This window comes from Panthera pardus, unplaced genomic scaffold (assembly GCF_024362965.1).
Source record: "Panthera pardus isolate Hobbes unplaced genomic scaffold, ASM2436296v1 HiC_scaffold_7, whole genome shotgun sequence".
Taxonomy (NCBI): Eukaryota; Metazoa; Chordata; class Mammalia; order Carnivora; family Felidae; genus Panthera; species Panthera pardus.
Window position 1 is genome coordinate 8,890,045 of NW_026527002.1, and position 70,198 is coordinate 8,960,242.

The 70,198-nt window shown below is 43.4% G+C and overlaps 1 protein-coding gene across 7 annotated transcripts; it reads right to left on the reverse strand.

Moving 5' to 3' along the window:
* Nucleotides 1-22,270: 22,270 nt before the first annotated feature.
* BPNT2 (3'(2'), 5'-bisphosphate nucleotidase 2) lies at nucleotides 22,271-59,067 on the reverse strand. Of its 7 annotated transcripts, XR_008419866.1 has the most exons (7): nucleotides 58,416-59,062; nucleotides 41,431-41,593; nucleotides 40,206-40,301; nucleotides 29,839-30,000; nucleotides 24,728-28,359; nucleotides 24,071-24,131; nucleotides 22,271-22,405 (listed from the first exon to the last, which is right to left on the reverse strand). XR_008419866.1 is itself a non-coding variant. In XM_019421287.2 (5 exons), exons 1-5 carry the CDS (start codon nucleotides 58,803-58,805, stop codon nucleotides 28,088-28,090), a joined length of 1,083 nt encoding a protein of 360 aa, XP_019276832.1. In that variant the 5' UTR covers nucleotides 58,806-59,062; the 3' UTR covers nucleotides 22,271-28,087. The 7 variants fall into 7 exon arrangements, 2 of the variants coding, with proteins under 2 accessions (XP_019276832.1, XP_019276834.1); XR_008419867.1 differs by lacking the exon at nucleotides 24,071-24,131; XR_008419864.1 differs by having other exon boundaries at nucleotides 22,271-24,131.
* Nucleotides 59,068-70,198: the final 11,131 nt, after the last annotated feature.

Consider the following 70,198-nt stretch of genomic DNA (forward strand, 5'->3'; position numbering starts at 1 on the left):
TGAAGATTAATGAGGTTGACCACGGTAACAATGAACCAGGAGCTAGAGGTCTAAATAATCTCCTTCATTATATTTAAATAATACCAGAGGAAAGAGGAGAAGAGGGGAAATATTTAGATAAATGTGACTTTCGAGATCATAGCTGTTACATTAGGGTATATTAATTCACCACTCTAAGGACTGGCAAAGTCCAGAAGAGTAGGGAAAAGTCTTCAAATTCACTTCACTAGACTGTATTAGTTTACTATCTCCTGAACGTTAGCAGGCATTAGCTTTGGCTCTATGGAGCCCATTGAATGTTGTAGTACCATTTGGACAGGATTCAATTATTTATTAATTGACTTTCTCCCCTGACACATGACAATGTGAACCGCATGTAGTGATGTGGAATCAAGGTGCACATGAGAAGTTAATTCGAAGGAATGAAAGACATTTAATCTGCCTTCCTTTTCCATTGATGATCCCATCATCCTTTTCCCAACACTGTGGTTTTAAGGGAGACTCTTTTGGCCTTTCCTTCCATTTCCTCCAAATCTGCATTCTAGTTCTGAACACACTACTGTTGTCTCTTATTGGAGGATACCAGGTACCTGTAAAATGCCAGGTAGAAGGACCTTTCTCAGACAGGGCTCGTTAGGTTTGACTTCTTCTGCACATTATTCCCTCGCTTTCTGTCTCCTCAAATTCCAGTCATCTCCTCAGGAGATTGTCCTTGGCCTTCCCTCTGAAGCAGCCCATAAACTCCGTCTCCAGGGCTTTGTATCATGGCTTTCATGGGCCTGGGCACTTTTGCCTTTGTGGTCCCTTCTTCCATCAAAACATACTTAAAAATTATATTTTACCACTGCATTAACGTAAAGACAAAGACATAGTATATACTGTCTTTGACCTAGAAGTTTATCTTATTTTAAAATAAAGTAAAGCATTAGGTAGTCAGTGCCATGATGTCAGAAAATCCATTACCTTCGTCACTGTTCCATTGCCCACGCTCTAGAAGAATACATACCACATTATAGTCTTCTTTTTAAAGTTTTTAGAAGTTTTTTTTTTTTAATTTTAAATTGTAGTCTTAATAAATGCTTCCTGGATGAATCAATGAATGAACAACTTTCTTTTTTTGAGTTTCTTCCTTTGGCTTCTACAACGACTGTTTTTCAGTCTTTCCTTTTCCCTCCTTTTTGTCTCCTCTTCTTCTGTCTTCTCTTTAAACATAGTCTTGGTTTCTCTCCAGAGTTCCAGACTCACACTTTTGCTGGATATTTTCACATGGTTCTCTTCATGGTCCTCTCAACATATCTAAAACAAACTCACCGGTTTCTCTGACTCTCCTTAATGTTATTATTACTATTATCATCATCGTTTTCATGATTATTGTTATTGACATCTCCGTAATGGTAGGGCCATCATTGTCTTTTGATTCATGCCCGGTAGATAGAAATCATCTTCAGATTCCCCTTCTACCAGGTCCAATTTGTGCCCAGATTGTGCTAATCCTGCTCTTACCATTTCAGGTATATCATCTTCACCTTCACATTGACACTGTCCTTGCTGTTGACCTTCAGTAAGCCTTGCTGGTACAAGCACACCAGCTCCCAACCAGTCTCTGTGTCTCTTGTCTTTCCCTTCCCTATTCTAGTAGCCACACTTCTTTCTAGAAAGTCCCCTTGGTCAAAATACTTGGTTGATGCCCATAGCCTACAACAAAGTCAATTCTAAACCCCTTAATTTGATACTCAGTATCTTGGCTTCAACTTAAATGTTTAGCTTTATTTCCACCACTTACAAAGACCCTCTGGTCCTGCCACCCCGCACTATTCTATAGTTCCTAAAAATGGATACTATAATTTTCTGCATTCTTTTTCCAAACTATTCTTTTTGCCTAGAAAGCGACTCCCCTCCCATGACATATGTGCATCTTAATGCTTCACAAGAGCACAGAACACGAACAGATAGCACTTAGATCTTAATTTTGTGCCCCTCCCTGGTACTAACACAGGGTTAGTACTAACCGGAGGTTACACAGAGGAGGAGATTGGTAGATGTTTATTCAGTTAAACTTAAAATGAACGAAAGGAAAGTAAACATAAGAGCATTAGTTTTTACCATGGTATCATATTTCATGTCAAAAGATGATAATTTTAACTTTTTAAGAAGAGTAAAAGCAATAACCAAACTGCAATAGTCAATTCAGGCGAATCTACTTACATCGGTATCATTCTGTATCAGAATAACATAAGCTGTACAACCATTTAGCATGACAAACTCAGGCAAAGCTAATTTCAACGTGGATGAATATTTCCATTTCAGAGTCTTAATTTAATCAACCTGAGTAAATTAATCAGAAACATCTGCTTTGTGTCAAGAAATGCCTCGATCAGTAAACCAGCTTTAATGAGACAAGCAACTAATTATATTATACCTCTAATACAAGACAAGGAAAGGTTAGGGTACATTAGGAATAATGGGCTTTTGTGTAAGAAAACACAGATAATGTGAAATGATCATTCAACCATCTAAGGATGTGGCCATGAACTTTAGGATAAAAGGTATGATACATTCCTCTTCTTGTTACACCTGAAGTTTTCTTATTTTATAGAAAAAACAAAAACAAGGTGTTTTTGGTGGAAATTTTGGATAGCACAAGCAGGTAAAACTAAGAAAACGAGAAGAAGAATAATCCCACCACCCAGAGAAAAATCGCTTTTTACATTTTGTCATAGAAATGTCTAGTCGTTGTTTTGTTTTGCCTTTGTATGTGTGTGTGTGCGTGTGTGTGTGTGTTGTACACGTGTTGTGTGTGTATGCATGCATTTGTGAGATCATATAGTCTTTTGTGTGTATAATGGAATTTAGATCATAACGTACATAATATTTTTAACTTCCTTATTCTTTGACAAGATGCTATGACATTAAATATTCTTCTATAACATTATTTTCAATAGGTGAATAATAATCCATTTCATTACTGTGCTATTCCCAGAATATTTTGGTCTTTGACTGTTATAAACAGTGCTTTGAAATGAATCTTATACTTTATTTTATATACACACTAATTTTTTTAAATCACTTTTAGGTAAATTCCCACGTGTGGTGTAGCAGGACCAGAGATCTAGAAAATATTAAGTCTTTTGTGAGTATAATCGAACTTGGCACAAATCTCTTATAACAAATCACATTAACATGAGCATTCTCACAATCTTATCAATAATGATAGGAAAATATTTTACAGGTAAGACTGAGTTATTAATATGCTTATGCATCGTTTGTGTTTCTTCTTTTGTGAGCTTATGTGTATATCATTTGAACATTTGTTGACTGAAGCCATTTTTTTTCTTTTTTCTTTCTTTTTTTATTTTTTCAACGTTTTTTATTTATTTTTGGGACAGAGAGAGACAGAGCATGAACGGGGGAGGGGCAGAGAGAGAGGGAGACACAGAATCGGAAACAGGCTCCAGGCTCCGAGCCATCAGCCCAGAGCCTGACGCGGGGCTCGAACTCACGGACCGCGAGATCGTGACCTGGCTGAAGTCGGACGCTTAACCGACTGCGCCACCCAGGCGCCCCTTTTCTTTCTTTTTTTAAAATGTTTATTTATTTAGAGAGAGAGAGAGAGAGAGCAGGAGCCAGCAAGAGGCAGAGAGAGAGAGAGAGAATCCCAAGCAAGATCTGTGTTGTCAGTGCAGAACCCTACACAGAGCTCGACCCCACCAACCATGAGGTCAAGACCTGAACCAAAACCAAGAGTCGGAAGCTTAACCCACTGAGCCACCCAGGCGCCCCTCTTTGCCTTTTTTATTTTGAAGGATGCTTCATACTCTTTTCATTAAGAAATATTTTCAATAAGTATAAAGACTAATATAAAACGCATTTAAAGATACCACATACCTTTTTTTAAAATGTTTATTTATTTATTTTGAGAGAGAGAGTGTGTGCAGGGGAGGGGCACAGAGTGAGGAAGAGAATCCCAAGCGGGCTCCACACTCAGCACAGAGCCTGATGCGGGGCTCGATCTCAGGAACTGTGAGATCATTACCTGAGCTCAAATCAACAATCTGATGCTTAACCGACTGAGCCACCCAGGGGCTCCGAATCTATCATCTACCTTTATTAAATCTCAAGAATTTTCCATACTTATTCCAGTCCTTTTTTTTTTTTTTAATCTCTAACAGATTACGCATAAAGTGTCAACCTCCATTCTGAGACAATCACCTCTTACCACGTGATGGGAGTCATATTACTTCGCTTGTTCCTGTGTACTTTTGATTATTATTGCAGTTGTGGGTATTTATACTTACAAATTACAAAGCTCAGACTGATAATATATATCGTCAGTGATGGATCTGACTCATTAGTGTGGAATTTAAAGTTCTATATCTATGTTTATAAATGAAATTGGTTTATACAAACTTTTTCTTATGCTTTCATTTTCTGGTTTTGATATTAAACTTATACTAGCCCCATAATTAAGGTGGCTGCATTTCCTCCCCTTTTTGCTGTAAAATCTTTTGTTTAAGAAAAGGATTGTTGGGGCACCTGGGTGGCTCAGTTGGTTAAGCGTCCAGCTTTGGCTCAGGTCATGATCTTGCAGTTCGTGAGTTCGAGTCCCACGTCGGGCTCTGTGCTGACAGCTCGAAGCCTGGAGCCTCCTTTTGATTCCGTGTCTCCCTCTTCCTCTGCCCCTCCCCTGCTCATTTTCTCTCTCTCTCAAAAATAGATAAACACTAAAAAAAAATAAGAAAAGAAGAAATGGATTATTTGTTCCTTGAAGTTTTGACAACAATTTACCTACAATATCAAGTCTCTGTTTCATCTACAGCTATATTCTTCCATCATTTGAAATATTATTTATCCCTTTTCTCTCTTTTCCTTCATAATATTTGCTATGTTATTTTCAGTTTATTTGGGAGGAGGAGGAGGAGGAGGAGGAGGAGGAGAAGGAGGAGGAGGAGGAGAAGAAGAAGAAGGAGAAGAAGAAGAAGGAGGAGGAGGAGGAGAAGGAGGAGGAGGAGAAGGAGGAGGAGGAGAAGGAGGAGGAGGAGAAGGAGGAGGAGGAGAAGGAAAAGAAGGAGAGGAAGAAGAAGAAGAAGAAGGAGGAGGAGGAGGGGGAGGAGAAGAAGAAGGAGGGGGGAGGAGGAGAAGAAGAAGAAGAAGAAGGAGGAGGAGGAAGAGAAAGAGGAGGAGGAGGAGGAGGAGGAGAGGGAGAAGGAGAAGGAGAAGAAGAAGGAGGAGGAGGAGGAGGAGGAGGAGTTAGAGAAAGAGGAAGAGGAAGAGGAAGTGGAAGAGGAAGAGGAAGTGGAAGAGGAAGAAAAAGAAGAAGAGAGTTCATGGTTAGCCAGCAGACTGAAGAGCGGTGGGGCTCATTCCAACAAGAGGAAAGGGGGAAAGGGCGTATACAAGCAATGGGAGGAGAAGCAGAGGCGGGGCTAGGGTGGGAGGTGGGTGACGAGGACCTGCGACGGAGCCCAGCGATCCAAGAGTGAGCGAGGTGCCCGCAGAGGCACACGCGGTCACGTGGACCGTGGCACTGCCAGGGAGGAGGCTTCGAGAAGGCAGACAGGTAAGCGCAGCGCAGATCGTACGAATAAAGCAGCCTTGGGAGGTTGGGAGTCAAATAGGGGGCGTCGTGAGCAAATACCGGGGGGGGGGGGGGGGGGGGTAGGGAAGGGTGCCTCAGGTGCACCGATGCTCCGCGTGGCCTTCTTGCTACTGGGCCGAAGCAAGGCATCACCTCTGCAGCAAGTACAGGTCGCTTTCAACATGCTGCCTTCATTCCCTTGCCCCTCACTGATTTTGGCATTAGTCTTTCGCAGTCAGACCTTGCTTTGTTTCCAAAAATGCCCTTTCTTAGGTCCCTTTGGCTAATTACAGTTTATACTGAACAGTTATGCATGGTTTTGTGTGTGTGTGTGTGTGTTTTATTTTTTTCATATTTGTTTCGTTTGTTTTATTTGTATTTCTTTAAAAAAAATTTATTTTTACATTTATTTCTTTTTGAGAGACAGAGCACAGGTGGGGGAGGGGAAGAGAGAGAATGAGACACAGACTCCGAAGCAGGCTCCAGGCTCTGAGCTGTCAGGAAGGACAGAGCCCCACGTGGGGCACGAACTCACAAGCCGTGAGATCATGACCTGAGCCGAAGTCGGCCGCTCAACTGACTGAGCCACCCAGGCGCCCATGTTTGTTTCTCTTCTAGTGTTCAGCTTCAAGAGATTTCAACCTACTTCTTAGCCTTTGGGTGGTTTTGAGGCTCTAAAGTTTCAGTTTCCTACTTTCTACAGAGTCGGGAAAAGATCCCAAATACTAGGAACACAGTGGATGGAGAGGTTTCGTTTCTAAAATAGAGACCAGTTGGAAAACTGTCAAAAATGCTGGTGGAGACTTAGTTCCGTTCTCAGAGTCTCATATCTCAGAGACAAACATTTACCAACTGCAGTCCATGTGTTCTGCAAGGTGCCTGGAGACTCTGAGAATGTTTGCAGTCTTTTCTTCACGTGTTTTTTCCCTGAGAAGTATATCATCTTAGCTAAAGGGAAGGCAGGCTAGAACAGATGAAGGTTAAAAAAAAAAAACAAAACATTTTCTCAAGGCACCGCGAGGAGGGAGGGAGTGGTTGAGAGTCACAAAGGAGTTGCCTTGTCTGGTGTGGGACAAAGCCCAATGAAAGGACAGCTTGCTTTCCCTTGAGTATGGCGGGAAACTTCATTTGTTTTTGAGACTCCTCTGAACCAGAATTTGAAAAGAACTCTGGCTACCAGGCCTAAAGCGTACCTTTGTACTTTGTGCAATAAGAGCTTACAAAACAATGTAAAACCGTGAGCAGAGGAGATGTTAAAAGCTCAAAAGTATTTTGGGGCAATTTAGAAAACCACTTTATACGTAAAGGTCGTTCCTCGACACTGGATATACTCAGAAATTATCCAGGTATCAAAGTATTTACTTACATGGGGATTCTCTTTCCTACCTGCCAGCATTTGCAGAATGTCCTGAGTGGACTCCGTGAAATTTCTTACTGTTTTCAAATCAGATCTTTTACCTTGTCCTACTGATGGTTCCCAAACCTTGCGCTGCAAAGAATTTGAAGACCAGGCGTTAGAGAGAGAGCAAGTCAACTCCTGTGAGTAAGTGGAAACGTGTAGAGCTTACCAAAGGGCTCCCCTGCCTGTGTGGGTCGCAGGCACACCAAACACGTTAAGGCATGTGACAGTCTTGAGAAGAATCCATGCAACCCATATGGAAGCGATTCCTGTTGAAAACAAAGTCTCCTTCAGTCCATCCATTGGTTTGAACTCGTGCTAAATAGTAACGAGCTTCCCACGTTATCAGTCTCTTGGCGAATCATTAAATTTCAGCATATTTGATCTGGGTGTCAACCAGTTTATTGGTAGTGACTTGTAGGGTCCTCCCCCCCCCCCAATAGATCTGCCCTTGTCCTCAGAAACAGTGATTTTGGTTTAAAATTGTTTTTGAATTAAAAAAATTTTAATTACGTCGCATGGCCCCCCATATGCGATTAAGCTAAGGATTTTGAGAGGGGTAAGCCTGGATTTTCAGGATGGTCCTTAAATCCAATGACCGGTGTCCTCCTAAGAGGGAGGAAAGGAGGAGACAGCGCGACCCCATGGTAGGGATGGGGTGGTGCAGACACAAGCCAAGGAATACTAGCGGGTGCCAGGAGCAGGAAGAAGCAAGGAACAGGTTCTCCTCTGGAGCCTCTAGAAGGCGGAGGCCCCAGGGGCACCTTCATTTTGGACTTCTGGTCTCTAGAACTGGGAGAGAGTGAATCTGTTGCTTCAAGTCCCAGTGTGTGTGCTAATCTGTTACAGTAACCTTAGGAAACTGATGGAGGTCTCGTCTTACGGGTGAGGAAGCGGAGACCCAAGGAGGTCACGGCTCAAGTCGTACAACCACTTGGGACGGAGGCAGAGCCAGCACCATGGGCCACCTCTTCACCTCGAGCTCAGGTCGGCACCGGAAGCACGCCCATCCTACCTGACCCTCCTCCCATCTTCCCTTCACCCATCCACCCACTCTGGACACGATTGGTCTTTCGCACCTCTCTTAGATCTCGTGACACAAGCTGTCCAGGTTGCCTACTTTCTCTGACCTGGTTTTGTCTCTCTGTGGTTTTGTTTTGTTTTGTCTTTTGCTTTTGTGTCTGGTTGTTTCCACACCCACCTGGCATGGCTGACCCCAAAGACTGCGCCCTCTACTTCACCCTCTAAGAGTATCGCTCAGTGCCGTCACTCCAGGCCCAGCCGGCAGGGACCTCCAGTGCTGTTGTGTGGTTACAGCCTTGACCTCCCCGAGCTCTTAACCCGGGTTCGCAACTGGTGACTGGATGGCTGGCTCTACGGGGATGGCCCCTGGCATCGCGACTGTAATGTCAGAACCAGAACCCGATCTCACTGGTGGATCCATGCAACCAAAGACTAAAGAGTACCTAGAGAATAATGCCAAACTTCTTTTGCTTTCATTTTGAAAAGTTTTTTAAAAATATTTTTGTTTATTTTTGAGAGAGAGAGAGAGAGAGAGACAGGGCACAAGTGGGGGAGGGGCAGAGAGAGAGGGAGACACAGGATCTGAAGTGGGGTCCAGGCTCTGAGCCATCAGCACAGAGCCTGATGCGGGGCTCGAACTCACCCACGAACCATGAGATCATGACCTGAACTGAAGTCGGACGCTCAACCGACCGAGCCATCCAGGCGCCCCTGTTTTCCTTTCAGTTCTGCCTTCGTATGTCTCTCACGTAAATTCCTCATATTAATTAACATATTGCTGCTGTAACAGATTACCACAAACTTGATGGCTTAAATCACCCGTATTTGTTATCTCGCAGTTCCAGAGCGCAGAATTTGGACACGTCTCACTGGACTAAAATCCCAGTGACATGAGGATGCTCCTAAAACATCTCCCATCACACAGCTGAATTTGCCCTCGCTCAGGTAGGCCGTTGACCCAGCGTTTTCTCATGTCGTTCACCCTCCTGGCTTACCCAGTCCTCTTTCCCCAAAACTCGCTGAACTGTTACCCTGTCTTCGCGGATTTCCCCAAATTTCCACCAAACCCTGCACAGCCAACTGCTTGTCTGTATAGTACTTATTCCTTCGTACTGTGGCTGTTGGGTTATGTGTTTCTTTCTAAGTTTGACAGTGCAATGTTCATCCATTCTCTATCCATCCTACACATTGTTGACCACCCACTATTTGCTTAAATTAAGAGCAATACGGGATCTGTCTCTGTCTCTCAAAAATAAATAAACATTGAAAACAAAATTTTAAAAAAGCAGGGTAGGGGGGCACCTGGGTGGCTCAGTCAGTTAAGCATCTGACTTCAGCTCAGGTCATGATCTCACAGCTCGTGAGCTCGAGCCCCGCGTCGGGCTCTGTGCTGACGGCTCGGAGCCTGCAGCCTGCTTTAGATTCTGGGTCTCCCTCTCTCTCTGCCCCTCCCCTGTTCAGGCTCTGTCTCTCTCTGTCTCTCGAAAATAAACAAACATGGATAAAACATTTTTTTTTAATGAGGAACAAGATGGATAAAATGGGATCCTGGCTTTCAAGGAGAACGTAGCCCCTTAGAGGACGTTGACCAGTGATCAGACCCAATTCATGGTTCCGGTTTTCAAATATGAAAACGTATTGTTGGCAGCCCAGAATCCAAAGGAAGTAATTCTGGGAGGGGTTGTCACGAAGGCTTCATCAACTCTGCTATTTAATCTCGTTCCTAGGTTTAAAAAAAAACAACAACAAGAAATACTAGACACAATTGCAGTAAAAGGACATGTCTCTCCTGTCCGTATTCCCAACAGCTAAGAGGTCTTTGTTAAATTACATGTCGAATGGAGAGAGTTTGGAGACTCCGAGGGCACGCAGGGGGTGGCCGTCGAGTGGGAACACAGCCCGAATGAAATAACAAGTGCACAAGGGAGCTTTTCAAAAGGCAGGGCTTGGCACCGTTCGAAATGCAGGCTGCAGACCCCCCCCCCCCCCCGCGGTGTGTGTGTGTGTGTGTGTGTGTGTGGCGAGGGGGGTGGGGGGGGTGCGACGGAACTGCAGGATCCTGGGCCCCTCCGGGCTCACCGCACATCCGAATCTCTGGGGGTCAGGCCCGCGAATGGGGCTGTGTGCCGCGTTCGCACACGTTCCAGTCCTGCAGCCACTGAGCTACGCGGAGAAGATGGGGTTGAGAATGTAGAGCGAAAAGGGAAGGAGGTTTAAGGAGCCCTAAAGAAAAGATACCTGAAGTGCTCCGGTTTCATTGGACAAATACCCGGGGAGCAGCGATGATGCCTTGGGCACTGTTTCGGGTGAATAGGGAACGAAGAGGCTCTGATGTGGAGAAGTGTACCGCCTGGGGTGGGGGTGTGGATTGCATAAAACAGGGGCCAGAGAGCAGGATCAGCTTGTTGGGCAGGGGTTCCGTGAAGGACCGCGGACGTGTGACCCGAGGAGTGTGACAAAGCCGGCATGTGAAGGGAGGGGGGGAAGGAGAGTCACCCAAGAAAGAACGAGGACAGCAGCCTGGGGTCCGGAAGGGCTCAGCCGGCAGAAAGGGCAGCGTGGAGGTCAGCCCCGGGCTCAAACCCAGAGAGGACAGAGCAAAGTGAAGCGAGGTGGGGCTGGGGACGTAGGTAGGAGATGATGTCATCAGGGCTCTGGGTGACTGACCGTCGCGGTTCGTGGGGATGAGTGGTGTCCCGGGGCCCCGGGCTTCACTAACACCAAGGAAGTCCCAGGCAAACCAGTCCCTGGCCCAGGGACAGTCCCCAGAGGCCATGGTGAGATTTGCAGTACGAGAGCAAGGGGCTTAAGTTAGAGGGTTTTAGGTAGGCCCAGAATCTGATAGGATTCCCATTTCCAAGGGCCGCTTAGACTTCTAGGTGGAAGGTCAATGGGGGAAGGGGCAGCCGGAGAGAGCAGTCTTCTAGGATTCGAGGCCCTGAGGTCAGATTGTTGTAGGACTTGGTGGTGGGGAGAGAGACGGACAGAGGCGAACAGGTTCAAGATGCATTTTGAAAGTAGAAAGAAAAGTTGCCAGTTCCTTACAAGGGAGAATGAGGCAGAAGGGAAGAAGTTCTTTTTCTTTTTTTAATTTTTTTAAAATGCTTATTTATTTTTGAGAGAGAGATGAGACAGAGCATGAGGGGGGAGGGTCAGAGAGAGAGGGAGACACAGAATCGGAAGCAGGCTCCAGGCTCCGAGCTGTCAGCCCAGAGCCCGACGCGGGGCTCGAACCCACAAACCGCGAGATCACGACCTGAGCCAAAGTTGGACGCTTAACTGACTGAGCCACCCAGGCGCCCCGACCAGTATCGGCTTCAAAAACTCTCCTTCGTCTTCAACCTTCCAGCCTTGAAGGAAAGACGAGGGACTGTAGTGAGAACTGACACCTTCCTGCAAAGCGGAGCCTTTCCTGTGTGGTGCCAGGCTGGGGCTGAATGACAGAACGCTGAGCCTGCGTGCATGTGTTTTACGGAGCCTCAAATGATCCCTCTTCTGATGTAAGATTTCATCAGTTTGCACAGAAAGAAAATAGGAGGAGCCCGTCCAAAACTATATGCCTTCAAAGGCCAACCTCATAGTACCAAAAAAACAAAACAAAAAAAAACTCCATCACCTTCTGGAACAGCTGGCATTCTAGATTCAGTTCAAATGACCCACGTGTGTCCAAAAGGATTCCTCAAGGTGAAGTTGTTTCTCTGTTGAAAGTGATTCTTTTTTTTTTTTTTTTAAAGTTCATTTATTTGGAGAAAGACAGAGAGAGCAGGAGAGGGGGACAGAGAGAGAGAGAGAATCCCAAGCAGGCTCCAAATTGTCAGCTCAGAGTCCGATGTAGGGCTTGATCTCATGAACCTTGAGATCATGACCTGAGCCAAAATCAAGGGTCAGAGGCTTAACTGACTGAGTCACCCAGGCCCCCCGCTCCCCCCACCTCTCCCACCCACCCCAACCCCCTCCCCCCCCACCGAAAGTGATTCTTTAAGATTATCTTTTGTCTTCGGTTCTTAGACACAGCAGTCGTTCAAATCCATTTTCTTTCCCCAAAGGCTTCTTTTGGGGCTCTTTTCTTCCCCCGAATTGATAACATCTTGTATTTTGCTAGAAGCCATGGGCCTCCTGATATCCTGGACTGGAATTAAATTAATCAGTGCTCCACCTCCCTCCCTCACCTCCGTGCTTCACCGCCCCATCACGGGACAAGCCGGGCCAGACCAGCCGATGCCCTTAAAAACAAAGTTGACTTAAAACGCGAGCCTTCAAATAAACGGTCAAGTTAGAAATTTATCCCTGGGAATTTCAACCCGCGGAAGAGCTTCATTCCTAGCGAGATACCCTCTGTTATTTTCGATTCTCACGTCAAGACTTTGAAATGCAGACCCGAACTACAACAGGCCTTTTTGGTGTGGTTTTGCTTTGGTTTTTTTTTTTTTCTAGTCAGTGTAGAAAGAGTGATGCTCTGCTTCCCCTGTGTGGCAAAGCCTGATATTTCACTCTCTACAAATCAGAGTTACAGCCAAAACAAAAGGAGGAAGCAGGCACGTCAGGAGGTTTATTTATTTTTGTTTTCAATCACCCATATCATGATCTCCTTTTCTGCCCCAAAGAAGCCAATAGCTATTTCAAAATATCCTTAGAGGAATTTTCCTTTTATTTTTCTTCTCGATTTTGAGAGTCGGTGAGTGGCCCTCTAGAACTGTAAAAATGGGAAGCATTTTTAAGGATCTTTTTTTTTTTTTTAGCTCATGCGACACTCAGGGGAAAGACAACAGTAAGTTCATTTATTTCCCCAGATCTTCTAATTTATACAATAACGGCACAATATCTATTTAGGTAAGTTTAGCTGAGGCCCCCCGGGTGGCTCAGTCGGTTGAGCGTCAGACTCTTGATTGCGGCTCAGGTCAAGACCTCACGGTTCGTGGGTTCGAGTCCCCACGTTGGACTCTGTGCTGCGAGCGTGGATTCCCTGTTCCCCTCTCTCTACCTCTCCCCTGCTCCCACACATGCTGTCTCTCTCTCAAAATAAATCAACAGTTAAAAAAAAACAAAAAGTTGAAGTTTAGAAATCCCAGGAGTCTGTTTCTGGAGCCCCTGAAGCTGAGGCCAGGCAGCAGGGTCCCCTGGGTGATGCAGCCTAAGATACGGGCTATGCGGCAGGAGCGACACGTATTATGGGGGATCCAGGGAACCACCCAGAAGGATACCATTTTCCTGACCCTTGAGTCTCTCCTGTGCTTCCGGTACCAGCAGCAGAGTCCCCTGGGGCCATTTTGCAAATGCAGCCTCTCCGCTCACCTCACCCCCCACCCACCCAAAGTCTGCATTTTATCGAGATTCCCCCGGGGGATTCACAGGGACTTGAATGAGTGAGAACCACTGGGCTAGAACTGAAAAGACCAAGATCCACCAACTGGGAAAGAGTGAGTTTGGAGACAGCGACCACGGTTAGAAGGTGAGTCCCAGACTGAAAGGGACAAAGGTGGGCATCCAAACCACAGGGTATGGTTTGCAATCGGTTTCCCCGGGCCAGTGAGGAAACTTCCAGGGGGACTAGAAGCAGGAAAGTTGTTTGTTTGTTTGTTTTTTCTGTTTTTTTTTCACTTTAGTGGTGATGACTCATTGTCCTGAGCCATCCCACCTAAGTCAACCCAGCAGAAGTCACCACAAGAACAGTCCTGGTAGAAACAAGGACAAAGGTGGTCGTAACTGTGATAAACACCCTAGTGAGCACTCAGAGTGGCAGAGCCCTGCTCGGAGGGCTTACTGTGCGTTGTTTCATTGATTCTCACGACAACATCTGAAGTTTCACTGGGGCACGCGTGAGTACTGTGCCCGGAGCAAGGAACTGGCAAGTGGACAAAGTTAGGATTTGAACCCAGATTCTCAGTGGAACGTGGAGTAAGCCAAATTTGTGCCGGAACATTTATTAAGGAAACAAGCAAGTCTCACACTTTAGCGCGTATAGAAAAATCCTTAGAAGTGTGGTTAGAATGCAAATCCCTGGGCCCCAAAGCCCAAACCGCAGGCCCATGAATCTACCACTTGAAATATTTCCAGCTGAGGTCCCTGGGTGGCTCAGGGATGCAGGGACAATACTCAGCGACACACGGCCCCAGTGACAGGGAAGAAGGGTGGCTACAGCCTTCAGAGACTGAGTTCACATGTAAGATACTATTTTCACCCCAAGACTCTGCAGTGAAAAGACATTCGAAAAACAGTCTTAGCTAAGTACGCAAAGTCCTTCCCAACTCACCTCCCAGCGCCAACTCCCGCCGTGCTCAGCCTGGCAATCAATTCCCCAGGGTGGCTCTTGTCCTTACGGAGACACTGCAGAAATGGGCAGGGGCATTTGAGACTTTCAGGATACTTTGCGGCAGCCGCCTGCTAACAGATTCATGAGTACCTGCAGGGCCCTCCTTCGTGGAGAGGGACGCCCGCTACTGTTTTTCTAATATTCACCTTCTCCTTTTAAATTAAATGATATTCATCTCAATATGCCCATCTTACCTGTATAAAAAATACACCAAAGTATGTGAACGTGATAAATTGAGTAGATCAGAGCATCTAAACGCTAAGTGAAACAAAGTTTTCAAAAGTCGAATATGTCAGATGCCTTTAAATACTTTTTTTAAGTTTATTTATTTATTTTGAGAGAGAGAGAGAGAGCAAATGGCAGCGAGAGAGGGAGAGAGAGAATCCAACGTAGGCCCTGAGCTGTCAGCACAGAGCCCAACGCTGGGTTCCATCCCACAGGTTGGAGATCGTGACCTGAGCCGAAACCAAGAGTCATTTGCTTAGCCAACTGAGCCACCCAGGCACCAGCTTTTAAATACTTGTAATTCCTTAAAAAGCCGACAAAAAACTCATCAAGTATTACAATCATGGAAAACTCTGGCACTAAAAATGCTACTAACGTAGATGTAAAGTACTTCTCCCTAATCTCGATTTCATTTTTATCCTTACCTTATTTCTTCCTAGGTGTGTTATTATGAGATGCATTGCCTCCCCTCCAAAATTCCTCTGTTGAAGTCCTAACCCCTAATATCTCAGACTGCTGACCTTCTTTGGAAATAAGGTCTTGGCAGCTGTAGTTAGTTATGATGAGGTGATCCGGAAGCCGGGTAGGCCCCTAATCCAATATGGCCGGTGTCCTTATAAAAAGGAGATATTTAGGCACACACGTGGAGAATGCCAAGAGGTGATGAAGGTGGAGATCAGAGTGGTGTTCCAGACGCCAAGGAACATCAAAGATTGCCAGGGGAAAGGAACCCCACAAAACACAAAACGAAACAAAAAACACCAGACACTAGGGGAGGGCTGAGGAGCAGACTTTCCCTCACAGCCCTCCAGAGGGACCAGCCCTGTTGATGCATTGATTTTGGACGTCCCGCCTCCAGACTGTGAGACAATAAATACAGTTCTGCTGTTGAAGACACCCAGTCTGTGGAACTTTGCCATGGCAGCCCGAGCAAACTAATGCAGGTGTAATTTTATTCACTTGGACCGGAAGAGTCAGGGCAAAGACTCCAACTAGTCAGGACCGTGGGTTCGGGTCGGCATAAAACAACTGAGTTCATAGAACTGCACAGAATATTGGTAGGCAACAGAGGATAAGGGGTACCTCCCTGGAATTTTTACAGCCTGAGAAATTGCTAACACAGAAGTCAAGAATATTAAGTAAACAAATGTATAACCAAAGTTTTAATGTATTTGCTCATTATAATAAAGAATTCTCAGGACGTAGGCCATTTTTTAAAAATCATTTCTAAATTTTTTTCTAACGTTTATTTATTTTTGAGACAGAGAGAGACAGAGCATGAACGGGGGAGGGGCAGAGAGAGAGGGAGACACAGAATCCGAAACAGGCTCCAGGCTCTGAGCTGTCAGCACAGAGCCCGAGGCGGGGCTCGAACTCACGGACCTCGAGAACATGCCCTGAGCCGAAGTCGGACACTTAACTGACTGAGCCACCCAGGCGCCCTTAAAATCGCTTCTAAATGTTAGTATATTGAAAGCACATAAAATTTGAAATGTCTTCACGCCTAAAGGACTGTTTCTGGCTCCCTTTAACTCTTGTAGTTGGGTCTTACCGTTAATATCATCTCTGTTCCCACAGTGCTTCACCATGGACTGAAGTCCTCCTACAGAAAGCCTTGAGCTTTCTGCCCTAGTCTGTTACCCATTTCACAGGCCTCTTTCATGCTGGCACTTTGCCTGTTAGATGCAGAATTATTATAGCTCTGAAAAACCTGGAGGACATTTTTTCACAACCTCAATCTTTCCTAATCCTTCATCTGAGTTCATCTGCCATATTGAAAGCCCACAGGAGGACTGGGGACCTCACATTCTCCTCTTGCCAGGATGAGGCCAACCCCTCATGCCAACACTAGGGATAAATAAGAAAGTCTGGGACTCTGGCCTTTGGGCACCCGTCACACTCAAACCTGGGGTGTTCACTGTTTTCCACCTGCATTCTGCCTTGTCCACTGAGCGCCACACAGGTTCCTACACGTCAGCAGTGGGCCCAGCCACGCGCTACTCAGACCAACATAGTAGTAATGATTTTTTTGCCTTGACTCCTGGAAATCCACAGAAGAAGAAGGATCAAGGATCTTGACAGGGATATAAATTCTGAGCGTGAAAACAAGGGTGCAGGCCAGTCTGTGGGTCTCCAGCCTCTACCCAGCCCAATACCTCACAGAAGAGCGAGGTGCCAAGAAAGTGGCCTATAAGGCTTCGGGCAGTGGAGGACACAGTCCGCTGCTACAGAGCTGGGGTGCTGTTGAGACCTGGGCCTCCAGTCAGGAAAGAACAGGTGAGAAACCTAAGGGGACAGCAGTTGTCCGCTGTCCTTCACGGATGGGCACTGACTGAGGCTGAGGGCAGTTCTTCACCTCATCCTCACAGATGAATCCCTGATGAGATTTTGGTAGCTACGGTTTCCACTGTCAAACTTTCTTCTTTTTTTTTTTCAAGTTTTTATTTTTTTATTTTGAGAGAGAGAGACAGGGAAAGAGCGAGTGGGGGAGGGGCTGACAGAGAGAGAGAGAGACAGAATCCCACCCAGGCTCCTCAGTGTCAGCACGGAGGCAGACACGGGGCTCGATCTCACGAACCGTGAGATCATGACCTAAGCCGAAATCAAGAGTCGGACGCTTAACCAACTGAGCCACCCAGGCGTCCCTCTTCCTTTCCTTGACAGACCCTGTCTTGGCCCTTGGACGGAGACTTTAGGAAAGGTGAGGGTGTGCGTTCCGACCAATCCCACCACTGTCCTTTCCAGGGCTTTCCTGCAAAGTCAGCATAGCATACACGACTGTTGTGTGCATGTGGGGCCTGCTGGAAGAGTGTGGATCTTGGCTCACAGACAGCTACGTCCCCCATTTTGTAGAGCGAGACAGTCTACAGGAGAGGATGAACCCAACACGCCGGCAGATAGAGCCCAGGAGGGGGCGGGGAGAAATGGCTACATCTTCTCAATGGTCCACCTTCTCATCCCTTTGTCTTTCTCAGACACTCGAGCCAGTAAATCATTTTCCGCTCAGCTTAATTCGAGGTCATTTTTGCCTCTTGAAAGCAAGAGAGCCCTGCCAAGTAAATACAGCATGGAGCAGAGGCCTCCAGATCAGACGATTGTAAGAAAATCTCGGGTGGGGGGGGGGATATGTCGGCGGCAGGGAGGAGTGTGCATCCGTCAGGGCCTGCATGGCTGTTCAAGGCTGTTCCACATTTTATCTCATTTCATCGTGGCCGCAGCCCTGTGGACGGTACTCCCGGTATGCCCCTTCACAGCGGAGCCCCTTGCTCAAGATCACGCAGCTACTAAGAGGCAGAAGGGTGTTCAGACGTAGGCGGGGCTGCACCAGAGTCCGGGCAGTGAACTTCCCCACCAGAACTCATCTCTGGAAGGTCCCAACTCCTGTCTCCGACACGTGCGCTCAGTGACCGAACTGTTGCGTTAAACGGGGGCCGCTCGTGTCGCACATCTACCCCTGTCACTTTCCAGGGGTCCAGGGCTGAGGCGTGACCTTATCACTACTGGAGATGCAGCTCTTGCTGTGAGTTTCAGGATCATTTTTGTTGTCTGACATACTTTACAATTTTAAATGTTTCCTTTTGTCGAGATATTGAATCCACTGAGGTTTCCAGGACGGATTTGGCTTGCCGTCCAAAACAACCGTTTGACACACCGAAGAATGTTGTATCACTTCTCCAGGGAGTAAAAAGCGGATTCGAGAAAGATCATTTTCCTCCCGCCCCATGACGCTCCACTGCTTACCTACCAACAGCTGCTTTAGGCAAAATTACATCCACTTTGAAAAATATTTTCCATGACACTGTTCTCTTTGAAGAATGAGCTCTGGTCTTCTGCCAGTTGGAGATTTGATGTAACCAAAGATCTTAATCCAGCCTAGAGAACTAAATTCACTGAACACAGAAAGAACAACTTTCGCAAACGTGCTGTTTGTATTCCTACTGTGAAATAAGATCTGACCCAGCACTTATCTGGGAAGAACTCCCACCAGAGCTGTGGAAATCTTGTTTCATGATCAGAAATCCTGTTGGGGAGAGAAACCACGCTGCCCGCTGTCCAACAAGATGAACTCTGTCATTTCCTGATGTTCTCATGTGAATCCCCAAAGCACGACTGGCTGGTAAACTGCACTGGCTGGGAGGAAGGGACAGAAGTTCCAGAGGGCAAATGGAGACCATGGGAGGTGCTGGACTCCATCATTCACTGTGAATCATGGTTTCTGTTGTTGTTGTTGTTGTCGTTTTCTCCATCGTTTGAGCTCCAAAATGAATGAGACTAGTTAAAAGTCTCAGAAATTACAAAACAAAACAAAACAAACAAACAAACAAAAAACCATATACGATTTCTGAAATATCAGGTGGTATTTGACACTCACAGGGTGGCCCCTCCTCTGGGGAAACTAGAATCCACGTTGAAGAGCTTTGGAAACTCTGAAATGATAATTCCTACGAAGAGCCTCCCAAAAGAGTTAAAAGGGAGAAGGAACATAATCTTTGAAGTTATTAAAGAGCTGAGACATTTAAAAAATGTTTCTGTGCTCATCTCAGATTTCAAGGTATGCTACACAAAGCTATAACAATCAAAACAGTATGGTATTGGCACCAGACAGACACACAGATCACTGGAACAGCATAGAAAGCCCAGAAAGAAACCTACACTATATGGTCAATTAATTTATGACAAAGGAGGCAAGAATATACAATGGGGAAAAAAGTCTCTTCTGAAAATGGTGCTGGGAAAACTGGACAGCTACATTTAAAGAATGGAACTAAACTGCTTTCTTACACCATACACAAAAATATGCTCAAAGTGGACAAAAGACCTAAATGTGAGACCTGAAACCATAAAACTCCTAGAAAAAAATATATAGGCAGTAATCTCTTAGACATTGGGTTTAGCAACATTTTTCTACTTCTGTCGCCTCAGGCAAGAGAAACAAAAGCAAAAACAAACAAACAAACAAACAAACTATTGGGATTACATCAAATTAAAAGCTTTTGCACAAAGAAAGAAACCAACGAAATAAAAAGGCAACCTGCTGAATGGAAGAAGATATTTGCAAATAATATATCCAATGAGAGGTTAATATGCAAAATATATAAAGAACTTATACAACTCGAACCAAAAACAAAACAAAACAAAACCAAAACCAAATAATCTGATTAAAAACAGGCAGAAGACATGAACAGACATTTCTCCAAAGAAGACATCCAGATGGCCAACAGACACATGAAAAGATGGTCAACATCACTCATCATCAGGGAAGCGTAAGTCAAAACTACAATGAGATATCACTGAACACCTGTCAGAATGGCTAACATCAAAAACATAAGAAACAACAAGCGTTGGTGAGGATGTGGAGAAAAAGGAACCCTCTGGCACTGTGGGTAGGAATGCAAACTGGGTTAGCCACTGTGGGAAAAAGTATGGAAATTTCATCAAAAAGTTAAAAACAGAACTACCCTATGATCCAGTAATTGCACTACTGGGTATTTACCCCCCAAATACAAAAACGCTAATTCAAAGGGATACATGCCCCCCTATGTTTATAGCACCATTATCTATAATACCCAAATTATGGAAGCAATCCAAGTGTCCATCAATAGATGAATGGATAAAGAAGATACAGTATGGATACACACACACACACACACACACACACACACACACACGCGTGCGCGCAATGGAATATCATTTAGCCATAAAAATAAAAAGAATTAAATCTTGCCATTTGCAATGACATGGATGGAGCTAGAGGGTATAAACACTACATAAGCCCGTCAGAGAAAGACAAATGCCATGTGGTCTCACTCATAGGTGGAATCTAAGAAAAAAAAAGAACAAAGAAAAGACACAAAGTGAAAAACAGACTCTCAACTATAGAGAACAAACTGCTGGTGACCAGAGGGGAGGTGGGTTGGGGGGATGGGTGAAACAGGTGATGGGGATTAAGGAGGGCACTTGTCGTGATGAGCACTGGCTGATGTATGGAAGTGGTGATTCACCATATTGTACGTCTGAAACGAACATAACACTGTATGTTATACAGTATGTGTTATACTGGAATTTAAACTAAAAAAGGATCCTTCCAGCTCTAACATTCAGTGTTTCTTAAAAACAAACAAACAAAAACGGGCAGAGGAACTGAAGAAAACTTATTACAAAGAAGACATACAGATGGTCAACAGACACATGAAAAGCTGCTCAACATCACTAATGACCAGGGAAATGCAAATCAGAATGAGGTATCATTTTATACCCGTGAGAATGGCTAATATCAAAAGGAGAAGTGACAGCTGTTTGTGAGGATATGCAGAAAAAGGAACCCTTGCGCATTGTCGGTGGGAATGTAGATTGGTGCAATAATTGTGGAAAAAGGTACGAAGATTCCTCAAAAATTTTAAAATAGAAATACCATATAAGCCAGTAATGCCACTATTGAATATTTACCCAAAGAAAAAGAACACGATAATTCCAAAAGATATATGCACCCCTTTGTTGATTGCAGCGTTTTACAATAGCCAAGATGTGCAAGCAACCTAAGTGTCATCGATAGATAAATGGAGTAAGGAGATGTGGGATATGCGTACAATGGACTATTACTCAGCCATAAAAAAAGAATGAGATCTTGCCATCTGTGACACCATGGACGGAATTAGAATGGATCATGTTAAGGGAAGTAAGTCAGATGGCGAAAGACGGATACCATATGGTTTCGTGTGGAACCTAAAAAACAGACAAGCACAAACAGACTCATAAACATAGAAAACGAATGTGATTGCCAGAGGGGAGGAGGGGTGGGAGAATCGGCAAAACAGTGGAGAGTGGGGGGTACAGGGTTCCAGTTATGGGCTCAGTCACCAGGGTAAAAAGTACAGCATAGAGAACACGGTCAAGGGTATTGTAACAACACACGGTGACAGACTGTAGCTATGCGTGTGGGGAAGCACAGCGCTATGCAGAGGGTTGTAGAATCACTGTTTCGTACACCTGAACCTAATGTAATATTGTGTCAACTATCCTTAAGTGTCTGTGCTTTCAAAATGCTCAGATTTTAGAGACAATTTTAAAAATAATGGCTTATATTCCAATTTTTTTTCTTAGGATGTAGAATTCTCCTTTTTTAGATGAACAAACACTATGTTTCTGATACAGAAGTCAAGGATGTGAAATCGTCGAATTCATAACATGAGGCTAATGACTTCTTTGTGCCATGTCTAAGACTCGAGGAGTACAAAAGCCTTGGAGATCTTTCTCATCGTGTGATTCCTATCACTGCCTTCCCACAATTTTGTTGTCTTTGCTTCTTTTGCTCTTTTTCTATCCTCCCTCCACCTTAAACACATCTATCGGAGAATGCAAGTTCCACTTCCGTTATGGCTATGTTTGCCTTGTTCGCCCCTTTTCACGCAGACGCCTTTTCTGTACCCGGTGTGAGAAGACCGAGAATCCCGGAAAATTAAGCGTTCAAGAGCAGATGCACTCGTAGAAAAAGCAGGACAGACGGTTCCAGGGGCTGAGGGGAAGGGGGCATGGGGAGTGGCTCAATGGGTAGTTTCTGCTTGGGATGATGAACGGCTTCTTCAAAAGCACGGTGGTGGAGGTTGTACAATGTTGTGAATGTATTTAATGACACTGAATTGTGCACTTACAGATGGTTAGAACGGTAAATCTGTGGATGTGTGTTACCCTAGTTTAAAAACAGAGAGAGAGGAAAAAAGCAGGTGCAGCACACCATCTCTTCCAGACATGACCAATTTATTCAGAAAATTCAAATTTCAGTTTGGCAACGTATGTCCAGGGGCAGAGAGTTTGGGATAGTCATTTCGTTGGAAGCAATCACATTTTCTAGAGGTAAACGTCCATGGGGTAGCATCTGAAGGAAAGAAAGCAAAACTTTTAAAACTAATTTAGTGCGTGGGGTGATAATCATAAATATTTGCAGTTAACAAAACAAGCAGCTTACACAACTGAGGCATGAGAAATGCTTATGCCAGTAGTAACCCTTTATTCAGTTCAGTTCAACATACATTAAGCACCTAATTTGTTCAAGACACTGGGCTAGCTGCTGGGGCTGAGGTGGAAATACAAAAATCACCAAGACATAATCCCTGTCCATAAGAAGTTTACAACAGCACATAGAACCATGAGTGCTACAGGTGAGGTACAAAATAACTGCTCTAAAGCCGTGGAGGGAGGAGAGTTTGCTTCTCAGTAGAGATTAAAATCGGGACCCCCCTGAAATCTGGTGGTGTGGGTGAGGCAGGATACAGCATGCCAAGTAAAGAAAACTCTGGGGTCTAGGCAGGTCTCGGCAACAGCAAATGAACTAGCTCCCCTTTAGGTTTAAACGTGTCAAAAGGGAAGGGGTATTCGAAGGGAAGGGGCATGTTTAGTTTAATCCTTCTCATCGGCGTTAGCCTATTACAAGGAAGAGATCCACAGAAGTCAAGTCAATTAAAAAAGCAAAGTTTGAAGAGGCAAGGACATGAACAGGAAACACCATTTCATAGTTTAGCGTAAACTCAACCCCGTGTGTATACACCTCTAGTAGCTTAAGTAACATCATCAAATGGGGGGAAAAATCCATCAGGAGCACCACAGTTCATCATGGCAGAACAGGGTCTCTCTTGTTAAGACTCTACGACTAGCTTTGGTTCCTGCCGATGGAAGACGTCATGTTACACGGAAATAGAAGTCCATATTTTACACGTGATATTAAAGTCCTCAAACGTTACCTCCTCAATTCAGCATAAATGATGACGAGAGAGAATTTGGGGACAGAGATGGAAGTCCCCGTAGGTAAACCGACCTAATAAGGACTTTGGCATGCTGTATTTCCTATTTAAAAAAATACAGGATGAGCACGTCCCTTCTGAATAATAACTTACTACGCATAGAACATACTCCAAGAGGAATTCTAACACAACATACTACTAATCAAACATCAAAGTTTCTGCTTTTGTGATTTACACAAATTACCTTAATTATAATACTTTAGGGAACATGTACAAACACAATATGTAACATTTTAATATTCTTCATCAGCTTTAACTTCTAAAAGTTTGGCTTGTATTATCTCAAAAAAAAAAAAACAACAACAAACTACTTATAAACCTCATTTTCCCACAGAATTAATTCACCATCCAACTTTAAAAATAAATTTTTTTAAGAAGAAACCAACAGTAAATTGGAATGCTAACACCTGCCAGGTTTTGATAAAATGAAAATAAACAACTCACATAAACAGCACCTCATAAAGCCAAAACCTTCTTTTGAAGTACAAAGTTCAATTCTTGTCCTCTTAGTAACTGCTAATTGGAAGCCCCCCCCCCCCCATCCTCCCCCCTTCAATCCAGGAACTGTTCTGGTTTAAGTCACGTGACACACAGTATTTTTTTTTTTAGCATCAATAAATTATTGATATGGTACCACGAACAAATAGCTAATCTTTAGGAACCAAAGCAACTCAGAGGACTAGCAGAACAGATACAATAGCACGCTGAAATGATTTAAAAGTCAAATAAAAACCAAAACGTACCTTACCCTGGTCTTGTATCAATTCAAATGAAAAAACCAAAGGATGAAGTATCATTTCAGACCTATATACATCAAGATGCCAGTTCTTATAAAAACGCACTTCAGTTGTAAATGCTAGATTATGCAAAAATAATTTTATATCAATTGTATTTAACTTTAATGAATTTTCCCCAACTCTAATATTAAAAATGCTAAAAGAACTTAAATTTTAATGGCAAAAAGTTCCTATTTTCCCCATCTATTAAAAAAAGATTTTGTTTTCCCTTATTAACATACATACAATGCCCTATTGTTAAGGCACAACTTTTTTTTAGGATAAAAATGAAACCGTAGAATAGGTTTATTTTACACAACAGTTACAAGACAGACGTTTTGTAGGCATATACTGAAAATAATGCGTCTTAAATTCAACCCGGATCAAAAACGCAAAATCGCCGTTTCTATCCAGGACCAGTCAACACCTAGCCAACGCAAACAGCTACAGCTAGAATGATCCAAGCGGTTTCTATTTTTAACCTGCCAAAGATTGTCTCCATAAGGTCATTTTCAAGGTGTTACCAAGGAGAGGCAAGCTGGATGTTTTTCTTTTCTGGGGAACAGGGCGTCGTGGCACCCCAGCTCTCTCTACTTATGCTGGGCTATCAGAGAGAGTTCTCACCTTCCAAGCCCGAGTAAGATCCAGTTTCTGAGCATCTGAGACCAGGGCAGAGCTCCCCATCTCTGGGGGCAGCGGTTTGCGGCCTCCCTCCCCTCCCCTCCCCTCCCCGCCCCTGGACGCTTGTTCTTCTTCCGGACTCTCTTCTTAGCCGCCGCCCCTCCCCCACTTCTTCTGACCCAATTTGCACAATATTCCAAGGGCACACCCCGCAAACGGAATTTGCACAATTGTTGCTTCAACCACATCAACCAAAGCACTTCTCAGCTTCATCATACAGCCATAAATAATTCACTTGAATGTGGATTTAAAATCAAGAAAAACCACTAAAATTGGGGGAAAGAATTTTGCCCGGCAACTGAACACCGGACGGAAATGATCCGTCTCGTAGGCTCTCGGTAATCTCCGCTGAAATAGGGACAGAAGTGTGAAAACGAACAGGAAAAGCAAGTTTTCTTAAGCAGGCCTTATATACCTACTTCTCGTATTGACTGCATTTTCGGTTCTGTGAAGAACGGATCTGAAGAAATGCTCCGTATAGACAGAAGCACCGGATTAGCCTTGACAGGGCGGATCTTTGTGGTTTTGAAGGTGATCTTCCCTTGCTTTTTGAGACGTCTCTGAAAAGTAACGGTCAACCAGAACTCTGACAAGTCTTCGTCTCCCTGGCTGGGAACTGACCTAGCGTCTCCGTTCTACCGGGAGATCTCAGCAGCCAACCTGGAGAAAAGTAGGTCTATGAGAGAATTCAGGGGTTGAGCGTTGGGGAAGAGTGCTGGTCAAGAAAGAGGGGCAGAGAGTGAAGAACATTAAGGGGCTGAGGGCAACGAGAACAAGGTAAAGACCAAGGGCAGAGGAGGGGGACGGCGGATAAGTACTGAGGTTACTGGCGTCCCTGTTTTTACTAAGTGTGATGGGTAAAACTCAAATTTTAAGGGAACACTGTGCTCTCAGTGAGGGTAAAGATAAAGGAAAGAGAAGGCCAGGAGTCAGGGAGGTTCAGGGTCACTAAAAGTTAAACTCTAATTATTGTGCTACATTTTAGAAGTGATTTTATTTCTGTAATTCTGGGAGATATTACATGCCTTACTTATTCATGGTGTTTCACTGGTATGTTCTGGCACAATGTCTCACATAAATAAATATAAACACTGTTCTTTGTACTTCTATTAGTTCTGTAATGTAGACTGACTTTTGGAAACAAAAGCAAAATTTCAAAACGAACTCTCTATGAAAGCACCTAAAAACCATTAGTAATTAGCCTCTACCCAATAAATTATATAAATAATGCATTTAACTGCCAGCCAATATCTTAATTTTTGCACACAAGCCCTTCGCAAGTCATTATCTACATGCAGATTAATGAAATTAAAAATAAAACCAAAGCAGTCATGCTTGCTAATATGAACTGGTTTCATTTCCATGAAGTTAGAAAGTTTCCGTCTATTGCTGAAAAAAACAAAACAAAACAAAAACAACCAACAACTCCCAATCAGACACCAGTTCCTAGTATGCCGGTCCTGTTTCCCCATATTTGACACATTATAATTAACTGCTTCTACCACGGACTCTGGAAATAATACAAGCCTCTGCCATCCCTGCTGAGAAAAAGTGTTCTCATTTCATTGCCAAGTAGGAAGGTGAGCTCTCCGATTTTCTGTTCTGAATCCCAAAGTCCTGTTTAAATACCAAGTGTCCCGACTACCAAAACGTTGCATGAATTTTCATTGAACAAAATCCCACCTATTGAGGCCCACTCCACTCCCAGACTGGTGACCAGCTGCTGGATAGAGGAGAAACACGTGCATCCTACCGGATTCAAGTCCCTAATGAGGAAGTAAAGGGCTTTGGAGACCGTGTAAAACGCAGACCTAAAGTTGTATGCACGTGCCACCAGATGAGGATGTCCAATCTTTGGTCAATTTCACCTCCAAGATAGGAAAATAAATGGAAAGCTATTTTAAAGAAAACAAAATAAGCCATCCCACCCCCTTTATCAGAATGTTATAAAATACGAACTCACATGAAATAACGGTATTTGTTTACACAGGGTTTCCAGATCTCACACTGAGAGAAATCCGGCATCCCCAGGAAAGACAGTTCACAAAGTAAGGGGCTAATTGTAGTGACTCAGTGAAGACTCAACCGCCTTTCTTCCAACCAGATTCCACACACCGAATTTTAAAAAATTAATCAAAAAGTAACATTAACCATCATTATTTTAATCTGAATGGAAACTTCAAAGTATCTTAAAAGTTACTACCTTGAGAATTCAGTTAGGTTAGGTGCATTTATTAATGGTAAAAGCAACCAGAAATCATTCTTGATAGGGAGAGAATCTCTACATTCAAACCTGGCAAATTGTTTAAAAAGTACTAAAACAAAGTTTTTTAAAATAACGAAAGCTAGCTTAAGCCATGTAATTGTCAAATAAGTCAATTAATAGAATCATTTATATTCTTATAGTGCATCATTTATCCCTAATGAGAAAATGTACCAAAATCCTAGTGCTAACCCTGAAACCTTAATCCAGACCTTATGAGTTAAAACTAAATGTTGGTCGGGAGGGAAAGGATGGAACCATGCACTGTCCACAGAGCAAACGAAAATCAGTAGGAAGATGGCAGAAACGTTGAACCCAGGGGTACAAATACACCGTTCTGTATCAAAAGAAAACAGAACAAAACAAAACACACACACGGAAACTACAATTACAACTCAACCATCAAACAGCTATATTCTCGACTAGCTGGTGAACCTGTTATTAAAATTTCGAAGAATGAAAACAATTTCAGCTTTTTCTATTTTAATCCTTAAGAAATATTCAGCAACAGATAAATAGAGCATTTGTTGCATATTAACGAATACGTGGCTGCTTGTGCTTTCTATCTGCATTAGGGGTAAAAACCCCCAATAACTTTATTTTCAATGAGATACAATTGTAAAGTAATTATTAAATCTACACAAAATCAATCCTTTCTTCAGCCCAATTCTATATGAAAGTACGAACAAACAGTGAAGGTTCGTGATGTTGTGTGAAAATGGTGACTCAGAACAATGTACTCAGCTGTAGATTTTAATTCACAAATATATATATATACATATATATATATATGCGCCTTGTGTATGACAACTGTACGAAAATCGTCTCAAAAATAAAGACAATACTTGAGACACGAAGCAACCCATTTTCCCTGATCTTCCATCCTATTACAGGGAAAATAAGTCTCTGATGCTTCATAAATACTTTAGAAAGTTCAGGATGGCCTTAACCATGCATAGTCTGCACCGATGCTTTGAAGCCCCCGGCGTTTCGGCGGACCGTTCAACTTGGGAAGAGCTGTGACCTGTAATCAGCTTTGCTTATTTATGTCCTGTCTTCTCTAGATCTGGCAGTTTTCTGACCAGGGCTTGGTGGTTCATTCTGATGCTGGCAAGGAGCCCTCCTTCAATGCCGTCGGACCCAGTGTAACTGATTTCTTCACCGCTCAGGGTAGTCATATGCCCCCCAAGGGCTTTTAAGATGGCGTTGCCAGCACATATATCCCATTTTTTGATGTATGTCACATGGATATACAGATCAGCTTTTTCTTGACTCTTATCGGGTACATCCAAGAGTGCTAAGACTTTATAACCTAAAAGGTGAACACAGAATTTAAGTTACTATTCCCAAGATTTAAAGAGAGTAGCTTCCTGTTTAAGAGTACATTGTTAAAAGTAACGGCACAGGACGTGAAGGAGTTCTCTTGACTGTGTTTGCAAGGGCTAAGTCTAAAATTATCTAAAAATAGTTTTGTTCTTTTTATTTTTTTTTTTCAAATAACAGCCAGACATTAAACCCAAATGAGTGGAAAATATACTGCAAAATAACTTACGAAGCTATTCTTAAGTGTAACCAAACACACGTCTATAATCTTTTAAATTTAAATCTACTTTGTGGTTGTTTTCTATGGAATGATACAAACACTATGTCTCATTTCCTACGGAATACTACACTGAAGCTAAATCCATCTAAATACCCACGAGCACTGGATTTGAAAGACCGAGCACTACAATCTGAAGCCCTTATTGTAATGAGGCAAAGTTTTTTAAAAAAATAATATAATAAAACACACAGATGAAACCAGGTCCAGGATCTGGTTTATCCCATTCCCACCAGGTATTCTGAACCTTACCTTTCCTAACCAGCCTAACAGAGAGCTTATAAGAAAACAATGAAGTCATATTAAGTAAGGTACCTATATGTAATCACTAAATTAAAATTACTGGGCTTAAAAGTTAATCAGCATTACTTTTTCCTTTATTACTGTGGTGAAAAGGTCTTCAAACACACGTTTCTGACCACAATGTGTTACTCATTGGAGTGAAAACACTTCTGTCCTATTCAAAGGCACTCAAAACAAGGGGAGGCAAACGGCCTATGAGCCACATCCAGGCCATGTGCCGGTTTTGTAGAACCCTAAGGCCACGAATGGTTTTCTGGATTTTTAAAGGGTGCCAGAAACCCACACATCCAAGAGGGTCCATATGTGGCTCGTAAAGCCTTAAACATTTATAGCTGGCCTTTCAGAGAGAGTAAGCCGACCCCGGATCAGTAACTCAGGTAATAAAACGGTAGAGAACGTGCGACGAGCTGGGTGGCCACTAGACTCGGGCTCGCCCCGGACACGAAGGCTGAAGAGTTCAGAGGTGTCGAAAGTGACCCGCGGATCAGCCACTCTAGGGACCCTCGTGATGACGCCTGGCATCGTTCTGCCACACGAAGCATCGGAATGTGCTGGATCTCCCCTCTCCTCACAGATACTCCTGCAGCGAAGCTCCCAGCGCGATGACTTACGCCACTGACGTGAAGATGCCGCCTCAGTGTTCGAGGAGCGGGAGTCACCGGGCTGAGACGTGCCGCTACTGTTGACACTGTGGCTCATACGAAGGCATGTGTGACTGAGATCCCACCCCAGACATTACCAAGTAGGAGACCAGGCCTGTCGGGAGAGCACGCGCTCTATCCTCCCTTTTCTTCCCGAGCACAGGACAAGCGAACCTTCCTCCTGACAGAAGCCCTGACTGTGCTGGGGACGCGGGGCGCCGGCGCCACAAGGGGGGTAGGAACATACCGGCACCACCAGCTGGGATAATGGTGGTCTGGTTTCCAAAAGTCTGAAGAGCAACCTGCTTGACCATTCCTGAATGGGAGCGTGACACAACGATCCTCGGGGTCCTCTCGTTGTAGGAAGTGCGGGCTTTCACGTTGGACCCGCCATCTACCATGGCCCAAGCTGAAAAGCAAATATAATACCCATTAACAGCACTGAAGCTTTTTGAAACTAAAACTCAACGTACAAAGGGTTGACTGGAAAAATATCCTTTTACACAGAATTGCTTGTATTTTTTTTCCAAAAAGGAAATATTTTTTTTCTGAGAACCAGAGTAATATTTAGTATTTTTTTTACACTAATAGGCAAATATGAAGACCAAGTTAAAAAAGGCCGTGTAATCCTGCCCAACCAGAGACAGTGGCTACTTAAGACTTGACTTAACGACGCCCAGGTTCCAGAGCTCCTTGTGAGCTGCTGAGTGCTCACTGGGATTACACCCCAATCTCCCTGTAGCTCGGCCAGCGTCTTCCCCTCCCCTACACAAATAACTCTTCAGGAAACATCCTGCGTGCTCATCTCCACGTCAAAAGTCTGGCTCCTGGGGAACCCTGCCTGTGACCACCTAGGACATAAGCAGCAAAACTAGTTACCCTGGATAATTAACAACTTAAAACAGGTTTTGCTCCTATACTACCTCTATTTCTGATCCATTCGTAGTTTCAATTATTCGCATATTGGACCCATCTCCTAAGGGAGCTTTATAAACATAAGGCAGCTCAAGGGGGGAGTTAGGGTTACGTATCTGCTTTGTCGGAGAGCGTAAAAAAATGCTCTAGATTTCAAAATAGAACAGGAACTTATAAGAAGGTGAGGAGACCCTCGAGATGGCTTGAAATGTTTTTCTCGGCTTGCAAGTTTTCCTCAGTGACTACCAAGCTATCCAAGAGAACGGACTTACTCAGAATCATCCCCATTAGCTTGGTGCTCTAGCAGTCACTCACCATGGGGAAAAACAGTCCGCCATGGCTGCATGCTGTCTGGACAACAGCAGCTGCATTACCACTTACTCCCGGCTGCAGGAAAACATCAAAAAAGTAGGCGGAGTCGGGGTTTCTGAGTTCCCCAAAGATGGTGGCAGGCTCTTGGACTCCCGTCACACTTCTCTCTAAAAACCACACACAGAGACAAGGAGGGCAAATACGAACACCCTTCATCAACAGCTAAGGAATCAGTAGAAGACGGAGACTGGTCACAAACGCAAACTTCGGAGAAAGAAGAGAAGTAAACACTGAAGGTCAGCAGAATGAGTGCCGCGGCTGATCCCAGGGTGGGGACTGTGACAGGAGCTCCGGACATGCCAAGAGGTTGGAGGACTCTCGGTGGTGGGAGAAGTCAGAGAACAGCGGCCGGGATTTCTCCCCAGAGGGAAAAGGTCCCATCTGAGATGAGAACTCCTGAAAGCGGGCCTGAAATGTGGCAAGAGAGCGGCGACAAGAGGAGGCCAGGAGAAGACACAGAGCCCAAGTGAAGTCCTGAGGGCACACAACACCTATCGGGACGTGTCTCCATGAGTGTCTCCACGAGAGACAAAGATGGGAGACTGCAAACAGAACTAAAGAAAAGGAGGAGTTGGAGATAAGGGCCCTCCTGAAATAAGAAAGCAGAAGGGTAGAAACAAAACAAGATGCCTGCTAACCAAGATAATGTCTTCCTCACCTAACGGAGAAGAAAGCTCCTGGGCTGAGAACCACCCAAACACCTTCCCACAACTCCGCAACGGCAGTGCCGCGGCCCAAATGGGAATGAGAAACGCGGACTACTGCAAAGTCCGCTGAAACCAGAAGAAGAAAACACAACGAATGAAGGTCGAAACGTTCCAGGCTACTTGAAAATGCTCATAGATCACGCAGAATAAAACGGTAACACAATATTCTAGAGAAAAAGAAAGAAAGAAAGAAAGAAAGAAAGAAAGAAAGAAAGAAAGAAAGAAAGAAAGAAAGAAAGAAAGAGGCAACAAAAAAACCCAAAAGAACACCATGGAACAAGGAAACAACTGAGGACAGGTAGAGAAGTAGGAACGTAGTGAAACGAAATGGGCCCTCGCGTAACGTGGGGAAGAAATTGAAAACGACAACAACAACAACAGAAACACAAGATGGCTGAAGACAGCCCTAGATCAGAGCAGGCAAGGAGGACGGCAAAGGATAAGCGAAAACGAGAAAACTGATTAAAGGGACCAGAGGGAAGGCGACACACAGACGTCAGCGGAAGAAGAGTCAGTATATACATATTAGCAGGTCTCTGAAAAAGGGAACCAGGAGCCATGAGATAGAACCCATTGTAAAATTACGGTCCAAAAGATCGTGCCTGAAAGAAAAGAGGACCGAAATGTCCACACGGAGAGACACACTGTGTAGACATCTGCCCAGAAAGCCAACTCTGTATCTGACATCTAGAGTTCTATTATTAGACTTCCAAGATAAAGTTCCTTGGCACTCCAGGCAAAAATACCAAGCTCCTTACAAAGGAAAGAAAATCGGATTATCGGCTTCGCTGCCAATGGGATTCAACATGCACCCACACGGATATTAATCAGTTCAATATTTTCTACCAGTAACCAAGAGAAAAGAGTGCAGCGGGGGTAAGACAGTGTCCTACTAAAATTCATGCCTGCTACGAACCTTCGAATGTGACCTCATTTGGATACAGGGTCTTTGCAGATGTAATTCAAGTCAAGGTCACACTAGATTAGAGTAGGCCCTAAATTCAATGACTGGTGTCCTTACAAAAACAGGACACACAAAACACAGACTGAGAGAATGGGAAGGAGGAGGCATGGAGTGATGGTCTACAAACCAGGGCACCAAGGGATGTCTCGTGCCACCAGAAGCTAGAAGAGGCAAGGGAAGTCTTCAAGAGGGAGCACGGCACTGGTAACGACTTGGTATCAGACTTCTGGCCCCAAAACTGCGAGAAAATAAATTTCTGTTGTTGTAAGCCCTCAAGTTTATGGAAATTTGCTAGAGCACCCAAGGATAGAGGGCTAAACCAAAGAGTTTGGAAGTAGCTGAGTCTTTCATGTATCAAGGCTACAGGAAGAGCTTTTAACACGTTAAGAACTCAGATAATAGGAAGGACAGCTATGTGCTAGCTCTTCTGAAGTAATCCATTAGAGGATGAGCTTTAGCCAACTGAAGGAGGACTGAAGAACACTCAGCAAAAGCACTGTTGGTCAGCACTGAATAAATTTAACTGGGGATTTAAGAGGAAACCAAAGACAGGAATAAAGGATTCGGAAGAATCAAAGCGTATAAATGATTTGTGTGTAAGAATCAAAGTGTGTAAACCAATCACAGTTGAATGGTTAGAGTCAAAGGATACCATGTAAATCTAAAGAGCTGAAGAGCAGAAAGACACAGGTCGAAAAAGCTACGACTGACTAAAATACAATGGTAGTCAAGGAGGCTAAAGGAAGCTAATTTCTTTGTTGCTCATAGGGGAGACCCAACGGACGATACCTAAGGACTACATAATGAATGGCATTTAAACAAAAAAGTTGTATACAAAGGTATTTTAATAAAGAGTAGGCAACAAAAAGAACAAATTTAACTTAAAAATAATAACTGTAGGTTGAATCACACTGAATACATAAAAATCCATGAGATGTCAAGGATATTAAAAAAATAAAGGAAAAATCCTGCTCTTCCTGGAAAAAATAACATCTGTTTCCGCTGGAGGTCATTTTTACCCGAAGTCCTTACTCAGAAATTGATAAAGAAAAAAAAGTTAACTATGTATTTTGTCTTTCTAGTAGGAACTACATTTCAGGATCAACAATTCCAGTTGATGAAATTGCTCTACACACGAATTTTAGTTTTGAAAACAGTTTTTTTGAAAAAACACACAGAATTAGAAAATTCCATTTTACATCTTTAACAGATCTTTTTTTAAAAATGTTTATTTATATTTGAGAGAGACAGACAGAGATGTGAGCAGGGGAGGGGCAGAGAGAGAGAGAGAGAGAGGGAGAGAGAGACACAGAATCTGAAGCAGGCTCTGAGCTGTCAGCACAGAGCCTGACATGGGGCTCGAACTCATGAGCTGTGACATCATGACCTGAGCTGAAGCTGGACATTTAACCAACTGAGCCACCCAGGTGGCCCACAGCTTTAATAGATCTTAAAACTATTTTGTGAAAGGCTTAACGGAATCCTGATCTCAAACGGTGCCAAAGTATTTCTCCAGACTACCTGCTAGTAGCCAGAGAATAAAAATAATTTATAGCAGATCTAGTCATGACCACTTTAAACATCTTAGCATCACTACGTCATGTAAAATGATGCAGCAGGAAGTACATGATGAGTATCTACAACGTATTGACAAAAATGCTAACCTTAGGCCAGTCAAGGCTTCGGATCTAATTTGCACTTTAGAAGAAAAAGAATATGAAAAATAAACAAGTTAAAGGACACCCCGAGCAAATAATCAGAGAAATCCAAAGAGCAGGACATTATGTAACAAGTAATTTGATCTCAACAAGTAATGTCACAGGGAAGAACAGAACTAGAGGTTGTTCTAGATTAAGAGAACTTAACAGAGCAACAAAAAAATGCATGTCACGAGACTGGATCTTGGTTTGAAGTAGCCAGTTGTGAAATCCACTTTAGTGACAATTGAGGGAAGGGGTGCCTTGGTGGCTCAGTTGGTTAAGCATCCGACTCTTGTTTTCAGCCCAGGTCATGATCTCACAGTCTGGTGAGTTCGAGCCCCGAAGAGGACTCCGTGCTGACCGTGTGGACCTTGCTTGGGATTCTCTCTCTCTCTCTCTCTCTCTCTCTCTCTGCACCTCCCTTACTCATGCACACACTCTTACTCTCTCTCTCTCAAAATAAATAAAATGAAATAAAATAAAATAAAATAAAATAAAAAGAAACAACCAGGGAAAACAGGAGTATTGGATCAATTAGGGAATAAATGCTAATTTCAATGTTATATTAACAGAACTGTTATGTAGAAACATGTCCTTTTTAGAGATGCACAGTGAAGTATATAGGGATAAAATGTCATGATCCTTGTAATTTTCTTTAAAGCACATGAAAAAAAAAAAAAAAAGGAAGCAAACATAAAAATGTTCAACTGTTAAATCCAGAGGAAAGAGCATGTGGAAATTCAGTACAATTTATGCTTGTTTGAAATTATTCATAAAAGTTAAAAAACGAGAAAGAAGAAAAAACAAAAAAATTCTCTAAATTCTTTTTAGAAATGATCAAAAACCATGGTTCTACTAAGAAGTGAATTTACAGTGCTACATCTCTAGAGGTCAGTATTGTCTAAGAGAATAAAGACAGTATCTCTTGTTGATAGTATCAGAACAATTTAGGTAAGAATTACTAATTTAATATTTTAAAAATATACTTCATGTTACATAATCTCAATACATTCTCTTATAACACTTACACAGACAAATTATTTCAAGCACTTTAAAAATTCAGTAGGTGCTTAAATAAATGATTGTTGGTGAAGAGGTAATCATGAAAAGGTAAAATAGCAGCTAAAAGAATGGACTCATTCTATCTGTAAGATATGCTAAAAAAAAAAAAAAAAAAAGAAAGAAAGAAAGAAAGAAAGAAAGAAAGAAAGAAAGAGAAAAAAGCCCAGTGGGAGATAAAAAGTGGTTGGTACTTTGCTAACACAGACCTCAGACATTGTAACTTCTTTCTAACAGCTACAAATTTCCCCTGCGTGGATACACTACACTTACACATTTATACATTACTCTGTTAAAATACTATTCAAGTATCTGTTGCTTCTAAGAATTTCAAAGGCAATGAATTACTTCTAGCTAAGTATGATAAGGATTTGGATCAGTTTGGCTCTGACTACTGCAAGTAACAATACTATCTAGCTCCCATTAGAGTCAAGTGTAGCTAAATTCTGGTAAACATTTCATACTTGACAGTTGGTACTCTGCCAACATCAATACACAGGCTGGATCTGAAAATAACAGTCCAAAAAGAGGACACAAGCCAAACAAAGCTTCAATCCAGGAATAGCAGGTCAACCCGCACCTAATTAAGGACATATCGATTCTTCTGGAATGTCCGCTCACTAGCAGGCACCGTGTGTTCCAGCATACAGGGCAAGTCAGCTGCCTCACAGAACAGGGCAGTTTATCATAACTTACAGGAACATTTTTGGAACACAACTTGTTCCTAAGTTAGAAACTTCTGGCTTTTTTATTTTAAAGGAGGTAAGACCATAGGGGGAGAGGATACATGTTCTTACAGAATAAAGATTTTTTTTTTCATGGGCATTTTATTATTCTTATTCTCCCCTACCCCTAAAATGAACAGATGTGGAAATCAGGGCTCCAAGAATGTGAATCTATTTGCCTATCCTGTATCAACTTTCTCTGCGTTTCCTGTATGACGATTTTTACTCTCTTTGGAGCAGCGGGCTGTCTGCAGCTAAGGGTGCCATGTGACCTCTGGCCAATGAGATGAAGAAGCAGGGGGCTTCAGGCTACTCTTTCCTAACACAAAGAATATCTGGGAAGAGATCTTTCGTCCCTCTTCTTTCCTCTTTCTCCCAGCCTGGAACAGAGCCATTGTAACTGGAAGCACCCATCTCCGTGAGGCTACAAAGAGCCACCTTCTAAGAAAAGAAGCAAGAAGTCAGGTGCCTAAGAGGATCATAAAGCCACTGAAGCACCCTGCCCTTTGGCCATCTTACTACGTGAGGAAAATAAAACCTTTACTTGTTTACCTACTGTAATCAGATTTATTTTGTATGCAGCTAAATGCAACCCTAACTGATACAGTCAGGCAATGAGGAACACTGTCAAAGGAGGAGTCCACTATACTTCAATTAAAAAAAAAAAAAAAAGTAAAAGAAAAAAACTGAGACAGGACTTCAAAGACTTAAGCCCTGTACATCGCCTTTATATGTTTGTCTTCTCTTTTTTAAATTGGAAGTCACCGTAATTCATCTTTTATACGCTTTCCAGGGGTATTTTGAGTTTGGAATGAATGTCAATACATTTCATAAACTGTGAAAATACTAAACAAATATCAGATATTAATAAGGAGTAGTTAGCTCTTGCTGTAACACTTTGAACTATGTGGCTTTCATAAGAGCTGCTCAGCGTCTTTTCTCATCTATAAAAAATGGCAATAACAACACTTTGCTTTGTCACAGAGTTATCACAAGCTTCAAATGAGAGAACTTGGGCGTATTTCAAATGGTTAAACGCTCTCCAAATGTTAGGAATCGTGGAGTTGTGAAAATGGCGTGATGTACTGATTTGCGTAATATTTGTCAGGTTAACCGCTCCGCCTTGAGGAACATATCAAACTCTGAGTCCCATCTTCTCATCCGTAAGTGGGAGTATCAGTAGTAAGTGTATCCTTCCCTCATGAGTTATACTAAGTGTAGCAATACTGCTGAGTTGAGTTATGCTCCAATATCCACTCGCCCTACTTTCCCCGAAGTGACAGAATCCCTGAACTGGATGCCTCGATGCCCACCAAAAATAAAGACTACATTTCTTAGCCTCCCCTGCAGCTGGTTTCAGCTACATTTTGGTCAATGGGACGTGAGCTGAAGCGATGTGTGCAACTTATAGGTCCAACCCTGAGTGGACAATGTCCTCCACGTCTCCCTTCTGGATCCTCTGCACTGGTGGAATGTGAAAGAAGCAGGGGGCCATCCTCAGTCATGCAGAAGCGGGCAGCAAAACTGAGCACAGCAAAAACAGCCAACGAGAGCAGCCTGCATGCCCGGTCTGCCTGCATGCACGCTGTTAGAGAAGGCAGAAATCAACTATTTTGTTGAACCTCTGGCATTTTGGTGCATTTTGTTACAGAAGCCTAAATTAGCGGCCCAACCCGTATCCTAACTTACTCGGTAAGGATTAAAGGAAATATGTGAAAGCAATCCACAAACCATAAGGCAATTATATAATTTATTTTAAGGCACCCTGTCGGCAGTAATGGCCTCAATCTTTTGTAGCTCATCAAACTGTCAACTGTAAAAACTATCTGAATTATGAAAAGAAGATAAAAAGTCAAACACCACAAAGCAGATGTGGTCTTGAAACGCAGAGCCAACACTCAAGTATATGTTCAGCCTATCTCAGAGCAGCTGGAATTTGGGACACAAGGTTATTCTGCAAAGCAAATAAATGTTAAGAGTCATCAAAAATTAACCTTGTCTCCATTTCTGTCCACTTGAGAGCCAGCTTTTTTTTTAATGTTTTTTTTTTAACGTTTATTTATTTTTGAAACAAGAATAGACAGAGCATGAACGGGGGAGGGGCAGAGAGAGAGGGAGACACAGAATCGGAAGCAGGCTCCAGGCTCTGAGCTGTCGGCACAGAGCCCGACGCGGGGCTCGAACCCACGGACCGCGAGATCGTGACCTGAGCCGAAGTCGGCCGCTCAACCGACGGAACCACCCAGGCGCCCCAAGAGAGAGCCAGCTTCTTTAGGCAGTGGCAGCCACACCACCGACATGCAGCGGACAAGGCCAGAGTAAGCGACAGCGCTGTATGGGCTGTCGCCACGAATCACCACAAACATGGCGGCTTACGAGGAAAGAAACGTATTTTCTCACAGGCCGAAGGGCTCAATGGTCAAAATCAAGATACTGGTAGGGTTGAATCCTTCTGGAAACTCTACGGGAGGATCCATTTCATGCCTCTCTCCTAGCTTCCACCATCTCTGTGCCTTCGCCATCCCATCCTCTTATCACGTGTGTCTCTGTAACCTCAGTTTCTTATAAGGACACTCTCACTGATTTAAGGGCCTACCCTAATCCAGGATGACCTCATCCCGATACCTTAATTACACCTGTGAAGACCTGACTTCCACATAAGGTAGATTCTACGATTCTGATGTAATGGGTTTATGTTCCCCAAAAGGTATGTTCAAGCCCTAATCCCCAGCATAGCAGAATCTGACCTTATTGGAAATGGGGTTACTGTGGATGTAATCAGCTAAGATGAGGTCATGACCGGGGAGGTGGACTCTTAATCCAATATGGTGTCTTTGTAAGAAGAGAAGCCACACAGAGCCACGGATACGCAGGCAGAATACTGTGGAAAGATGAAGGCAGAGACTGCAGTGATGTGTTCAGAAGCCAACGAACACCATGGACCATTGTCAAACTAGTAGAAACTAAGAGAAAAACATGGAAGAATTCTCCCTTACAGGTTTCAGAAAGAGCATTTCTCTGCCAAAACACTGATTTTAAACTTCCAAGCCTCCAAAAACTGTGTTGGACTATATATCTGTTGTTCAAAGACAGTCTGTGGGGTTTTTGTGTTTTTGTTTTTATGGCAACCACAGAAAACTAACACAGGAGTGAAAATGAATTGGAAAGGGGCATTATTCGACCCACTACACTTGGTCAATGCTGGCGCTGGCAAAATGGATACTGTCACCATCAGGAACCTCATCAGAGTGGAGCCAAAAGGACTCTTGATGGGAACTACCGATTCAAAGTATGAGGAGTCCCTTCAGACTGTCAAGGATACCGCTGACACCACTAACTGTCACCCTCAACTTGTACATCATGACAACTCATGGTGTCTTTCTGGACTTGTAACTACAGTCCACGCTATCACTGCTATTCCTAAGACCGTGGCTAGTCTCTCTAGCAAACCATAGCATAATGGCTGTGTCCTTTATGTGCCGCAGCCCACTGGCACTTGCAAGGCTCTGGGCGAGGTCATCCCGAGCTGCACGGAAAGCTCTTTGGCACGGTCCTCCACGCTCCCAACTCCCAATGTGACCATCACAGATCTGATCTGCCTTCTGCACAAAGCTGACAGACACGACCACATCAAGACGGTGGGAGAGCCAAGGGTCCAATGGAGCTCTGAATGGTGTCCAGGGCTACACGAGGATTAGCCTGATTAGTAAGACTGTCACCACGACACCATCCATTTTTGATGCCGAGGTTGCCAGGTCGCCATTGCCCTTAACCACCACGGTTTCCTGACATGACAACAGATTTGGCTAAGGCCACTGGATGGTGGACCCACATGGAATCCAATGTACATGGGCCCTGGGCCTTAGCCCAAGCCACAGCACAAGAGAAACAGAGAGGAACACAGCGTGTGCCCAACTGGATTCCTCAACACTCTCCATCTCTCATGGTCATTCGCGGTTTCTGTCCTCTAAAGAGAGTTTAGAAAGCTCTGCCTCATTATGTGTTATCGTTACCAACACCAAATCCCCACTGTATCCAATGAAAGGGTGAGGTATGGTGGGGACTGACCTCAATAATTACTGAGCTACAGTTGCGATTCTGATAAGACAGTAAGTACTATAGACACATGATTTAGTAACGTTAACTCTTGAGAGCTCTAGTGTATCTCTTACCTGTGTATTCAGAAAATGGCTTATGTATTACTCCTAGCACAGGTTTACCATTCACAGCCACACACACCATAGTAGTGACATACTTTCGAAGATCCTCTAGGAGAAAAAAAAAACACAGAAAACAAAAAACCCCGATAACATACGTTATTATTAAAGTAAGTAATTTTAAACTTTAGTTTTAAATTTGAAAATCAAGTTAAATACTTAGAATAGTCCCTGCACAAGAGAGGCGCTCACATTTATTATCACTATTATATAATCAAGCCAATCTCAGTTTAGGAAAAGTGTTTATTAAAAAATCCCTCAATATTCTGTATTTCTACTACCTACTTCCGCAAAACATTTTCTAATTTCGGTTGCTATTAGACACCTTCCTCTGTCTTCCTCCTGTTCTCCAAATAGTTACCTACTGAGTGTCTATTATGGGTCAATCAAGGTCAGTGCTTAAGGACTAGAATACAAAGATGAAAAAGTAGAAGGCCCCACATTCAAAGAACTTATCATCTAGAAGGAGGGCACATAGGTAAGCAATTACCTTTACTATATATACCAACAGAGCAGAGAAAAAGCAAGCATTGGATATCTCAGTGTAAGAAACAAGGCAAGAGAGAGGATCCACAGAAATGAAATCTGAGCTAGGCCTAGGTAACAATACAAACAAACAAAAAAGAAAATGCGGTGGGGGCAGTAATTCTCCATGTTGCTACTTACTTATCCCTGGATGCCTACGACTTACTATGCTGAATTCTAAAGATAAATGTATACGCAATAAACCCTCAATTCCTCAAATCACGAGTAAGTATTATATTCTGGCTACATAAATAAATACCTGAATAATGTACACCTCGATATATATTAACTCAGTATGTAAGCAAACACCTAAAGAAACAGGTGTCCAACAGGAACCATTTTGTTGTTGCGACTGATAAAAACGTCCTTTCACTGAAGGATCAGTGAGTGATAGAGTGAATCACGACCCCTAATAGGGAGTATGCCATAATACAGTGGTTTTGGGGGGAGAAAAAGGTTGAGAATACCTGGGTCCATCCAAAGGTTTCACACCACACTGCATGAATCCAGCTCTCTGTCTTAAAACCTAATTGGAAAGGCTCGCGCCAAACTGGTAAAGTATTGACCCACCAGGTATATACCACCCGTCTTTGTTCTGATTCTCCAGTATATAATGGCAATCTGAAGTCTGAAATGAATTTTCATGTGAAGTCACCTGTATATTCCTGCGTAGCATCCAGTGGATCGATCCAGACAGTAACGCTTTCTGCTGGTACCTCCTTAGGGGTGGCGATTTCCTTCAGGATGTCCTCAGGAATCTTACGGTCCCATAGGATAACCTCCTGATCAGCTGCATCTACGTGTTCCTCAGTATTTATCTGCACCAAAAATAGATGACAGCTAAAACATTTAAAAAGAAGAAATACCCCCTCAGAAAACATGAGAGAGAGAAACTTTTCAGACCGAATCGCATCCACTGGAAGTCGGTAAAGCCGTATGTTTATTTTGAAGCATTTCGTTACAAAACGGAAAAATATAAAAAATTCCAGCAACATCTTGCCTTCAAGTACTATTTATTTAACTTAATATTCAAGTTTAGTTTATTGCCTCAGAGAATCCAAATATAGAGAAATATAGAGAAATTAATCATCAAAGAAACAAGCTATTTAAAGCTTAATGATATTTATAAAAAACAACAGATCTAAAGCATGAAAACAGATTGGCAATATTATGGAACACTGAACTGAACGCGGTAACTATAAGGAGGAGAAAAGTGACAACGGACTTGAAAGAAATATGCTTTAGAGCAGATAATTCATGAATGCTAAGAGTCACAATGTCCTAGAAAAGTAATCATCTAAAATATAGCTTTGATCAATAGAAAAAAGAAACCTGGAAATAATGAAAACAGATAATAAGCTAGCATATTATAAAATATAAACAAGGCTGAAATGAGTAATCCAGACAGACAAAAAAGAGCCTTCTCTTCACTATACCAAAGGTAAGTCACAGGATAAAATGCTAAAGTCAAATTTTGTTTTTATTTACTAGGACACAAAATTAAAATATAAAATAAATCTGACTTCTATAAAAACGTAAAGGTATAGGGGAGTAGAGAACCACTGCTTTCAACAGTAAGCTTCTTAATGAATACTTAAAACATACTCTGCTTTGTAAAACAATGATTTAAATTAATGTATTACAGGGCCGCCTGGATGGCTCCGTTGGTTAAACGTCCGACTTTGGCTCAGGCCGTTATCTCGAGGTTGGTGAGTTCAAGCTCTGCATCTGGCTCTGTGCTGACAGCTCCGAGCCTGCAGCCTGCTTTGGATTCTGTGTCTCCCTCTCTCTCTGCCCTTCCCCTGCTCACGCTCTGTCTCTCTTTCTCTCTCAAAAATAAACAAATGCTTAAAAAATTAAAATTAATTAATATATTACATTTATATTTACTTTTGTAAATAATGACACACCTAAACGAGGCAAACTGAAGAACTGACTGCATTTTAAGAATTGGGTTAATAACGGACTGTCAACTTTATTCATGTACTACCTTATCAGAAGACTTCCTCTATCAAATCATAACATCCACATGCAAGAAAAATGTCTCCAAAATGTGAATTTCCAGTAGGGATTAAGACTGAAGCGAGGCAGGCTTTTGGGTACTGTGCTTTCTGACAAGCTCCCTTTCCACAGCAGATCACTGTGTTTGTGCAGCACGTAATGGCACGCCCAGACCCCATACCACAGTGTCAGAGTGACGATAACACTGACAACTACGTAAGTAAACAGTCACACACGATAAAAACCCTACAAATACCAGCAATCTCTGGAAAGTGCCTGAACTATCCCAAATTGTCGCAGAGAAAGTTAAAAACTGTAATATTACAGAAAGATAGAGCCACTTAAATAAAAAAAAATATTTTTAATATAGTGTAAACATCCAATTCATCCATTCACTTATCCCTTTAGTGATTCAGCAAATTTTACTGATTGCCTACTACATGCCAGGCAGTTCCCAGAACCGATGTACAACAGTGATCAACTTGAGACAAAAATCTCTGCCCCTGTGCCCCTTAGATTCTAGGGAGTTAAACAATGCACAAATGAGTGAAACAGGTGATATGCTGAATAGTGATAACAAGGAGATCTAAAATATAGCAGAGAAGCACCGGAAGCATGTTGTAGGAGAGCAGAAGGGTTACTGTTTAAGATAGGGTGGCCAGGATTTTTCATACTAGCCTAAAATTACAAACTACCAAGTGTCCATCAACTGATGAATGGATAAACAAAATGTGGTACATCCATACAGTGGGATGCTATTCAGCCATAAAAAGAAATGAGATACAATTCATACTATAGCAAGGGTGAACCCCCAAAACATTATGTTAAGTGAAATAAGAAATAAGAGACCACATACTGGATGATTCCATTTAATGTGAAATGTCTGTAACATGCAAATCTATGGAGACAGTAGATCCGTGGTTGCCTGGGGTAGGGGTGGGAACACAGATGAGTGGTAATTGGGCACAGGGATATTAGTAGGGTGATGAAAACGTAACACTGATTAACGACAATGGTTGTACAGCTCGGCAAATCTAGTAAAAACTAGTGAACTGGATATCTGCAATGGGCAAATGATACTGATATGTAAAATCACGCTGCAATAAAGTTGTTTGTTTTCGAAGACAGGGTAGCTAAGGCAAAGGCGGTGTTAGAGTGAAGATTTAAAGGAAGTGAGCCTCGCCAGGCATCTGAAGTTACATCCTTCCAGCCCACGGAGCAACAAATGCAAAGGCGGGAGGTGGGAGCGTGCTGGTATTTTCAGAGCAAGGAGGCAAGTGCGGCCAGAGCAGAGTGAGCCCGGAGGAAGGAGCCGGAGATAAGGGTGGCAACGGAAACCTGATGGTGAAGGACTCAGCCGGCACCTCACCGAATCAAGCTGCCCTCCATCATAACCTCTGCGAACAGCGTGCACGGCGTCCTAGCCGTTGCAGAACGCTAAGGGAGGGTGGCGAGCGTAGAGAGGCAAAGGGATAGAAAGGAAGAAGTGAAGTCATAACATGCAATTCATGACTTACTACTGAGAAAATCCAAAAGGACCTGTAGATAAATTATAGGATAACAGAACTTTCACAGCCAAGTCTCTAGGTACAAGATCGGTATTTAACAATCACTTGCATTTTTTACCAGCAACAGATACTAGCGACAGATATTAAAAAAAACAGATTTAACATAAAAACGGAAGCCATTTCAACTAACAAAAGAAGTAAATTATTTGGAAATAAATCTACCCAAGATGTGCAAAAACAGTACAGAGAAAATTAAGCTGTATGAAAAGAACATTAATTACTGAAAAACGACAAAGATGTCAATTCTCCCACCAGTAAACTATAGATGTAATGAAACTCCAATCAAAATCCCTATAATTTTTTTTTCTTTCTTTTTTTTTTTTTTTTAATTTTTTTTTTTTTAACGTTTATTTATTTTTGAGACAGAAAGAGACAGAGCATGAACGGGGGAGGAGCAGAGAGAGAGGGAGACACAGAATCGGAAGCAGGCTCCAGGCTCTGGGCCATCAGCCCAGACCCCGACGCGGGGCTCGAACTCACGGACCGTGAGATCGTGACCTGAGCTGAAGTCGGACGCTCAACCGACTGAGCCACCCAGGCGCCCCTCTTCTTTTTTTTTTAAACCGCTTCTTGGAAAAAGAACAAGGCGTTTTGGTGACAGGGGCGGGGGAGGAAAATTATCATGGTGGGCTGACTTTCCTTACCAGTTATCAAGACTTACCTTAATGCCAGAATAATTACGACTGTGGCACTGGTGACATATTCGGCTTTTCCCTGCAGCTTCACTGAGAAAGCTACACACACATATCAAGTGTGATGGCTTGATAGGTGGTAAAACGATTACCACAATCAAGTTAACTACTCCATCTATCAGTTGTTCTGTGGTGAGAATGCCTAAGATCTAGTTAAGATCTACTAAAATACAGTATTATTAACCACAGTCATCTTCCTATATATTTGAACCTCAGAACCTACTCATCGTGGTCATAACCACCAGTTTACACCCTCAGACCGACACCTCCTCTCTTCCCTCATTACCTAGACTCTGGCAATCACCATTCTACTCACTGTTTCTAGGAGCTCAACATTTGTTTGGATTTTTTTTTAATGGCAGAATAACATTCCAGTGTGTGTGTGTGTGTGTGTGTGTGTGTGTGTGTGTGTGTGTCTACACTGATCCATCCATCAGTACTTATCCATCATTTCTGTATTTTGGCTATTGTAACTATTGCCACAATGAACATAGGAGTACAAACATCTCAAGATACTAATTTCATTTAGATATATATCCAGAAGTGGGATTGCTAGATCATATGGTAGTTCTATTTTTAATTTCTTGAGGAACCTCCATAGTATTTCCATAATGGCTATACCAATTTACATTCCCACCAATGGTATAAAAGGGCTCTCAGAATTTTCTCCACATGCTTGCTAACATTTACCTCTTGTCTATTTGATAATAGGCACCCTAACAGGTGAGGTAACATTTCAATTGTGGTTTTGATGTGTACTTCCCTGATGATTAGATGATTACTGATGTTGAACAACTTGTCATATAACTGATAGTAACTTGTAGGTCTTCTTGGGGAAATATGCATTCAGGTCCTTTGTCCATTTTTAAACTGGATTACTTATTCTTTTGCTATTGAGTTGAACGCGTTCCTTATAGATTTTGGACTTTAGACCCTTATCAAAATACATGGTTTACAAATATTTTCTGCCATTCCATAGGTTGCCTTTTCCTTCAGCTGTTTCCTTTGCTGTGCACAGCTTTTAAACTTGATGTCATTTTCCTTGTTCATTTTTGCTTTTGATTTCTGTACTTTTAGTGTCTTTTCTAAAAAATCATTGCTCAGACCAGTATCAAAGAGCTTTATATCTCAGGTGTTGCACTGAAATCTTGTATGCATTTTGAGTTAGTTTCTGATGAGTGAGTGGTGTAAGACAGGGATCCACTTTTATTCTTTTGCATATAGATAGCCAGCTTTCCCAGCACCTTCATTGAGGAAGCTATCTTTTCCCAGCGGTATGCTCTTGACGCTTTGCCAAAGATGAGTTAAATGTACACGTGGGGATTTATTTCTCTATTCTATTCCTTTGGTTTGCATGTACGTTTTACGCCACTACCACACTGTTTTGATTACGATCGCTTTGTAATTTGAAATCAGGAAATGGGATGCTTCCGGGTTTGTCCTTCTTGCTTAAAATTGCTTTAGCTACTTGGGTCGTTTGTGGTTCTACGTGAATTTTGGATTATTTTATCCCATTTCTTTGAAAAATGCCATTGGGATTTCGACAGGGGCTACATTAAATGTATACATTGCGTTGAGCGGTATGGGCAGTTTAACAATACTAATTCTTCCAATCCAAGACACGCAATACCTTTCTGTTTATTTGTGTCTTCAATTAGTTTCATCGGTTTTTGGTATACAGGTCTTTCACCTCCTTGGTTAAACTCACTCCTAGGTACTTTATTGTTTTTGATGCTATTGTAAATGGAATGGTCTTCTTAATTCCTCTTTCAAATAGTTCATTGTTGCTAATCTATAGAAATAATACAGGGGCGCCTGGGTGGCTTAGTCCACTGAGCGTCAGACTTCGGCTCCGGCCATGATCTCATGGTTCATGAGTTCGAGCCCCACGTTGGGCTCGCTGCTATCAGCTCAGAGCCAGCTTCGGATCCTCCGTGCCCCCCCCTCCTGCCCTCCCCTGCTCATGGGGTCTCTCAAAAATAAATAACACATTTAAAAGAAAAAGAAATAATGATTTTTGTTGACTTTGTATCCTGCAACTTTATTGAAGTATTAATATTAGTTGAACAATATTTTGCTAACAATATATTAGAGTTTTCTTTCATAATATCATGCCATCTGCGAACAATTTTACTTTGGATGCATTTTATGTCTTTTACTTACCTAATTGCTCTGGCTAGGGCTTCCAGTACAATGTTGAATGGGAGTGCTAAGCATGGGCATCCTTGCCTTTCTGATGTTAAAAGAAAGTTGTTAGATTTTCATGATTGAGTATCATGTTAGCTGTGGGCTGGTCACATATGGCCTTTATTATGTTGAGGTATATTCCTTCTATACCTACTTGGTTGAGAGTTTTTATAACGAAAAAGTGTTGAATTCTGTCAAATGCTTTTTATATTTTTATTTTGAGATAATCACACAATTTTTGTCTTTCATTCTGTTGTGGTCTATCACATTGATTGATTTGCATATACTGAAACTATCCTTCATTCCTGGGATAAATCCCACTTGATCATGGTGTCTGACCCTTTTAATATGCTGTTGAGTTCAGTTTTTTAGTATTTTGTTGAGGATTTTTGGATGTATGTTCATGAGGAATAATGGCCTGTAATTTTTTCTTCTTATAGTGTCCCTGCATAGCTTTGGTATCAGGGTAATGCTGGCTTCATAAAGTGAGTTTGGAAGTGTTCCATTTTCAATTTTGGGAAAGACTTTGAGAAGGATTGGTATTAATTTTTGTTTGGTAGAATTCACCAGTGAAGACATCTAGTCCTGGGATTTTATTGGGAAATTTGATTAAGGATTCAATCTCCTTACAGGTCTGTCCAGCTATTCTGTTTTCTTCATGATTCAGTCTTGGTAGGTTGTCTGTTTCTAGGAATTTATCCATTTCTTCTAAGTTACCCAATTTGTTTACCTGTAATTGTAGTGATCTCTTTTGATCATTTGTATATTGTAGCAATCAGTATGTAACGTAGCAGTTGTATGCTTTCATTTCTGAATTTATAGAAGATTCGAATCATTTTATCTTTGACTAGCCAAAGGTTTGTTAATCTTCTTTTCAGAAGACCAGTTCTTAGTTGAAGTGCAGTGTAAGTCCGTCATTTCCTTATTGATGATCTGTCTAGGTATCTGTCCATTGGTAAAAGTGCGGTACTGGGAGTCTCTACTACTACTGTGGCTTTGCCATCTGTTTCCGTCCTCAGGTTTATCATATTTGCTCAACGTACTTAGTGCTGTGATGTTGGGTGCCTATGTATTTACAGCTGTCATATCCTCTTGATGAACTGACCCTTTTATCTCATCATATAATACCTTCTTTGCCCCTTGTTAGTTTTTTTACTTAAAGTCTATATTGTCTGATGCCATTATGGCTATCCTGTCCTCTTTGGGTTTCCATTTGCACGCGATATCTTTTTCCATTCCTTCACTCTGATCCTATGCGTGTCTTTACAGCTGAAGTGTGTCTCTTGTAGGCAGCATACAGGTGGGTCTTTTTATTTATTTATTTTTTTAATCCATTCACTTAACTGTTTTTTGATTGGAGAATTTAGTTCACCTACATTTCAAATAATTATTAGCAAATGTGGACTTGCTAATGCCACCTTGTTAATTGCTTTCTGGCTTTTTGTAGCTTCTTTGTTCTTTTCTTACTCTGTTGCTATCTTCCTTTGTGATCTGATGATACTCCACAGTGGTATGCTTTGATTCCCTTCTCTGTATCTTTTGTCTATCAGAGGTTTTTACTTTGTCGTTATCATGAAACTTACGTATCTTATAGTTGTAACAGTCTATTTTAAGTCAATAATAACTTAACTTTGATCCCATATAAACTCTTCCCTCTTTGTCTCCACCACATTTTATTTTTGATGCTGTAAGTTACATCTTTCTATACTGTGCATCCATTAACAAATTTTTGTAGCTCTATAGTTTAAAAAAAAAACACTCCTCTTTTAACTTTTATATTAAAGTGTCTTGTACACCACTATTACATTAGAATATTGTGAATTTAATTCTATACTTACCAGTGAATTTTATACTTTGTTTTCATGTTACTACTTAGATCCTTTCATTTCAGCTTGAAGAACTCCCTTTAACGTTTCTTATAAGGCAGGTCTGGTGGTCCGCTCCCTCTGGTTTTATTCGTCTGGGAAAATCCTGATCTAGTCTTCATTTCTGAAGGAGAGTGCTGCTAGGTAAAGTATTCTTGGTTGGCAGTTTTGTTTTGTTTTAACAGTTTCTTTCAGCACTCTGAACAAACATATCATCCCACTCTCTCCTGGCCTACAGGGTTTCTGATGAAATATTTGCTGATAGTCTGATGAGGGGTTCCCTTGTATCAGGTGAGTTTCTTTTCTCTTGCTGCTTTCAAATTCAGTCTTTGATTTTTGACAGTTTTATTATAATGTGTCTCAATAAAGTCCTCTTTGAGTTGAATTTTTGGACTTATGAACTTCATGTACCTGGATGTCACATTCTCTTCTCTAATTTGGGAAATTTTCAGCCACTATCATTTAAATAAACTTTCTGCCCTTTTCTCTGTCTCTCTTGGAGATTCCCAAAGTATGAAAAGTTACACTTGATGGTCCCCCATAATGCACACAAGCTTCTCCACTCTCTTTAACTTCTGTCTCTGTTGTGTCTCCCCTTTTGTTCAAGTATTGCTTTCCTGATTTGAGTTGTCTGTGTCTCTTAAACTCACTGAGCTTCCTTAAAACAATTTCTTGAATTTGTTGACAGGCAATCTGTAGATCTCTGTTTCTGGAGGGTCAGTTACTAGAAAATTATATTCCTGTGGTAATGTTGTGCTTCATTCATTCATTTTGTATTCCTTGAAGCCCTGCATTGCTGCCTTCACATTTAAAGAAGCAGTCACCTCCTCCAGTCTTTACTGATTGACTTTGTGAGAGTTATCTTCACCTTGAGTCTGATGTGGGATTCTAAGGCTTTCTCTAACATTTTCTACAGATATGCATTCTCCACACTTCTTGTTCTCTCTTGGAGGGTAAATTCTTAAGATTATAAGCTTTATCTCAACCCCACAAAGCCAACCCAGGGACTAGGAGCCTCCCATTTGTCTTCTCTAGGGTGGTACTCTGAGATGCTCAAGTTTGTGAGCCTTTTCCCAATTCCGCAATTCTGCTGGCTTTCCGCACTTGTTTGCTGGCCATTTACAAAGGCTCAGTCTCGCTGTCTACGGGAGCACATGCTAAAATCATGCCAAGGTGGGCGAGCGGACTGGGTTTGGGCAAGACATGGAGAGTGTTGGGGGTGCCTGTGAGCCAGTTGAGGGGCCCTAATGGTGAGGACTCCCCAGCGACTCGTGGGCAGCCTTCCTGATGGGTGTCTACAAAGAGCATGCCTTCAGATGAGCCCCGGTTTATGTGTTCCCACAGCCTCTCCCAACCCCTCAGTCTTGCAGATCACTTCAGGGACATAGGTGACAAGAGACAGAAGTGGTTTCGTGGGCAGTGTCCTGCATGGCTGGCAAAGCCAGACACTCACTCACACATTCCTGTGGGTGAAATTGCAGGCTTCAGGGGGTCTCTCTTGGCACCGAGCTGTGCTGTCTTGAGAGACGGTGTGGTGAAAGTGAAGTGAAAACACTTCTCTCTCATCAATGTATCTATTCTTTTTTTTTTTTTTTTTTTTTTGCCCCAATGGTGTGCTGGAACATCTCTGCTGGACTCCCAGATGCCCACAAAGGAACCCTTATCTGTGGATGACTACCCAAATCAATGTTCTGTGAGGGAATGACCGTAGAGAACTCCTATTCTCCCATCTTGCAGGTATCACTTTAAAGTATTATAGCTTTAGGGCCCACATACTTAATGAGAACACAATTTAGTCTGTGTCGGATAAGGGAATGTAAGAGTAAGTAACTAAGTAACTAAGCAAACGCCATGGAATAAACGTAAAACAAGCAACAAATGTGCCTCCCAGAACACACAAAGTAGTTTCTGGGTCTTGACCACCACGGCTTACAAAAATGGCAGTGCCGAGTGTGGGTAGCAACTACCGTGCCTTAGGATGAAGATTTCTGCCTAGAGTTCAAGCCAGCTTCTCCACATCGTTTCAAATGAGTATGGCCTAACAAATTATGGGACTGCATCTAAAAACATCTTCCCTGAGAGTCAGCTTAGGAAGAAACAAACGGAGCAAGAGACCAAGAACGTCAGTCCGGTGTCCCCACCTGCTTCTGCACAACCGCTATTTGTAACCTGCTGCCACCATTACACACCCACAAACGGAATAAACCCACCGTACGACATTGTCAACGGCCTTAGAAACGGTTAAGTTTCTCTCAATTCTTTCCCACATTTCACCAGCCATTAAGTCCTGGAAATTCTACCCCCAGTTCTAAATACATGAAACTATGTATACCAAGCAAATCTTAGTTTAGGCCGCCATCTATCTCTCACTTGGATTTCCTTTTTTTTTTTTTTTTTTTTTTAACATTTATTGATTATTGAGAGACAGAGTCAGAGCATGAGTATGGGAGGGGCACAGAGCGGAGGAGACACAGAATCCGAAGCAGGCTCCAGGTTCTGAGCTGTCAGCATAGAACCCGACACGGGGCTTGAACTCACAAACCACGAGACCATGACCTGAGTCAAAGTCGGACGCCCAACCGACTGAGCCACCCAGGCCCCCCTCACTTGGATTTCTAAAATAGCCTTCAATTGCTCTTGACTCCTACAGTGCATTCACGGATTCATTCATTCGTTCAACAGCTACTAATGGCCACGTATTGCAAACCGCTATGGGTACTGGAACAGAAGAATGAACAAGATGGACAAAATCACTGCCATGTTATGGAGCTTCCCCTTGCAACCCAGCAACCCGCCATCTTCCCAAATCAGATTCTAGTCACTCCCTGCTGAACACCTGTGGTTTCTCATTGCACAGAGATCAAATCCAGACTCCTTACCATCATCTACAAAGGTGCGGATGATCTGGCCCCAGTGACCTTTCTCTATTTGCATCCTTGTTTACACTGCACTCCAGACTTGTCTTTTTCTGGTCCGTTGGCCTCAGGGCCTTTGTACTTTCTACTAGAAAATTATGTTCCTTTGGCAACGTTGTGTTTCCTTAATTTTTTCTCTCCTGCTCATGCACACTTTTCTCAAATCTCTGCAGGATTGTCTGTTTCTTATCCTTCAGATCTCAGTTCAAATGACAGTGCCTCTCAGTGGTCTGCCCTGACCATCATGGCCAAAGCAGAAGCCCCACTCACTCTTCTGACATGGTCTTATTTTTTCTTCTTCAAAACCCGTATCAGTATCTGAAATCAATTTATTTGATCACAGGTGTACTATAGATCTCGACCTACCGGAACATAAGTTGTATGAGTTCAAGGACACAATTTCCTTCATTACTGGAGCCTAAACCAGTCCCTGGTACAGTAGGTGTTAAATGAATACTTCTGAGTTGACAACATTATTCTTTGCCAATATACTTACATTTCTTCCCCATAACCCTTTCCATTCAATCTACTCTCCCTCCGTCATTGCTACTGCCTCTCTGTCTCAGTCCTCAACAGGAATTGTAGAATAGGAAATCAAGACTCCAAAACACAATTAAAGCTATTCATATGAAAGCTCAGTTACTTTGGGGCTGCAGAGGATTTTGGTTAATGTCCTAAGAAGACACCATTCACTACATTTTTCCATGAATCTTTATATCCTAAAATGTTGGTTTTTTTTTTAATTTTTTTAACGTTTATTTATTTTTGAGACAGAGAGAGACAGAGCATGAATGGGGGAGGGTCGGAGAGAGGGAGACACAGAATCCGAAGCAGGCTCCAGCTCTGAGCTGTCAGCACAGAGCCTGACGCGGGGCTCGAACTCACAGACTGCGAAATCATGACCTGAGCCAAAGTCGGCCGCTTAACCGACTGAGCCACCCAGGTGCTCCTATCCTAAAATGTTTTTACATATAGTGCCTCACACTGTGCCTGTCACATAGTAGGCATTCAACAACTATTTTCTAGATGGAGAAACATGGCTCTACCTGTCTTCTTCAACCTTTTCAGAAGTTTTTTACTATCAATACCATCTTTCAGATATAGATCCATAAATAATTAAACACGCTCTATCGTCTGTCTCACACCTTAAAAACAATACCAGAAAAAAATCCATAGAAACTTCTCTTAGTCCCATAGAAGACCCCAGCCAAGCTCCTTAGGAGTCCAATTTCTTGAAAGCCTTGTCTTTACTATCTCCATTTTTTTTTTACCTCCCATCTTTTTCAGTTTTGCTTCCTTTCCATCAAGCCACCGAGCAAGTTCTCACAAAGTTCACCAGTGACCATTCACCACACAGAACCTCTATTACGAGTATGTGTTCTATCATTGCCAGCGCCTCAATTTCTTGGGCATGTGGCTTTATCCAGGTTGGTCCCCTAAGCTTTCTGAGCTGCTAAAAGTGAATGATAAACACATCTCCCTACAGGGTTCTTTGGGTGAATCAATGAAACAGAATAGGTAAAACAAACAAACTTAGTATAGTGCTTAACACTGAGTAAGCATTGCATAAAAGCTGGATGCTATTATTCTTGTTAAATGATTATTTTCAATCTGCGTTATCCTTGGCTGTAGGCCCTTGATCTTCCCCTTTCACAATATAGTCTTTCCATAAACAATCCTGTCCACAACAGCTTTCAATTAATATCACAACACTGATGACTCACAAATTCCTATTTCTAATTCCGAAGGGTCTTCAGAGCTTCAGACCGATATATTCGACTACCTCCTTAACATGTCCCCTCGGCCATATCAAAGGCAACTCTAACTTCACACGTCAAAGATGGCACTCATAATCTGCCCCCTTTGACTTGTCATCGCCCACTCTTCAAAACCAATTGTGAAAATCAGATATAGAGGGGTCGTTTTCGGAACATCCTTAGAAATTCTCTCGTATCTTTCCAATTCGCTCTTTTCTGTGACCACAGCAATTTAAGATGTATCATCTCTCACTAGAGAAAACCTCCTAGCTGGTTTACCCCCTCCAAACGATTCTCCAACTGTCTCCCCTGAGCTCTACTAACCATTCAAAGCACTATAGGTTAGTTAAGAATACACTGTGGTTATATCTCCTATATTGCCTTATCTACAGAATTAAATGGACCTGAGATGATTCTCCGATCACTAAGTCAATCTCTGAGAGGCTAAAATTATCTTCTAATTGTGTAACGCTTGGTAAATTAGTTATCCTCTCCAAGCCTCAATTTCTTTATCTGCAGAATGGGGGCAATAGTACTTAACTTCCTATGTCGTTGTCAAGAGTAAATTAACGGTGGTAATACAAAGCTTAATTCAGCGCTTGTCACTTACTGAGGACTAACTAAACGTTAGCCAGGAAACCAAGCTGAGTATAACTTTCCTTTTAGCTGAGCTCTGGTCTACATCTCTTGCACAGCCTGTTTTAACATACTTTTAACTGGTCTCACCCACCTCCAAACAGCCACAGCCCAAACAAAGTATGGCATGTTGCAGGCTTCAAGAAAAGTCAGGTAAATCTGGCCCTCTTTAGTACTTTAGGATTAAACTAAAGATTAGCTCCAACCCTCTTTGAGTGAACTCGCCATGTGACTACCTTCCTAATTTCTTCCACAGTGATTTCCCCATGTGCATCAGATTCAGACTCATCAGGGTACTGGAATTTACTATCCTACTACCTCTATTGGGCCAGCTCCTTTCAACTTGTATTTTTTTCTGTCTGCAGTGCTTATGTCTGCACTAATTATCAAATTTACTAGTTATCTAGATTTTACAGAAGGGCAACTGCAGCTCAGAGATGTGAAATGACTGGCCAGGATTACACAGGCAGGTGACTGGACAAGATGTCAAGTCAAGTGTTCTTAGCACTGTATTAAGCTTCTCAAACTTTTCCAGTGAGTACTGCTGTTGAGAGAAGAGTTTAACTCCCATCTTAAAGGTCAAGGAAGCACAGGCCCAAGACTCCTATCAGATTGGAGTAGCATGCCCGATCTTCAAATAAAATGAATCATTGTCAAAAACTGAACAAGTTGGGGTGCCTGGCTGGCTTAAGTCAGTCGAGCGTCCGACTCTGGCTCAGGTCATGATGTCACAGTTCACGAGTTCAAGCCCCGCGATGGGCTCGCTGCGATCAGTGCAGAGCCTGCTTTGAGTCCTCTGTCCCCCTCTCTCTCCGCCCCTCCCCAGCTCATGCTCTCTCTCTCTCAAAAATAAATAAAACGTTAAAAATACAAAAAACAAAAAACACTTTGAACAAGGAAAGTTGAGGACAGGAGCCTTTCAAATACAGAGTTCCCTGTATAGTAAATTGAAACTATAAATCTAAGTGTGTCTGTTCTGTAGCTGCAAATCCACTCCAGAAAACTATCTCCAGCCTTCCTTTTCATCACCATCCAGAAGAATATAATGAAAGTGCCGCACAAATGGCTGCAGTTACTAGTATTTTCACATAATAAAATCAAGCACGGCCCATGCGTTGAAGAAGAGAAGAAAGGTTGCCTGGGGACTCTCCCAAGATCCCTGACATAAGAAAGCCTGCACACCAAAGGAAATCCGGGGCTCCCAGCCCAAACTGGAGTTTTCTTAGGATAACACTCACTTCTCTAGAGCAGGGTTTCTCAACCCTGGCCCCAACTGAAAAATTAGGCTACGTCATTCTCTGTTACGGAGAGCTGTCCTATGCATTGTGGGATGTTTACGGTCTACCTACTAGAGGCCAAGTAGCATTCCACCTCCAGCTGTGATAACCAAAAATCTCCAGACTGTGCCAAATGTCCCCTGAGGGCAAAACTACCCCCACATGCGTATTCTAGAGTGACACGTGGTATATCCTCGTATGAGGAATAAACGTGAGATAGGAAAGCTCAAGCCTCGGACTCCAGACAGGAAAAGTGTGGTAAAAAGTAAGAGACCTCTCTCTATTTGCACAGGGCATCAGGATAAAAGAAGAAAGCCTCTGTGGCTGATCAATGCTAATTTTCCACAAGGAAGAAAACGGAGTGGGACTGGACTTAAAATCATTACCCCCCAAAATCCAGGTGAGGCTTCAAAACCAACGAGACATCTAGGACTACCTTCTGGGTGCTGGGGGGTGATGAGAGGGGAAAAAGGAATCCAGGGCTGAGTGTCTACATAGATGGCTGTAACATTTGGCCTCTAGTCTTAACGCAGTGATCAAAGGCCGTTCAAGAGGACACCACTTGGCAAGAGGACAAGTAGGGCATGTCCAACGTTCTACTTGGACATTGTAGAAATAAATGTGACCTCCTCGACACCAGCAAAAGCCCAACACTAGAAGTGAACGTGTGAATATTCAGTCACAAGAAAACAAAAAGCTATTTTACGTGGAGGCAGAGCCCTCAACATCTGCACTTCTGAAAGCCTGGCTTTTGTGTTCAATAAAATGCAGTGTTACCACTTGGCAGCCATTCCCTTCACGTCTGCTAAGAAGCGCAAAAACAAATGCAGAATCCTGTGGAAGTTCCCCAAAGCAGAAGGTTTGGTTCACACGTGAACACACATGGGCACGCAGGTACGTGTTTTTGGTATTTAAGAATGTCGTCGTCTTCATCTTCAAAAAAACGAATTTCAACTCTGTTTGATATATTTTATCATGGCTTCTAATCTTCTACAAGTTTAGGTTTTCCCTAGGGAATTGCGCTGTAAGTTTTAAACAGCCTCCGAAAGATCTAGCTAAAAATGAAGCATTCGATAGTTCATATAAACCATGGAGTGTTGGGAGCCCCGCATTCCTGTCTGCAAATTGGGCGTCGATAAAATTTACTTCCTAAAGTTGCTGTCAGGATCCAAAGAAGTCCTGCGTGCCATTATCTGGGTGCCTAAAATAAATTCAAGACATGGTCACCATTTCTACTGATGTAACTATTCTGCATCATTTCTATGAAACTCCTGTTTATTTGACAAACTCTTAAGAGAATACCGTGTGTCTTGGAGAAAAGATATCCTACCGGTGGATCTTACATACGCAAGATACACATATCTGTACAAACCCAAGATAAGTATTGTTTGTGATGATAAAGCAGGGTAGGACAAAAGAAGAATAAACATTCTGTGTCTTGTTTGAGAATTCTTGTGTCAATAACATCTGGTAGCCAGCGGCTCATGACATGAAGCCAATGTTCCTTCCCCCTGAAAAAAAAATTTTTTTTTAAAGGAAAGAAAAAAAAAAAGGCAGTAAGAAAAAAATGACACATGGAAAGAGGAAAAAAGAGAACCCAAGCAGTAATACGACAGACTGGAGGGAGGATTACACAAAACAGGTAATTCTACAATGACAATACTCGCTTAACTCTTCCAAGAACAACAGTAAAAGGTCAGATACTTTCCAAAGAAGCTGGGGTTTCGATTTCACTGTTTATCTAATTAATAAAATTCCACTGGAAACAATTTTTCTTCCCCGTAGCCAAAACGAGTTAGCACATAGCGCTTCCAAGGCACTGCTACACTAAGTTAAGCTCTTCCTCTGGAATTATCATACATTTTTAAAAGGGTTATTCATTCGACAGCAGCTCCACTAAAATGATGAATTCCTAAAGTATGAATAGCAAATCCCCAATTCTGGATTTACCTACGAAGATGTCAATTCCTTCCCCAGAAACGCACCCAAATAAAAGGCCAAGGTTTTCCAATTCTTACTCTGTAGAAAATACGCGGGCGGGGAGGGGGGCGCAGCTGAAACGAAGTGGCTGGCAAATAGACTTCCGAAGCCTTCTTTGAAGAGCTCCCCAAATACACGCCTTGAAGAGGGTCCTGATCACTCTGCGGCTCAAGTAAGCCAGAAGCATACCTCCCACATTGCCCTGCGAACTAACAGTTCCGCAACCAGACTTCTACCGTCCTCGGTCCCCAATTAGCTCCTAGCGGGTCCGGCGGAAAACGTGTGTTCCATAGAAACTATCCTTCCGACAAGTACATCAAGAAAGGCTGGAGGGCCACGGGGGTTCTGGTCCAACCCCTTCATTTGACAGAAGGGCCCCCAGCAGGGGCCGAAGTTAACTTTCCCAGCCTTTCAAGGCCGGCCCGGCACCCCGAGCTTCTGATCGCAGGCACGAAGCGCGTCCCCGTTTCTGGGGAGGGGCCAGAAGGGCCAGGGCCCTGACTCAGATTACCTGCAACCTCACCCAGCTCTGGTGTCAACTGTTTGTACGACCTTGAGCACCTAGACTTCCGCGTCTCGAGCTCCACGTCTGCAAAAATGGGAGCCAGGGCCCCACGACCTGGAGCTGTCAGAGGGGTCAAGGCGCTGGGGCTCGCTCCGAGCAGGTCTCCCCGCAAGGCGACCCCGAGCGGGCGCTGTCGCCGGCCCGCACCCCCCCCCCCTCCCGGCCCAGGGCGCCCGGCGCTCGTGGCACCCACCCACCTGCACGTTAGGGAAGGCGGTCTTGAGCAAGTAGAACATCTTGCGGTTGGACAGCACGTCCCCGCTGGTCATCTTGTCCTCGGCCCCCTCGCGCGTCTTCCCCTTGGACTTCTCGTGGAGGACGTTGCTCTCGCGGACTCGCCTGACTTCATCGCCGCCGCGAACCGCCGCCAGCACCGACACGGCCAGCATCTCGCGCAGGTCCACGGTGCCCCCGTCGGCCGCGGCCGCGGGCCCTGCGGCCGCGCCGCCGCCCGGCTCGCCGCCCAGGCCGAAGAGGCTGAAACGGCCGGCCAGAAAGCCCGAGTAGAGGTGGTAGAGCACGCCGAGCCCTAGCAGGCAGAACACGGCCACCCCCAACGGGGACAGGCGGATGCCCATGGGGGCCATGGCGCGGGAGGCCGGGGCTCGGGGCGGCGGCCCTCACAGGCCTCCCCGCGCCCGACGCCGCCGCCGCCGCCGCCGCCGCCGCCGCCTCGCTCCGGGGCCGGGCGCCGCGCGTCTTACACCGGCGTCCGCTCGCCGGCGCCCGCGCGCCCCATCGCTCCCTCCCGGGAAAGGCCGAGCCGCGCCGAGAAGCCCTCCGTCGCCGGGCCGCGCGCCCAACTGCCCAGGGCAACGCGGTCCGGGCTCCTCAGCCGGCCAGTGGGACGCGCTTCCACGTTAGCCAACGGCTGGGAGGTGAAAGGGGAGCGTGGGTGTGTATCCGGGTTACGCGAGGGGGCGGGGCGGGGGCGGGGCCACGTCCTCCCCGCCCTCGGGGCGGGCTGATCCTGGGGGCGGGGCGGCGGGCTGCGGGGCTCCGGGAGTCCTGGGACGCCCCACCGCGTGGCGCGGGGATGGAGCGGTGGCTGGCTTTTCAAGTCGGTCTCGGGTGTGACGGAGCTCTTTTCCACGCAGGGAAGGTGCTGAGTGCCTTGTGCAGATTGAAACTAAATCTCTCTTTGAACGACGACGCATGGTTGACATAAAGTCTACCGCTTGTTTTACAGGCTAGACTTCCCGTCACTCTCAGATTATTGACGAACGGAGGCTGTGACAAGCCATTTTCAGACAGAGCTGTATGTTTTCTTGGTGGGTGTGTGTGTGTGTGTGTGTGTGTGTGTGTTTCCTCCAGCGCTTGTGTAGACGGAGCCTGTATCTTTAAATCGCGTCTCCGCGTTGGGAGAGGTCGGTCGGCAGGGACCTCTCCCACACTGGGGAATTTTACTTGGCTCTTTATTCTGTTGGTCTCTCTGTGGTGATCCAAACGCTTGCTTATGCGTTTGCATCCGTAGGTTTATATAGGTTTTTCCCTGTTCCTCCATCTGCCAGAATAAACCACCCTCTATGCAGCTGAAAAATATGCCTTGGTTCTGGGCTTTCATAATGAAAGAAAACGCTCTTTCGCTTGACACACACCTTCCTCCCAGAGGTTGAGATGGACGAGGAACTGAGAAAGCCTACTTGATATAAAGGTGGTCACAGGATGGGCAGTCAATCCGGAATATGTAATCTTCGAGCCAATATAGGCCCTCCAAAGGCTTCCAGAAGCCTTTACCTGAAATAATTTGCCTTCGATACGTTAGCAGGAATACTGAATACTGTACTTACTAAATTGTAATATTATTATAAGCATGAGTAAGTTTATTTTCCATGTCACTAGTGAACATTAAGATGTGCAGTATCGTTCTCAAGTGTTAGGATATTTCTATAAAATCAACTTAAAATGCAGCCTGTTTCACAGTTCATAGCCAAAAAGTCATTGGTTGTAAATGGGCTTGAATCAACGCTAATGACCTTAAATACTGCAAGTATACAGAATGGATTCTGAACATCCTTTGTTAGGCAAGTCAGCAGAGACAGGCTGACCTTCACCACTTCCTCAGAGTTCAGGACATCTGTAGAATTTGCATATGGTTATATAGATGCAATAAACAAAGACTATTGATTGCGCGGTTTCCCTGCCAGCAATCTGTAACTAGCTCAAAAATAATCACAGCACGAAATCAAGTACAAATACAAATCAAGGAAGGACCAGTCTCTGAAGTGTTTACAGCACCAGATCTTAAGAATCTGGCACTGTTCTCCTCAGCTTTTGGGAACAAATTCACAATTAAGCAAAGCTGCTTTGAAAAGAAAGCTGAAAGTGAAGGGCACAGGGCAGTTATGGCTACCAAATCCAGAGGTAAATATAAAGATCGGGGTTGAAGTAGAAAGGCTTAAGTTCAACAGAACCACCTCAAACTACACTCTGAAATCACCGAAAGATAGGAGTTGGGGAGTAGCTATGAAAATATTAAAAGCATGGGGGGAAAGTATAGACGAGGTTTGTAAAAATAAATTGAATAATATTTTCCAAGGGTATTGGAAAGGACTAACAGGCCCCATTCACTGTGGCAGTATACAAAGCACGAATGAGACACCCAGAGGGATCCTTAAAGCTCTGGAGCATCTATACTTCGGGAAAGAGATTAAAGAATTGAAGGAGAAGTTGCCCTGAAAACAATGAGTGAGTTCAAACGTCATGGTTCCAAGAAGGGTTCTAGTACCCAGGTGACACGATAGGTAATACGTAATAGATATTCATAAAATATAACATGTAATCATTAAGAGAACCTTTGTGATGAAGATGAAACTTAATTACATGTGGGACAGTGATGTTGTCTTAGAACCTTCATAGGAATTTGATTGCAAGAAACTTGCTTTTTCAGTAACATGTTAGAGGCTCTAAAGAATAAATACATACCAATGAAAATTACATAAAAGTAAATGGAAAATAATAGGTTTGTGGGGGTGCCTGGGTGACTCATTGGCTGAGCATCCAACTCTTGATTTCTGCTCAGGTCATGGTCCCATCCCAGGGTGGGTTGGTGGTGGGATGGAGCGCTGCCCCCCACCCATTGGGCTCTTTCCTGAGGGTGGAGCCTACTTGGAATTCTCTATCTCCCTCCGCCCCTCTCCCCGCCTGTATGCTCTGACTCTCTAAAATAAAATTAATCAATCAATTAAAATAATAATAGGTTTGTGAACTGAGGCAAACTGGACTTTCAAAAATAACCTTTTTTTTCTAGGTGTTGAAGATGAGGAGTGCCTTATTCTGTAAAAATACTAGTAGCAACAAGAATTGACACACAGGAGAAACTTCTTTAACCACTTTCCACTTAACTGGCTTGGCAGACCCTGCTTTCCACCATCAGCATGTTTACACCTAATAAATGCCACATTTTGGGGGACTGCGCACTTTCACTCCCACTACTAGAACTTTCTATACTCTTTAGTGTTAGTTTTATTTCAACCCCATTTTGCCATCATGGTTATTATTACAAATACAAGTGAAATATCATGTAAAACAATCAAATATGAGTATATATATAAAGCTGAAAGCTGAATGACTGGATCCAGGTGAGTCACTAAAAACAAAAATTACCACCAATTTCGGTTGTTGGGGCAAAAACTGTCCCCGACTGTGACGAAAAAGAATCATCAAAGCTCAAACAGGTACTGAAATCAGATTGCTTGGCTTTAAAGAAAGCAAGCTGGTCGTCTTAGATTATGCATTACTCATGTGGTTGAAAGTGCAGCTAATGAATATGCTCAAAGAAAACTCACCGTACATTAAAAGAGAGACAAGTTATTATATATTTATAGATTTGCGTCTACAACCCACTCCTGTCTTGATTACATCAGACAAAGGACCTCTCCTAGAAGTCTGAATGTTACTGCCTTCCTGCAAATACCACCTTTCCTTATGCTCTCCATTATGTATGAAATAAATAACACCCATTTATAGAACATTATTAACATCTTAAATGATGGCATGTTTTGATTTGCCTGAATGGCTCCTAACCCCAAAATTTATCTTGGAGAAATTGTGTGTGTGCGTGTGGGTGTGTGTGTGTGTGGGTGTGTGTGGTGAAAGCTCTGCCAGTTAGTTTTCTTGTATTGTTTTTCTCCTGAAAGAGCATTTCAGGCGGACAGTTAAACTAATCAAACATTCCAGCTAGTTGAACCCCATGGAAAAGTGGCGTTACTACTTTTCTGAGAAAGCAAGAAAAAACAATGAACTCATAGCACCTCTTCATGTTTACAATATTCCAAGAAAAATATTATTTGTATATTCCTCCTTTAAGTGAGCCTATAAAAACAATAATTCTATTTTTTTTAATAGATCCGGTGAAATGGTACTTGGTTCTGCTGCTAAAGTTCTCTCTTTAGCAGATCATACAGTTCTTGGGACAACGGCTTTCACATGTTAAGACTTCATGTATTTCTAAAACATGATCTACATCCATTCTTAAAATCGATTTTCCCAAAGATTTTGAAATACTCAATTTAAATGGGTAAGTTTTTCAATTAATATAAAGTAATATGTTAGCAATTAATATAAAATAATATGGTAGCACTAAAACCTTCTACTATGACTCTGACCTTAGCAATAATAACAGTGCATACTTATTTTAAACAGAAGCAATGTGGTAGGTATAGAAAACTGAGTATAATTTCTACTCTTTGATATTGTAATTACTCTAATCCATATAGCCAACATGAAGGCAGGTAGGTGTTTTGCAGATCTTTCTATCCTCTGACCTTTTGCATATGTGAACTCAGATCTCTGTATATCCAAGCAGAGATATCATAAATATCTACTCAGATGGAAACTGGACTTTTAAGAACTACTTTTAATGCAATTTTGTCCTTTGTGTAAAGTGTTTTTAAAAATCTTGAATTTAACAAATACATGAAGGACCCAACATTCATTTTCTCTGTCCAGAACATTTGTTTCATAGGCATACAAGTCAGATGAAATAAATATTTGCTTTGGAGCTGTTAAGATGTCACATATTTGTTAACTTATGTGTGTGCTCTTTATTAAATCCAATGCTTGGCAAAGCATCAATTCGGTTAGTAATGTAAATTTCCCCACACTGTGTTTTGTTCTGTAAGTGGTCCAAACTCATAAAACACATTTTGCCCACTATCTACCCGAAACCTGAGGTAAAATTTACCTTCTTAATCAGTCCAAAAAACCCTCATGATATAGTATCTAAAATTTTCTAGTCTCCAAAATAGCATTTGAATGTGTGTATCAATCATGATTATAATATGGAGTCTATGGCATTGTATCTATGATTTATATTAGAAAAACCCCAACATAATACATGTTGCTATTGCACTGTTTTGGGTATAATGCAAGCCAAGTGATGTCACCCGGAATGTAAGAACTCAATGTATTTAATAATATCATAGCCAATGTGTCTCAAAGTTATTGCCAAAGAAAAAAGGGGAAAAAATGTTTTTACACGTAGATACAACAAAGGAAAAGTTTCCCTAAACAATGCTTACCCTACTACATGAAACATTCTTTTATGTGTGTAAACCCTCTACATTGATTTCATGGTTCTACTAAAGGGTGACTGTTTGGAGCCAGTTATCTCTAAGTCTCTGTTTCTGCTTGCCTTTCCAGCAGAGGCACTGACTCCATTTTCAAGAACGCTATCCTTTCAAGGATGTTTGTACAGCAAACAGCCTTGAAAGAGAATTATCTTCCTCCAGAGAAAAGGACAACTTTGTTTCCTACACATTAAAATAAAGATAAGGGCAGGCAGCCTTGCGGCCAATTATAAAAGCCTCAAGGTCCCTGAGCTCAAAGTTACCCTCCTCTGGACCCTCTGAGTGCCACTCTGTTGGAAGTGAGGCTTGAGAAACAAGTGCAAATGCTGAGTCTGAATGCCACAATTGCTTTGTCTCTGAGCCAGGAGTCTCGTGTCTTCTGCCAGCATCCATGAAACTGGCAGGCTAACTGGTTAGCTGCAAGTCAGGTGAAATCTCAGCCAATATTCCCACATTATCAATTTAACCATAAAGCCAATTTTGCCAATTTATTTCTTCATCTTAGTTAGTCTCAAAGCAAATAGAGAATGCCTTTTTTTCTGCAGCATCTGCTTACTAATACTATATGATGCTACAAAGTGCCTTCCAGAAGCACCTAGTCTTTTAGCAGAACGAAATCTCTTACCCATCTGTCTTCACCCAGGAGCCTCCCTTAGACAGAGAGAGCTTCCTGCTTGTCCTTGGGACTTCCATAGTTAGCAAATCCGATTGCTCTAGATGGGTTTATGTAAAGAGATCTGTAGTAACGGGAAACACCAGCAACATACTCAGAAATTTAGATTCATTCTGTGTCTCAGTGCTTCTAAAACTATAATAGCAGATCATGAGGTGCTTCAAGATGGACTCATAGTCATGTAGAATACAACAGCAGTTCCAGTGACCCACGTTTTTTTCTGTGCATCCTGTTTACACCAGCAAGGAAAGCTCTGATTGGGTCACCCCTACTGGTAGTTACCTGGCATGCCGTACTTCTCACTATATCCTCCTGGGTGTCTTCGGCTCTGGTCTAGGTAACTGACTAGTTACGGTAGTCAGCCAGGGTAAGCAGGGTTAGTCTCATTGAACATCCATACACATGGCAAAAGCCATAGCCACTTGAAGAATAGCCTGATGTTGCATTCCTTGGCAGAGAGCCATGGGCAGATAAAGCCATCATCGCCTGTGTATTACTGCCTCAAGTAACATCTTGCCATCCTTATACCTCACTACAAAGTTACAAATACCTGCCAGGTAAACATCAAATTAGAGAACTCTAGAGGTTAAAACAATAGATAATTTTGCTCCATCCCTTGATCTGGTAGGTAAGTTGAGTTACCCCAGAGCTAAGCCAGATCAGAACCCCGGTTTTCCATTTCCCATTCTGCTTGATTTCCACACAATGCCCATATGTGGGCAACACAATCCTTCTTGGGAAGGCAGCAAGACCCTCAGCCCCCCAAATGCAGAGCCCACATTTTCAGGCTCTGCCACAGTGCGTGCTCCGTGGTGTAGCATGTTCTCTCTCTCTCTTCTCTCTCTGTTTCTCTCTCTCCCTTTTCCTCGCTCCCTCCCTTTCTCTCTATGAATTCATTGAATCACCTATATTTGCATATAACCTGATTCGGATTGCATTTTTAATGTTTCTCACTTCTTCCATGCTTCTGCATGATACCACTTCATTTTAAGAAGTCTCCGATTTCTATTTTATGAATCACTTAGTACCATGAACAATCCCAAGAAACAAATTCTCAGGTTTTATAGCTCTCCATGCTTTCCAAGCCTGCATATCACAGTCTCCAGGAGGCTTTCCTGATGTAAGAATGGACGCCAGGCTCTTTGTACGCGTTCCAGTAACCAACAGCACAGCCTCTGTCATCGCATGATCCAGTAATCTCATCACTGCCTGATGACATGGCTGCCTCCCCTACCAAACTGCGAGCTACTGGTGGGCAAGACCCCACAGCTTATTCAGGGTTGGTATCCCAGAACCCAAAACACTTGATGCATGCCCCCAAAATGACTTCTGATGCATTTTGTTCACTCCACTGCATTTGCACCACCATTGCCCCTTCCCCACATTCCTTGCTTAGCTTTGTTCATTACTTCCCATCTCTTCTTATTCCCGTAGGGTAATGGAATAAGGGTGACAACGTCCCAGACACAAAATCTTACTAAAATCCAACCAAAAGATAATAGGAGGAGAGGTAGGAGATAGAGTTGTCTGCACTGAATTTCAACGGTGCATCTCTTTGTCTTTAAGCTCAGACTGCTCTCTTTTCAGCCCCAGACAGATGTCAATTACAGTGCCTTCTCTTTGGAAACACGGAGCAAACTTTCTCTATGCTGTCCACGGAGCAAGTCAACAAAGACGATGAGTTCAGCTCCAAATAAGTGGCAAAAGATGGATTTTAACGATTCTTGATTCTTCAGCATGACAGTTAGGAAATGACCGGCAAATTGCATTTACTGGAGATTAAGAACAAAGGCCTCAGGTGATATTTATGTGACCATGAACTTTTTAGGCCGCTCACATCCCTCTTCATATTTAAGAAAGGGACCAAGTATGGCCAGGGACAGGGCTCGGAGGAGGGGGTTGGCTGCAAGAAACCCCTGCGGGAACATCTAAGGTGATAGAAGTGTTCCATACTATTACTGTGGGAGTGGTTCCCCGACTCTATACATTTGTCAAAATTCAGCAGATTGAATACTTGAACTTGGCAAATTTTATCGAATATACATAATACCTCAAAAAACTGATTTTTTTAGGGGCGCCTGGGTGCTCAGTCGGTTAAGCATCTGACTTCGGCTCAGGTCATGATCTCAGGGTTCCTGGGTTCCAGCCCGGTGTTGGGGGTCTGTGCTGACAGCTCAGAGCCTGGAGCCCGCTTCAGATTCTGTGTCTCCCTCGCTCTTTCCCCTTCCCCCGCTTGCTTGCACTCTGTCTTTCCCAAAAATAAGCATTACAAAAAATTTTTTTAACTGAGGTTTTAGAAGGGAGGAAGGACAAACAAATCAAGTCAAAAAACCGGATCCTGTATGTGATATTAATGTAACTGCTTGAAGACCAAATAGGGCGGGGGGTGGAGCTTACACCTGCGTTTCTGCCACAGTCATACTGTAACTGCCTGTTCCAACAAAATTGTCTTGATGTAATGTCTTAAGAGGATAAGAAACATCTTCAGTTCCTGTCTAGCATGATCGCCAAGCTTGTTGTCCCCACTGACTTGTGCAGGTAGAAACAACTATGAAATTACGAGGGAGAAAAATCAGCCCTTCTGCTACACAAACCAGAATGCAGATGGCCAGGGAGGGGACGCACGGATATTTCTTTCCAAGGCGCACGCAGCCAACGCATGTGAATCCTGAGGGTGAATAAAGTTCCCTGTCTGGCTGGATTTGTGACCTAAGGTCCTTCAAAGGCTGACCTGGATAAGAAAAACTAGGGCAACACTTACAAGTGAAGTCACGTGTCTCCATCAATCACAGCAAGGCTCCAGCCAAGTAGAAGGAGGAGACAAATGCACACTAAAGAATCTGGAAGGGTGCTCTGCTTGCATCCTAACTGTAGGGCAGATTTTGGTGAAAGCTTGCGAGGTCCAGGACGGGGCTCTTGAGGCAGGGACTGCAGAGGGAACAAAGATGCAGAGGGAAAGCAAATCCTTTGCTTCCCCTTAACGGCGGTGTGTGCTTTATAACTACGGGTGTTTCTGTCTGTTTTGGAAGCTGTTTTCCCCTCTGCTGTGCATCCTCCTGCCCTTCTTGGCCTTGCCAGATCTCAGCCCTGCTCTGAGTGAGCCCTGTGCAGTCGGCCGTCTTCCCGCCCCAGCACCCTGTCAACAGCTCAGGCTCTGAATTTCTTTTGCGCTCCTAACCTTTCCTGTTCAGCTTAGCTCTGCCCTGTCTTCCTCACTATTTCTGCACGATATTCCCAGTACTCTACTAACGTGATCTCGTCTCTTGTGCTTGAAGAAACACAGTCCAGCAACCAAATGATCGTTTCCCTCAAATTCCCGTTCTTGGCTTGCGCTTCCCACACACTGCGAAGGCTATGCTTTTCTCTTCCATCCGCTTTCCTCAGATGCTGGGTGCACATTGGCTTTCCAAGGCTGTCTCTGGCTGAGGAAGGCCCTTCCCGGAGGATGAGGAACTCTGTGACCCTTTGGCCCCCCTGGAGTGGCTGAGGTCGGGAGGCATCCTGTATTTGGACATTCTAGGTTATCCTGCAGGGAAGGACAGGCTAAGGCTAGCCCCTGCTCCCCCTGCTTGTGCCTCCTCCCTTACTAAGGCTCTGTGGCTTCTGAGGCATGTTCCCCACCCCAGTTTTTCACGTGCCTGGTCTGGCTAGCCTAATGGAGCTGTGCCAGCTGGCACAGGACTGCTATTGACTCGATGTGTTGTGTTTTGAATGAATGCCATTAGTTCTATTTATTGGGATGATTAGTTCTCAAAGGCTTATAATCCAGTTTTTCTTTATAACTTCCTCGCTGCCTGGCACAGACCTGGACAGATACGGTTGCTGATTGATTCCATGGTGCCCTGTGCCTGGGGGGACATAGGGGGGAAGGGAGGGAGGTGCCCAATTGCCTCAAGCCTATGCAACAGGATGCTAGATGTAAGTTTTTCACTGTCTTGCAGTTTTCACCGAAATTCAAACGCTGAGAGCAACGAAGAGACTATATACGTCCTCAAGAGAGGCGCTCGCCAGCTCGTCTTTCCCGAACTACTGTCGGGATCCGGGTCAATGCCTCCCTTTCACCGTCACGTAGACCAGGAGCATGATAGGAGGAGAAAGATGCGTGAGGATCCATTTAAAGCTAGTTGCTGAATGCGGTGCTCATCTTGACCACCTCCCATCTCTGGCTCAGAATGACAGGGGTTTGGAGGGAAGTGTTTAGAGGAAAAAAAAAATCCACGTGCCCCAGGTTTTAAGGTTAAGAGATTTTCCTGCATGGAGCGGCCTGGGCTCAGAGAGTCTGGCAAGACAAAGACTTGGGTTTTCTGTCCTAGACAAAGTAGCTGCCCAGAAAGTAGCCGGGCCAGGGCTCTCTTGAGGTGATCCTGGCTGTGAGGACTACCCCGCTGGCCACACTAAGGTGACCGTGATGGGGAGGCCTCGGGCAGACGCAGCTTCCAAGGCGGGCTGGAGAGCACGTCACCCACAGCAGGGAATACCCAGGGAAATGAACTTGGTGTCCAGCAGGAGAGTGGGGAGAGAAGGCTTCGGAGAACTCACAAAAGCGCCCCAGGAGAGAAAAAGCCAGAATTCGGGCTTCCGCGCCATCCAGAGGGCGGGAGTGCCAGATGAGGACATCACCATATGAAGTCTTCTGTGGGCCACAGCTTGTTTTTCGCTGTTCATCGGGAGAGTGGTCAGAGAATGAAGGCCACGTGAGCCTCTCCCTCCTCCCTGTAGCTGTCTGGGTCCGAGGCCAGCCTGAAAGGTCTGGGGGTAAGAAAGCTTGACCCCAATGCAAGACGTTGCTTCCTTCGACCTGCATTTTCTTGGTTGCCCACATACCAAGGAGACGGTTGCCGGAGGTGTATTTCAAACATGTCGGCTTACACGCACACCACGTTTTCCTTACATTTATACAGATCGCAGGGACAATGGAAAGAAAAGCAAAACTGGGGGAGAGAGAGAATGGGAAATCGACATGACATGGGTAAGAAGGAGAGAGCTTGCCTCATGCCTGTGGGTCCAGCTAACGGGTTGAGTCTCATGGTGGGTGTGCCCCCACTTTTCCAAAGATTTATGACATCATTATCTGTTTTCTCTCACCAAGGGAATCCATAGAGGGCTTTTGTTTTTATGGAAAAAAAAAAAAAAAGAAAAAAAAAAGGTGAAAAGCGAGATTAGTCTTTGGCATCGTTTGGCACCTGTCGGGCCTTTGTGGAGGCAGCTTGCACCCGAGCAGGGAGACTGGCTCCGCCAAGCTCCTTCCCCAGGAACCACACGCGGCATCTCAGAGTCCAGCCGCCAGAGCTCTGGACTGTGTCTATGAGCATCGGTGCTTTATCTCGATTTCTTTTGTTCATCTGTTAGCAAGATGTGTCCTAAGGTATCAGAAAAGCCTAAGAGGGCTTATTGTTTTGCGTCTGGGAGCACTCAAAGAATTTTCCATGGAAGTTCATGACAACTGCTTCTTCCCTTTATGGCTATTTTGGCTTACGAAAGGTTTCGTGGGAATGCTTTAGGTTCGGACAGTGGGGGTGGGGTGACCTGTACTTCCCAGCAAGCTGCTTTAACGGGGTTGTAACTGAAGACGGGCAGGATCTAACTGTAACCTTTACCAAAGTCAGTTACCACTTTGTGCACCTGGTTTTGCAATTTTTCGACGTACAACCGCTTTCGTTAGGCAGGAAGCTGGGCGTGAGCGACAGGAGGATGGACAGTCCCAACCCAGGACCGTGCGGGGACCACCCGTTGCACC

Bases quoted from the DNA above. Each gene is read 5' to 3' on its own strand.
- BPNT2 (XM_019421287.2), bottom strand. From the start codon at position 58,805: ATGGCCCCCATGGGCATCCGCCTGTCCCCGTTGGGGGTGGCCGTGTTC. The intron at 41,594-58,415 runs GTGGGTGGGTGC...TTTTTGGTGCAG, and splicing joins CCGCCTTCCCTAACGTGCAG to ATAAATACTGAGGAACACGT. The intron at 28,360-29,838 runs GTATGTTCCTAC...TTCACCTTTTAG, and splicing joins TATCCCAGCTGGTGGTGCCG to GTTATAAAGTCTTAGCACTC.